The 72,089-nt window shown below is 40.1% G+C and overlaps 2 protein-coding genes and 1 long non-coding RNA gene across 5 annotated transcripts in view; 2 read left to right on the top strand and 1 right to left on the bottom strand.

Annotated features, from left to right (window-relative positions):
• The window catches only part of MYOZ2 (myozenin 2), a 16,709-nt gene extending 8,318 nt beyond the window's left edge, over positions 1–8,391 (top strand). For both annotated transcript variants that reach the window (XM_053461433.1, XM_053461432.1), the window contains exons 3-6: positions 2,381–2,550; positions 6,168–6,297; positions 7,122–7,305; positions 7,956–8,391. In XM_053461433.1, the coding sequence (XP_053317408.1) occupies positions 2,381–2,550; positions 6,168–6,297; positions 7,122–7,305; positions 7,956–8,187 (716 nt within the window). In that variant the 3' untranslated portion in view covers positions 8,188–8,391. The remainder of the gene's footprint in view (positions 1–2,380; positions 2,551–6,167; positions 6,298–7,121; positions 7,306–7,955) is intronic.
• Positions 8,392–30,433: 22,042 nt separating this feature from the next.
• Positions 30,434–56,484, top strand: USP53 (ubiquitin specific peptidase 53). Of its 2 annotated transcripts, none has more exons than XM_053461423.1 (15): positions 30,434–30,854; positions 38,327–38,419; positions 38,865–38,999; positions 40,200–40,313; positions 40,606–40,688; positions 43,483–43,588; positions 45,812–45,958; positions 46,485–46,634; positions 47,532–47,700; positions 48,018–48,167; positions 48,632–48,778; positions 48,928–49,663; positions 52,158–52,210; positions 54,589–54,682; positions 54,806–56,484. In XM_053461423.1, the coding sequence occupies exons 1-15, from the start codon at positions 30,708–30,710 to the stop codon at positions 55,737–55,739; spliced, it is 3,258 nt and encodes a 1,085-aa protein (XP_053317398.1). In that variant the 5' UTR covers positions 30,434–30,707; the 3' UTR covers positions 55,740–56,484. The 2 variants fall into 2 exon arrangements, with proteins under 2 accessions (XP_053317398.1, XP_053317399.1); XM_053461424.1 differs by lacking the exon at positions 30,434–30,854 and adding an exon at positions 35,982–36,106.
• Positions 56,485–61,991: 5,507 nt separating this feature from the next.
• LOC128485359 (uncharacterized) lies at positions 61,992–63,595 on the bottom strand. Its single transcript, XR_008351703.1, has 2 exons — positions 63,239–63,595; positions 61,992–62,452 (listed from the first exon to the last, which is right to left on the bottom strand). It is a non-coding gene; the product is annotated as an uncharacterized LOC128485359 (long non-coding RNA).
• Positions 63,596–72,089: the final 8,494 nt, after the last annotated feature.

Genomic DNA, 72,089 nt, shown 5'->3' with positions numbered 1-72,089 from the left:
ATTAACATTACCCTTCACTGGAACTAAGAGGCCTAGTCCAAACCTTTAAAAACAGTCCAGACAATTATCCCTCCTCTACCACCACACTTTACAGTAGGCGCTATACATTCAGAGTCCAGTTGCGGTATGCTTTACAACACTCCAGCCGATGCTTGGCATTGTGCATAATAATCTTCAGCTCATGTACAGCTGCTTGGCCATAGAAACCCATTTTTATTCCCTGCTTCCCACACAGGGCTGGCCCAAGACATAATGCCACCTGGGGAGAAGTTTAAAATGCTGCCCCCCCCCATTATCTACCCTTCCTCTCCCTCCCTATTATCTAACCTACCCCCCCCCTTTGTACATACCTTTCAGCAGTCTTGCAGCGAGTCTCCCTGCTCGGTCTCTGTGCCGCCTTGTAATGCTGAGCGCCGGAAATTACGTCATCTTCCGGCGCTCAGCATTAGAAGCCATCACCGAGCTAGAGGGCACGCAGAGGAGAGAGAGGGGTGCCAAGTGGGTACTGACAACTTGGTAAGCGAAAACCACTCGGCGCCCTCTCTCTCTCTTCCGCTTTAAAAAAAAAAGTGCCACCTGGAGCAATTGCCCCACTCTGCTCCATGGTAGGGCCGGCCTTGTTCCCACACACAGTGCTTGTGCTGATGTTGCTTCCAGAAGCAGTTTGGAACTGTGTAGTGGTAATACTACAGAGGAAAGCTAATTTTTACATGCTACGCACTTGAGCACTCAACGGATCCACTGTAATGGTGTGCATGGTCTACCGCTTCACGGCTAAGCTGTTGTTGCTCCTTGACATTCCTACTTCACAAAAGTAGCATTTACAGTGGACTGGGACACATTTAGGAGGGCAGAAAATTTCACAAATTGACTTGTGGCAAAGGTGGCATCTTATGACAGTGCTACGTTTAAAGTCACCAACCTCTTCAGTACGACTCATTCTACTGCCAATATTTGTCTATGGAGATGGCTGCTTATGTGCTTGATTATATATACCTGTTAGCCTGTGTGGCTGAAACCCCTAAGCTCAATAATTAGGAGGGGTGTGCTCATATCCCCAAGGGGTAAAACTATATATGCCTATATAGTAAAATCACATTGTCAATCTATGAACCGTATGTGATTCAGGATAGTAAAACTTTAAAACACAAGGCCTCCGGTGTACAATCTATAAAAATCTTAATTATAACAATCAAAATAAATTGGTAAATTTTTGGCCTCTTTTGCCTAATAGTCCATATCAGGATATCTGAATGCACTTGTGCCATAAAAAAAAAAAAAAAACACCCTTTCGACCTTCTGTTTCGTCTCATGCCAATGGCCTTTGCCGAAACCCCAGATTCCCCTGTAACATCATCTTACAGCGCAACACTAAACTGACGTTAAGAATAGTAGTATTGGTTCACTGCTTAGAGAAACCTGGACCAGTACCTTTCTCCAGCAACAAAACTTTAGTCTTCCTATCACAACTACTGAATGTTGGTGTTTTAATTATTTTTACAATAAAAGTCTGCATGTATAACATAAAAAATAAATTAAAGCACCTAACAAAGAAGAGGCTGACCTCCTCCTCCATGGCCTGACTATTATTGCCACTTGAAGCAGTCAATCAGTGGCAGGCAGGTTCCCGCTCTGGAATCAACGGAAGCCATTTGGATCACCTGATGCTGCTGCCTTTCTAGCTCAACGGCCCTGTTTCCTATTTTACTAATGAATACAAATTGAAAAAAATATAATTGTGCCAGGCCCGTTCTATGGAAACATTGAAAATATATTGACTTCCTATGATAAATTGCTTGTTAAAAATGGTGGGGGTTTCTCAAATGCGATCAAGTCAAGAAGTACCTAACCTAAGCAAGTTTCTTGAATTGTATGAAATGATTTTGTACATTTTAGTCCTTAATCAAATATGATGAATAACACAGTGTGTTAAGCATAGATAGGCAGTCAGCCAATGAAAATGAGGGTGACCCTACTTAATCTAGACATGATGATGATAATAAGTTTGTCAAGTCTGGCATCTGCTCGAGATGATGGTGATGGTGTGTGGGCTTTTGTCTCTTGTGACATTGATTAAATCGTAATCAGAATAGGAACAAATCTGCTTTTTATTCCCAGGGCAGTTTCTTGATCAAAAGAGTTACACCGTGTACTGAAACCATGCCATCTGCTAATTACTGTATCTGTTTGCATTTATATTAAATGTAATAGTTATCTTATACGCATTTTCACGCATATCGGTCAGGTTATATCACATTAAAACAAATGTGTCCTCTGAGTGTTTTAAAATATTATAACAGAGTTACATCTCGGTCCACAAATACTGCAACTATCTCCAACTATTGCTGATAATAAGCATATATGTCTGTATATATTGCAGAGTTGGAGGATCTTGATTTTGGGAAGAAGATCAGTGTCCCCAGAGACATCATGTTAGAAGAACTGTCTCTACTAAACAACCGGGGAGCAAGGCTCTTCAAGATGCGACAACGGAGGTCCGACAAGTACACATATGAAAACTTTCCATATTCAATGAAGCCACAGACCATTGTGAGTATTTTTCCTGGAAATCAGAGAATTCCAGAGCAATGGCGTTTTCATGCTTCTTCCCCTTTTTAATATTATTATAAGGCTATTGAGGGTCACTGAGCATACCATGTGGAAAACTATGTGCCTCATTTTGCACATTAATGACTGTTGGGACTGAATGGAGTCCCTTGTGCATGATCACCATAACCCAAGTGCCTTGCTGATGTTGATTCTAGCAAGGCTTTCTGGCATGAAGACTTTTCCTGGAAAAGCCTATGCCTGCACCCACTAGTATTATACTACACCTTGTATCAATGTGTGGGGTGTGCTCGCTAATCACCACTTTAATTATCATACATCCTCTGCATATTGCCTATATATATATATATATATATATATATATTAAAAAACAACAAAGCAGTTTCATTATATGAATTTAATCTTTGCAACAACTTAATAACCTTCTATTATACCATCAGGCTGAGCTGTATTATATCCATTCTGCCGAGTGACTGGAAAACCCACAAGATGTACTGTATTAAATCATTATTTAATAGAGCCTTAGCCACAGTATGACATTAGAATGCCTCATTCACTCGATACACAGCTCATATGGTATGCAACACATGGTATCTTCCCAGAAACTATAGACACATTCTGCGATAGCAATAAAAACACCTTTCTGAATTCTTCGACAGCTATTCTACTGTACCATTCATGTCTGCAGATTACTTACTTCCTGATACTACAAGTGATGTTAGTCAGAGATTAATAAAACAAATAACAGAAGCACGTGATATTACATCATCATACACTTTGACAAGGTGTATAAAATGTTGCATCACCTTAGCGCTGCAGTAACATCATTATTTAATCATTGCACAGCAGTAAATACATTCAAATTTAAATGTAATAATTCCAAATGCAATTTCTTATAACAAAATTCTATAGCCCCTAAAAACTAGTCTTCATTATTGCTGATGTAAGGAGTGTAGCCTTTACAATTCAGTCCTCATTTTTCATCTTATGTCTTTTAAAGGTCTAATACAATCCTAGTATTTAGGGTTAAAAAAGTCAGATATATTATCTTTGCATAATTGAGAGATCTGGTTGATTGATATTTGCATGCATTTTGAGGCAATATTCTGGCCTTACTCACAGCCGTGAGTACCCACACTGCACCGATTTATATTATAAAGTGTATATATAACGATATGGGAGTTTGACCTGGAGTCTCCAGATGAAGTGCTGCTTTCCTGGCACTCTGGGTAAGTTTCTTCAATATCAAGGCAAGCCAATGGTGTCTGGCAATGCCTACTTCCTGTCCAGGTTTTTACTACTTCCTGCCCCTTACAAACTATTCTCTGCTTGTTAAAGTCTAAGTGGGACTGGCCCCACCCCTTGAAAAACCGCCACACCCAGAAGCTCATAAATAGCATATCCCTGAAAGTTTCCAGGTAAGGCTACCATTAATGTTTTGTGCCAACATCATTACCTCATACGGGGCATTTAAGGGCAAATTTCATTTGTTGCACTTGTGACTGCTACCCTCACATTACCAGGTTAATTCACAATCAACTTAATCACCCAAATATTGACTTTATTGTGGCCATAATTCTGTAATTCTGGAATGAAAGCTGGCCCACAGTAAGTCTGTAGAGTGGGTTGAAAAATTAAAAAAGAAAATGGAAAAAACCCCACATCAAGTACATTTAGTCTGCATGCTACAACTGTAAAAGTAGATGATTCATGCTTTTTGTTAATGTTTTGCTTCAATCCCAGCCTCCACAGGTGACCGAAGACCGAGAAAGTCAAATGTTTTGCTTGAAACCAAACAGAACTCTGTGTACAATAACAAAGCATCTGGGTACATTGCGAAATAGGAAGCCAGCGTGACTCATGTTAGAGAAGTCATTTCATTCACTATGTCGTCAGACGACTGCACTCCCAGTTGGTTACAGAAACCTTAATTTTTCCAGGATAGTATGGAAACGCCTTTGATTTTTCACATTATTACATTTGTTCATCAAACACGGCACTTGAAAACCATTTCAAAGCTTTTAAGAACAAATCTGTACTTTTACCTTTTGATCGATGAAGTAGAACTAGGGTATTAACTTTGTAATACTTGCAAAATGCAGCCCCGTTAACCGCTTTACTGCCAAGTATTAAGTATCCTGCCTTTTGGTTGTACATACATGGATGAGCTGTTACTCCTAGACAAATCACAATAATAGCACTTACAGATTCAACATGGCAGAAATGTCACAAACTGACTTGTGCCAAAGGTGGCATCTTATGAGAGATCATAAAGTCATTGAGCAATGACGTCCCAGTCTACCAATGAGGTTTGTCTATGGAGAGGTGTCCACATACTTTTGGTCATATATTATAGGTATAAGCTGTATATATTATTTTACGTCTAGGATTTACTCCGCCCAAACACCCTTACTTTGCAGACGCCTGGTCTTCCTTCTGTCTCACAAGCTACAAGGTTCCACGTCACCATTGTGGGTCACATAACATTGTGTTAAGGGTGACGTTGGGCTTGTTAATGAATTTGAACAGCTCTGCTGGGCCAGTCTACCTCTAGAAATACTGGTCATTTAGGTGAACTCAGGTCTTGGCAAAACTGCCCTTTAAACTCTGACATTTGAATATTGGGATCAACTAGATAATTGTACAATATATATTTGCTAAGGAACACATTGTGATATTATTATTTATTTATATAGCAGCATCATATTGTATTGTACAACAGGCAAACATGACATAACAAGCAGTGCATCACTTAAGACTTTGGATTTACAGAAACAAAAGGTTGAGGCCCCATCACAATCTTGCTTCTATTATACAACATACATAATATGGATCCAGACTTCCAATGGATATGTGAAGATACAGATAGGATCAGCAAGAGAAGAGCAGCAACCAGCAATTATGTATTCATGTGGCGTGCTGCACCTTCCTCTAACTAGTGCTCCTCGTCTCTTTGATGCTGAACACTGGGACATCATGTTGTATGCTCATGCTCTACCTAGGCCATAATACACTACTGACCCTAAATTTGAATTGGGTTGGTAAAGCTGTATAATAATGTGATGCACATAGCCTGCTGTAAAAGGAATACACAGTACTGGAAGAGTACAAGCAGGTTCCATTGAGAGCCCAAAGCACATGTGTAGAAAGCAATCCCACTAATTTTAGGCAGCCAGTCAGTGGCAAGAATTGTAAAAACAGCAAGATAGGTAGTTACAGCTTGTAGTGAAGGTGACTGCTTTTATTTTTTTGTTCTTAAAATATGCATACTAAACTACTAATAAAGAACATTGTTATGCATTCTTCTTTAAGGAGGTGGTGGAAACAATAAAATAGTATGTGTCATTGATCTTCATTGAAAAAAGGAAATATATTTGACTGCCCCTTTAAAAGTGCTTCCAAATTTCCACCTGAAATCTTGGTGTCTGTATTTTTCTTGAATTATGAGAGTCTATTTGGACATCCTGTGTTAGCTGTCGCAATAAAAAGTCTAGCCCATGGTCAACATCTATGATAGGGGTAATTTAGCTTATTATGTCATTTTTATACTCATGTTTATAATAAAAAAACCAGCTCTCTCATTTTCCATCTGTCTTTAGCAAAACCAAATAAATCAAAATCAGAAGACAGAAGAAAACGCTGTGGATGCTTCCCAGCAAATCTCTCCACAAACACCTCCTAATACACCAGATCCTCGTAGCCCACCCAACCCTGAAAACATTGCTCCAGGTAAGGAAAGTCTAGGACACAGCTGGTCTATCCACCGTCTCCGGTTTAGAACAGACATGAAAACAAACTAGTAGCTTGTGGAATTCTTTAGGAATGTTTAACACCCATAATACCCAATTTGGGAGATTTCCAGACAGTGAGGAAGGAGATAACTTCAGTGAGATGGGTGCAACTTTTACAAGCAAGGCAACAGGAGGTTCTACCCAACAAGCGAGTAAAAGCAGGAAGAAGGCCCTAGAAAAAGGTTTGCATAAGCTAGGAAACGCTAAAAATTCCAAGGCCAACCTTGCCAAAAGGGGATGTCAGCAACTGCTTATAGGCAGTGTTCATGTAGTGTGGGAAATCAAGTAAATACACTTTTGAGGCAATAGAACATGGGTCCGATATAAATGGGAAAAAATAAATTAGCATGTATACCAGTTTAATAAAACCTGAGACGTGTAGAAAGAGTAAAACAATAGTAAAGATTGTTGTGTTAACATAATAAAAAGTTTGAGGAAATGATATGCCTAGTGCCTACAAAAAGCATTGCACAGTGGAACCTTCAGAGTGGAACTCTTATCAGGACGATCAACTTCCTACATTGCATTACTGTCTGGGTAGGATTGTCGTATCTTGTCTCTCTTTGGACTTCATAATGGTTAAAAGTCAATACAAATCACACAGTCTCTCTTTGATAATTGTTGGTTATTGTGACACTTATGGCTACAGCAGTACAACAATGTACTGAATTAATAAGTTTGGCATTAGGACTGAACTTAAATTGACTTATCACCACCGACCAACTGACCATGTGCTTCAGTCATAATTTATTTCTATCACAGGGTACACAGGTCCACTTAAGGAAATTCCACCTGAAAAGTTCAATGAAACCGCTGTTCCCAAGTACTATATGTCTCCTTGGCAAGAAGCCATTGGCAACGAACCAGACCTTCTAGAGGCTTTGTACCCTAAAATGCCAGAGCCTGGGCAGACAGCAGAGATCCCTGACTACAGGAGCTTCAACAGGTAACTGTTATTACAGACAAGCAACTTTTCGCAATGTATGCAGAATACAAAGAATAAGATTTAGATACAGTAACATATATCCCTATGTACTTCATTTGATTTTTACATACAACCTCATTGTACAATGCTGCTTGCATATATATATATATATATATATATATATATATATATATATATATATAATATTAAAACAATGGCCAATACACAACAAAATTATGGTTGCAAATATATGTGTAAAGGTAATACTTAATGGCCCAGGTTGTGGGACATTTGTTAAGCACTGTAAAAATGTAAAAGAAAAACCTAGGTTATGTATCAGCTAAAAGGTTCTATGGAGTAAAAAAAATGTTATGTGGCTAAAAATGTTTTCCATAGTTTTCTATGGTTGACCCTGATAAAATAAATCATCACAGACTGTACGGTCGTTTATTGATTTACAAAGTGAGACTTTTTAAAACCTTAATAGTATTGTTTATAACTTCTAAATTATGCCCGAAGAGCTGATGATGATATAGTGTATTTCCTCTATTGCTAGATTAGGTGAACCTAAAGATCAAATTGTATTTTTTATGCGAAGCAGACCAGTCATTGTAGGATAATAGTGTAGTAGTAGTTTTTCATCCACTTTGTGTTCTGTATTTTAATTTCAGAGCTGCCACACCGTTTGGAGGATTTGAAAATGCATCGAGGTTGAATACATTTAAGATTCCAGAGTTTGATCTACAGTTTATGAATGACTCCACTTTTAACATCCAGTCCAACCCCCTAACTTCAAGGAAATCTTTTAACAGAACAGCCCAAGGATGGACATGCGATAATGTTCCGATTATACTGTGTTCTGACTTAATTGACCCTGATGTTCCTGAGACTGATGATCTGTAACATGTAGGCATTTCCTCAGAGGAAGTTTTTATTATGTACCACTCAATCTATGTCAATGTTATGTACTTGACTCTCCAACATGTCCTCAAGGGCTACCAATGGTCCAGTTTTAATGATATCTTCGTTGAAATGCAAATGAGAAATCTCTAAACCCAGGACCATTGATGCTGGTATAAAAACCAATAAATCAGACTGTTAAACATATGTAGCATTTTTATGTTTAAGTTCTGATATGAAATACCAGCTTAAAGGTGCTATTCTATCTATATAAAACAATAACCCCAGACGATCTGGTCTTTTATTCTTCACTCTAAAGATTTAATTTGCAACACTGAAAACTTTAGGATGATTTTCAAGTCTCTATAGTCACAACCTTTGGGTGCCTGCTTTGGTGTCACGTGACATCTAAGCATTCCCTAAAACTCAATGCATGCATTTAATTATAAATGTATTTTAGCAGTAAAGTAGGTGAAATAGCACCTTAAAATAGGTTCTTCATCTTAAAGCAGAATAAAAAAAAAAAACTCTTTCAGTGTAAAACTGTGAAATACTGACAGCTTTCACTGCTTGTATGTGTACAGCTAATTACCTATTTAGTAATGTTTCAAGTATGATAAGTCCCCAGAGGGGATTAAAACTAGTACGCGCTAGTATAAACCTCACTAGGTTGAATGAAATGTGCCTTTTTTCTGCAATGCCACCCTCAGTATAGAATAAGGTATAGTGTTTAGATGCTGTAAGATATAGCTACAAGATTTAGAATGTCTAAAATACATTTATGTTTGTAAATGTAAATTTGCATGTATAAAAAAGTGTCAATTGTTATTCTTTAACCCCTTCGCGACCTTTGCCGGTTCAGGACCGTCATGACAAGAAGGTCACTAAATGACCTTTGACGGTCCTGAACCGTCAAAAAGTTAAATAAGCTTAGAAAGTGATCAAGGATCACTTTCTTCGCTTAAACGGCCTTGCTGCAATGCCTCGATGTCGAGGCATTCAGCAAGGCCGAGATCGGCATCGGGGGCCATGTCTGGCCCCTCCCCGGGGCGTCAACAGCCGCCATACATTGTATGGCGGCGGACGCCCGTTTTAAAAGCGTTTAGGAGGCGATCAACGATCGCCTCCTAAACTTAAATGGTGTCGCTGGAATGCCTCGATCAGGAGGCATCCAGCGACACCAAACACTTACCTTTAGGTGGGCTGTGACCGCTCCGGAGAGCGGTCACAGCCGCAGCTGCCGGTGATCTTCGCCATCAAGTAAGATGGCGGCGGCCCGGGAACTACAACAATAAAGACGAAAAAGTTCGCTAGAGGGTCTCCAGACCCTCTAGAGAACTGGCTCCACTTGCTGGTTGAATACAGGTACTGCATTCAACCATGCAAGTCAATGGAGCCCAGCTTTCTAATCACTATGTGATTAGTAAAATATTCAAAAAAAAAAATAAAAAAAAAAAAAATGGAAAAAAAAAAAAAGTGCTAACATTTAAAAATAATTATGCAGTGATGTCACTAGATGAACCATCCAGTACCAGCACAATGTGTAAAAAAAAATATAAAAAAAGTATTAAAAAAATAAAAAAAATAAAAAAATAAAGTTTATTATTTTGAGCAAGTGCTAAAATTTCTCAAAAATCTCAGAGTTAAAATAAAAGCACTTCAAATACCCAAGGGGTGTCTAATATATAAAAAAAATGGCTGATGGGGTAAATTGGAGTGGCCTAGCTCACAGATAGGTCATAGGTACAGACTGACCAAAATGGAGAAAAAAAGCGCACTTCCCAAATGTGGCATTTTAAATCTGAAACAACCCGACAAACCCATGCATGTCGGGTATCACTGCACTCAGGAGATGTTCCTGAACACATATTGGGGGGTTGTTTGACAGTGACATATACCAGAACCTGTATATCTATAACTAAAGTACAATTTGTGTGAAAAAAAATTACTATTACAAAGTTTGACAAAGTGTAGTTCTATAATTGGTGCATGGAAAGGGTTAAAATAACAGCATTCGGAATACCCTGGGGTGTCTAGTTTTCCAAAATATATGGTTTGAGGGGGTTAAATTGAGTTAACCGGCTTCAAAGATATTCCAAAGAGGAGATGGAGGCAGAATGACCAAATGACCACCTGGATTACGCATGCCCCAAAAGTAGCCTTTTACCAGCCAAACAATCTGACAAACCCATGCATGTGGGGTATCGCTGTACTCAGGAGATGTTGCTGAACACACATTGGGGTGTTGTTTGATAGTGACATATACCAGAACCTGTATATCTATAACTAAAGTACAATTTGTGTGGAAAAAAAAATAAAAAAAATTACTATTACAAAGTTTGACAAAGTGTAGTTGTATAATTGGTGCATGGAAAGGGTTAAAATAACAGCATTTGGAATACCCTGGGGTGTCTAGTTTTCAAAAATATATGGTTTGAGGGGGTTAAATTGAGTTAACCGTCTTCAAAGATGTTCCAAAGAGGAGATGGAGGCAGACTGACCAGATTTGTTAAAAAAGATTTGGAAATCATAAAACGCTGCTTGTACTTATTGCCCTATAACGTACAAAAAACAGCAAAAAAACATAAAAACATTGGGTATCTCTAAACTCAGGACAAGTAGTAGAATCTATTTAGCTAGTTTTTTTACTTGCTTTTTTAGGTGAGTAAAAGATTTTTCAAATAAAAGTCATAAAATGTCTTTTTTTTCAATTTTTCACCATGTTTTTTTTATTTTTTTTATAGTAAATAAGATGATACGATCAAAATAATGGTATCTGAAGAAAGCCCATCTTGTCCTGAAAAAAACAATATATAACTTATGTGGGTACACTAAATGGGTGAGGAGAAAATTACACCTGAACACAAGCACCACAAAAGTGTCAAAACAGCCTCGGTCCCACAGGGTAGAAAACGAAAAATGAGCCCGGTCCTTAAGGGGTTAAAGTAGTGTGTCATACAACATAATAAAAGGGTTACAATGGACCTGTTCACGAGAAGCAATAAATCCAAAAAAAATCTAAAGAACTTTGTGACTACTGTACAAACCAGCAAGGTAACAGAAAAACGAGATTACTGTTGAATACAAAAACATTATTGTTTCAGAACTTAAATACATAATACCTTTGGGACAATAGATATTTAAGGCATGTCTGATGTCTAATTATGTAATGCATCCATAGCTTGTATGTGAAATCATTTTTGTTTAAGGATGATTTGGAAGGAGCAGTATCCACAACAAAGGTTTTCCCAATGTAACCGCAGTCATGGTGTGTTAACTCATACGCAGCGATGATGTTTTCAAAGAGTTCAAATCTGAATACAATGTAACCACTAGAAAATGACGTCTGTAAACGGCAACCTTGTGAAACAGGACTAACCACGATGTAACTAACTCAACTGGAACGCCACTGGGATTTCACAGACTAGTTATTAAAAATTGTATAATGTTTAGAAGCATGATTATTTTGTCTTAAAGAATCAGGTATTTTAAAAGTTTCATAGTCAGAGTAGCCAAATATCAGAAGGCATTCCCTAAGTCCTATGTTTTAGCTATGTTTTTATTTTTTACCCATTGCATTTTTTCTCATTTCTCTCTTTCTTTTCTATCCTTTTTTCTCTCCTTTTGCTTATCTTGTTTTTCTCTCATTCTACATCTTTCTTTCACTCTCCCCACCATGTGTCCCCATTTCTTCTCCCATTCTTAATTTCAATCCTCACTTCTTTATTTATTTCTTTCTTTTTCCCTTCTCCTTTCTCTGTCTTTTTTCTTTATTTCTCTCTCTGCAGTTAGGGAGTTAAAGTGTCAAAATGACCCGATCCAGTTCCCCCCACCGGCCCTGTTGCAAGAGTATAGGGGTGGGAGAGAGGAACAGCTTGAAGTCTATGTCTCCTAGAGGAAAATTCTTTATTATACTTAACATCCCATTACCCGGGAACAGGACATGGGGTGAAAGGGGTAATGTGGTCATATAATGGTATAATGGTTATATGAGGTTTATTATCACTCACCCCCTTGATGGAAGTCCTTTTGTGAGTTTTGACAGAGGGCAAACTTGCATGCCCTTGCATGATACTGGTACAAGTACCTTCAAAACCATATATAACAATCAGTTAAAAATATAAGAGCCGCACAGTGCTGGATAAAAACCCTCCAGTACCCCCAAACCAAGAAGACATGTTTTCTCTTAACTCTGGGTGAGCTGCGGTAATAGTAGTTCAGGGTCATATAATGTCCAGTTGCATGACCATTTTAAGCTCTGTGTGATACCCCGGACGAGAGCCCGGATGAATGACCTTGCTAATAAGGCAGCTGTATTATCCAGTAAAGAACCAAGGTATGTGCCTAGTGTGTCTTACGGTGAGTCTGGTTCTGGGTCTGTCTAGAAAAGTCTCTCAAAATTGCAGTCAAAATGTTGAGGGTTAAATATGTTTGGTATTGCAAGTCACTCACAAATTAAAATGAAACATTTTAAAGCAACCTACTGTAATCTACAGTATTTCTCTCCTTGAAGTATGGGCAATACATGTGTATGGAATAATTATAACAATTTTAAAAGTTTGAAGAAATCTCACAGTCAGCTCATTTAGAAATTCGAAAGAGGAGATTCATTAAGCTGAAACCACGAGGGCCGTTCAGGAAAATGACATTACAGATTGCAATCAACCGTGTAAAAAGCTTAAATGTAATTACAACAAGAACGCTTGCAACCAAAAAAATCACAGTCAGACTAAACCGGTGGATCTAAAAAAGCTCCTCAGAGACAGAAAACAAGCCCCAGGTAATGCATTTAAATGCAGAGACAGACCGTCGTGTGCAGTCACTGTTCCCATCCTTAACAAATAAACCAGTCTAATAATGTTTCAGGAGCCTTAATATATTTGCATATGTCCATGTCGCCAATGATTTAACTATTTCATATATGTTAGTGCAAACAGTATGGTGTTTCTCTGTGCAGACCCTTCAGCATTCCTTGGAACCGTGTGAGACCTGCAAAAGAGCTCTAATCACTGTGGGTCATAGAAGAGACCCCTGCATACAGTCGAATACAGGGTAAGAAATCAAAGATAAGTTTTAGTGTGCAAAAAGCCTGTATTCGTCAAAAAATCCATGGGAACCCACACTTCTTAAGAGCATTATGCGGAAACACACAATTTCTTAGAATAGCATAGGAGGTTATGGCAGTATAGACTACCATTGGACCTTTAACTGGTTAATCCAGTTATTTATAATCTCTCACTTATAATGTCCCCTTTAAATTCTCATCTCATGGAAACTAAAATGAGTAGCAGCTCGCCTCCAAACAAGCATTCTAAATCAATCTCCTATGCTAAAAGTCACCAACCCTTATAAAGGTTGCCCTTGCAGATCACAAGAAAAGGATATTAGGATACCGTTTCCATGGTGTACAAATAAGGTAGGTTTTAATAAGGAACTGTCTTTATTGTTAATTGTAACCAAAAAATAAATATTATATATGTTTATTTGATGCAGAAAAAATGTAGGATTTGGGAAAAAGCCTTAAGATCATTGTATGTTTTACAGAGCACTATGTGAAGAATAATATCTTGACCTATCACAGTGTAAGTAACAACATGGATTATAACTATACAAGCTCAATTTCTGTAAATTAACTGTGCAATTTCATAGGCTCTAGGTTTCTGATTTAAACCTAGAGCCTTCATTTCATATAAGACAATGAGTTTGACAAATGTATAAAGGATTTTTGGCAGTTTCCCCCCAAACAAAGTCAATCTGTTGTACTTATGGGTGTGAAACGTAACCAATACACTTTTTATTAAAAAAAATATATATATCTTCAAGCGCTACACGGACACACTTTCCTATATGAGATATAGTATATGAGGGATAATGAGAATAGTTGATTTTTTGGGCACCAAAGAGTAACATCAATGTGCAGTGATACATAAGGTCTGTAGCTAAGCTGTGGCAAGGATGACTATCTCTTTAAATGTCTGGAGAGGCATTGGTAGTAGAAACAATGAACAATGATTCCTCATAGGTTGGTATTCATTTAAGTCCGGCTAATTAAGTAATTATGTAATATTTGAAATTACTACTTATGACAATAAGGCTTAATATAGGAGGATCAGGGAAGTAATAAGAAATACTAGAATGATGAAGACATCACCCAACAATACCTTGTTATCGTGCTGGAGAAGTACGCCAAGCTACATATATGAAAGGAATGCAGCATAATAACTTTTACTGCTTCCTTTTTTTTTCCTTTGTCAAGTGTTTCAAAAATATCATACAGGTTTTATATATTATAAGATCTATGTATTTTAGCAAAGATGATAAGACATGTCAGAAAGAAATATCATAAAGAGGAGGATGCTGGCAGAGAGGGTGGGAATAATCCTAGTCTTTTTTCCATTTCAAGAGCCACTAGCAGAAACCTTTTGTCTTTGTGTGTTTGCACAATAAATTGATCATGATCATAAAATGGACAGCTATATAACTAGGCCATGTGCTACCTTCATACTCTTCCAGTAGGAGCCTTAAAGTAAGTGAATGAGAATGTGATATCACAGGACAGAACAGGGAGACAATGTATGTGGTAAGTAAGGCACAAATCCCCCTCTACATCCTGCTAGGACAAACATCTACAAATATGTAAGAGACTAGGGGTGATATCAGCATCATAGTATGGAGTAAGGAGTAGGGATGCTTATCAATTTCAGATATAGATAGATAGATTTATCGATTGATAATTATGACATCATAGCTTTTTCCCTATGATAGAAATGTATTTCTATGTGTGAGTGTTCAACTGAGATCTCAGAGTTGTGTGCTTCAATCATTGATTTTAAAGCTCCCAAGACCAGTCAGGGATAATGGGCAATTTGATCTCAAGGTCAAAGCTGTTCAAAATGGAGAGTCAAATTACCTTAATTCTTTCCCCCCATTTCAAGAAGCTTGTCTGGGTCTTTCCACTGCAGATTTACCAAAGGTGAGCTGAAGTTATATATAAAAAACCCCAAAACTTTTATATCACATTGACAAGCCCCATTGGTATTATTGTCTTCTTATGCAAAAGTCCCATAATACTGGTGACTGAGAACTCTGCAACTTTATTTAATAGCACTCTCCAAGATATTCCACAGATGTTTTAAAGTTACTGACTCCTGTGAACGACTGCCCTCTGGAACGGCTATAAGGCCTGATCCAGGGCAGCATCTCCAGCCTCCCCTTCTATGTCTACAGAGCTCCAAGATATAACAATCTGCCCCTGGTTTTGTGGAAGGTGGACTGTTTCCCATTGATGTGCAGTCCTAAGCCTAGTCAAGAATAAGTTGCCACCTGGGAAGACAGGATAAACAGCAACCTGCAGCTTTATTTGCACAATATTCTCCAAACAGTTATATCATCATTTACGTGATAGAAATCCTGAATTGGCATGATTTAGAAAAGTATTTGGAATAAGCAGTTGGACTCTCAATTGCTAAGATCGTAGAAAAGCCAGCACTCACATAAACTCAAGCCCCAATCCTCTGAGAGTATGGAGCCATACAAATAGAGGTTGACTTTATTAATATAAACATAATCTCAGCTTTAAGCATGTACAAAACAAATTAAGCTAATGCAAGAATTATCTGTATATTGAGCAAACAGTTTGCAAAAAAAAAATGAATTGTAAAAGTAATGTCAAGGAGCAGTTAACCTTAATTAAGTCCCCCTAGGCCAAAGTATAATCCTTATACTGAAACACCTGTCATAATACAAGCTTCCAAAAAGTCTTGTATTGTTTGTCTAAATGCAAGCTATTGCAAGCTCTCGATAGATTCTTTTCTGCTGATCTAATCAGGCAGTATTAAAGTAGGTCACCACTTTGTTGTAGATTGTGTCTGTCTGTAGCTGTTTCAAGTTCTGGCCTGGATGTTTCAGATCCTGTTTACTGCTGTGATAACAGAATTGGACTGGAGCCTGCCTGGAACGCAGACACGAATATGAAGCTTTCTAGAAGTCCTCAACTGCCGTAGCATGTATAATGCATGTTTTTACCTGCAGCCATGAGACAACACTGAATTATATATGAGGCCTATAGAGTTATGCATTAGCTGTGTTATTCTATTTGTGCTTAGTGTACCAAATTATTATACAAGATTCTGGATCCATTAATGGAGACTAAATACACACCTCCAAATATTTAAGGATGACATTTTGGTTTTAGGTGGTGTGATTAGTGATGTAGCTTGGGGGCAGGGCTTAACAGACTTTTTATGAGATTCTGTGAATGTTTTATAGCTGTGTAAGTATATGAGGCACTTTTTAGATCTGCAGATAACTACGATAACCTGATTGTGAGCTCCTAGAAAATAGGGGCATTAGGGCAAGAAAGAGAGACAGAAGGATTTGGGTCTCAGACAGGGACTAATCCTCCTAATCGATATATATATCCCAAGCGAAATTTCACCACAAAGTATTATTTACAAAGGAAAAAAAAGACCAAGTAGGATCATGCCCTGTGGGTCTGCAAAGATTGCTGCCACTTACTCCTGCTTGGCCAGCTAAACAGTATGGCTGAATTCAGGCCCCACTTGCCATCATGCAGTGGTCGCATCCATAATATTATATAGATGGCTCCATGAAGCCAACGTTCAAGGCAGGGCCTGCCTTAGGTGTTCAGGCGCCCTGTGCGGACTAGTTCTCTGGCGCCCCTTGACAAAAAAGAAAGGGAATAAATCTAGTTTTAATTCGAGATTATTTATGTGCAAGTGCAAACAAGCACAATAATATATAACTGGAAACACTGGTACCTTAAATACATTAAATATAGGGAAAAAAGACAGCTAAAATCCAATCTTTGTAACAAAAACATTTCCCCTTTAAATATTGAAAAAATATTTGTCCCCTCATTCACTATGCCACACCTCTCTTTTCCTTTCTCCCTGAAGTTCAGGTATAGATCAAATAGACAACACATGTAAACATGTAAACAACACGTGTATAGCATTGCAGGTATAGTCAAACAGATTAACACACAAACCCAGCTTTGCAGGTATAGATCAACTGGGGATCCCATGCAAAATCAGCACTGAAGGTATAGATCAAATAAACACATGGAAACAGCACTGCAGGTATAGATCAACTAAATAATATCTACAAACCCTGTATTTGCAGGTATACGTAAATAATGTATGCAAACATAGCATAGCAGATATAGATCAACAGAATAACACACAAATCCAGCTTTGCAGGTATAGATCAACTGGAAATCACATTTAAACTCAGCATTAAAAAGGTATAAAAAAAAACTAAATTATAGGCATAGATCACAGGTTGCAAAAACCCAAAACCAGCCCTGGTCTCCACACCCAGATTACACACACAAATTACAGCCCAGCCTGAGCCATCTTTGTCCCCAAACAGCCTGCCTGTGCCTTCTTTCTCCCATAAACACCTTGCCCGTGCCATCTTGGTCCGCAAAGCTCAAACACCCTGCTTGTGCCATCTTTGCCTTTCCCCAAATCACTTATACATCTACCATTTACATAATTCCTTCACACAATTATTCATTTTCTCACCCATTCGCACAAATCATTTACACATATTCATTAATGCATTATCACCATTCATCCACACATGAATTCATTAATTCTCTAATTCATTCACACAATTCATCCACACATTAGTTTATTCTCTCTCATTCACACAATTTATTCACACATTAATTCATTATCTTCCTCATTCACACAATTCATACAGACATTAATTTATCTCACGCTTTCACACAATTCATCCACACATTAATTCATTCTCTTACTCATTCTCACTCTCTTTCAAGATTCTTACAACCTCCCTTTCTTACTATCTACTCCCTCTCCCCCTTCTTACTATCTACCCCCCTCCCTTTGCAGTTCACTTGCCCTGGCGAAGTCCTGTGGTGGGAACGCGAGGCCTCAGTCTCTCTGTCCTGCCACGGAGTGCGCAACTTCACTGCTGAGCGTCGGAATATGACGTCATATTCCAGCCCGCATCATGAAGCGCCACACCGCGACAAAGGCCTCGAGCTCCCACCACCGCAGTCAGGGCAGTGGTAGGGAGCTGAGGAGACAAAGGGGGGTGAGCAGTTGCTAACAACTTTTTCATGTGCAACCACTCATCGCCCCCTTTCTCTCCTCCTCCTCCTCCTCCTCTCCATGCCGCCTCGGCGTTGGTGATGGGACTGCCGTGGAGCTTGCACACCCCTAAGGCCGGCCCTGGTTCAGGGTAAGAATCAGCAGAAAGAGAATCCAAAACATGAGCGTAGGTCACAGAAAAAACATTTTGGGCATGCTAAAATAACATCTTAGGGGCCAAAACAACCAACCACTAAGTAATATGGATTAAACGCTGTAGCCAATGCAAAACTGAGATGTGCACAATTATCATCACCCTTTTAGTCAATACTCCTTTTGCTACCTCCCTTTGCCAGCATAACAGCTCTGAGTCTTCTACTATAATGCCAGAAGAGGTTGGAGAATACATGGCAAAGAACTTGAGACCATTCCTTCTTCATATTTCAAGGTCGACACGGGTGGTCTCTCCTTTTCAGTTCATCCCACAGATTTTCTACAGTCAGGGGACTGGGACGGCCATAGTAGGACCTTGATTTTGTGGTCAGTAAAACATTTTCTGTTGCTTTTGATCTATGTTTTGGATCATTGTCCTGCTGGAAGATCCAACCACAGCCCATTTTAAGCTTTCTGGTAGAGGCAGTCAGGTGTTCATTAAATATCTGTTGTTATTTGCAATAGTCCATGATGCCATGTATCCTAGCAAAATGTCCAGTTGACTGGAACTTTTTAATTATTGCCCGGATGGTGGAAATGGGCACTTTCAATGCTTTTGCGATTTTTTCATTGCCCATTTTTGCCCATTTTGCCGCACATCACAACCAAGGGAATTTTTCCTACGTGTTATCTGATATTTATCCTCCTGTGAAACAGGAAGTCATGGTTGAACAATTTCTTGATCCTAGTCACCCAGTTATACTATAAAATGTAAAATATAAAATGTAAAAAGATATATTTTTCTCATATCAATTCATAGGGGTGCCACTAATTGTGCCACATATATACTCAACATTTTTTTTATAAATGTGTTGTGTTTGCAATTGGTTTATAACCACGAGAGCAGAGTATTGTGAGTATTTTTTTAAATAAAAGATTGAAGCATTAAACCATAAAGACAATTGTTCACAACATAATTTCCTCATATTTACCAAGATTAGTGGGGGGCACTGTACATGTGCCTAAGTGTTGGTGAGTAAACTGCTAAATACCGGTAAACTGACAATCCCACTTTTACTCTGCTGGATCACAACTAAAGAGTTTTCTTTTCAAAGCAAGTATCAGGAGAAAACAGGAGTGCTTCAATGAGGGAAAGAATGATGGTGGCTGTTAGCAGCAACTGTTAATACATCACTTGCACCCTCTGGAACAGTGTGCAAAGCAAATAGCTGACTATAATAGTTTGTAAATGGTGTCTATATGTGCAAACATATGACAGAGGATGCAATTGCCTGGGGTTATTTGGTGAGCCTGGAAAATCTTATTTCTTAACATACTTCAATCTGTTTACTGTGCATCATGGAATAAATCAATATTTGGTTTGTGTGCTGATTTGCTACAAAAGTCTGGTTAATATTTTATTCTTGAATGAAAGGTGCTTAGTAACAAAACGTTGACACAGTGAATGTACATTCATTTAATATCATGAACAGTACCAAACCAACAGGCTTGCCACTTGTCAGTGGAGCTTGTCTGGCAGACTCTTTACATTGACCCATTCCAAATACCTTCTTCAGGCTCTGTTATTACTTATATAAAATCTTATAATAAGACACCGAGGATACTGTGCTTTTTCATGTTGCCAGTGGCTGCATCCGTCCTTTGCCAGTCTAAGGTCTTGGAACATTTAGTTGTGCATGGACTGGCATATTCACAAGCTCAGAAATGGGCGCAGACAGACAATGGGCAGGGGCAAATACCTCTGTCCCTAACCAACCAGACTAGGCCAGAGCCCAAGTAACCATTTGCAAATCCCACAGCCAGTTTCTAAGTATGACCACAAGGAGAAAGCAATCATTACATTCCACAATCCAGTTTTATATGTTCGTTTACAAATCAAATCAATGTAATGCTTGGGAAGACAAACATAGGCCAAGGAAACAGACATGATCTTGGAGCCTTGCCTGCAAGTAATCTGGTAACGTTAAAAGCAAAATATGTTTCTTAGTCTTGCAAGCTGTTTCCTCAGGAAAATGAAAAAATAAAGGCTTAATACAGAAATGCATTGCCAATTACCACCTGTTGTGCTGGTGGACAATTGACGGAATTATTCCGTCTTGGTGGGAGAGAAAAAACATTATTATATAATTGGTATTATTATATTAACCTCGGACTGGCCTGACATTTCTTTTTACTTTACCTTTAGGACACGTGGTACACTGTAATTAGGGACTTTGGGGAACTAATGAAACTACAATCTAACATTCAAGAAGAACCAGAATGAATGAAAAGTTTTTGAAAACATAGATTACTCCCCACTAAAACCAGTGGTGCTGTAACACCAACCGTAATACATCTAATGCCTTATGTAAGAAAATGCTTCATTTATAATAATTTAATAATTAACTCAAGTGATACTGGTATCCTAGGCCTGTATATGATAATTTAGATATTAGATAATTAAGTAGGTCACATGAATGGTCCTGTAACACCATTCAGACTAGAGCAGGGCCTCTTTTCCTTTTGTACCAGTTTATTATTGTTTGTGATTTTAAATTTAACCTTCTGACACTGATTCTAAAGCGTTACGGAATCTGCTGGTACTATATAAACGTAATATAATGTCAAGAAGCTACTTTGTCTTGCCAAAATAGAGCAAATTAGCATGCCTAACTTGGTCCTGTTGGCTGACTATATCAGAGGATACTTAAGTCCTGCTGACTTATCTATTTAAAAACATGTGTGCCCTCTCTTGGGGACAATGTAGTAGGTAACAAACATTCGGGTAGTGCTGGTGGAGAAACAGATGACTGGACTTGTCATTCTTTGCAGGCATAACCCCAGCAAGCATGGACTACCATAGTAGCTACGTTGGGAGGATGAAGACAGCAAACCGATTCAGGGATCATCAAACCAATGAGACCCTTGGGAAATATGCTAGTTGTTAAAATATGTCCTGCTCATAATGTGGCCCCATTAAGAGCTGCAAATACAAATACAGTATCACGTGGCTCCTGCAGGCAGATCCATCAGCTGTTCTGCTGCCAACCAATGCTTGTAACCAAAGAGGTGAGTGCATGTCCACCTGACACCCAGGTACATTTAGAACCTGTAATGTTTGCATCAGTATGATGTTACTTTGGAAGAAAATAAAGAACTGAGTTAAATATGTTATAAACATATAGTTTTATAAAATGTCAACCCTCCAATTGGCATATTCGTCGCTTTGCTTTTCCTGCATAATCCAGATGCACGGCTCAGTGCTCAGTCTCTGGGTCACATTTAATGATTCTCCTTTAGAGCCAAGTGTGAAGACACAGAGACATTTAGCACTGGCAGCTGACGCATTCCATTTTCTATTCTCTCACATTGTTTAAATATCTATCTTTAAATTAACACTTTTCCCATTGCCTTGTGTGCAAAACAGTACAAACCCCTAAGTTCTTATTGAATGGCCAAAACAGCTGAAAAAAGTAAAACAAATATATATTTATTTGATGATAGCTTTTACAGTTGGTGGTCAGCGAGTTGATCCAGAGTTCCAAGAAGGGCCAAGAGTCTGACCCTTGTAATGCAGAGTAAAATTCTAATGGAAATTCAAGAAATGTGACACATTTGTTGGATTGTTTCTAGAATTTAACTCTCCATTATGCATGGCCAACTCAGTCTTTTTGGTATATTTCCAAACATGAAGTACTTATAACCTAAGATTCTTTAGGGAAGATGTTTAAACGAAGGCACTGTTGCTACCCCATAGTTTTATTTTTGTTTTGTGTATCTTGCATGTCTTATTTCTCTTGCATTAGAATATTTCATGTCACCAGTTAATTATGTATTATGTCAGGCAAGCTCAGCTCTCCTTGCAGGAGACCCTTACAGGGTCCATAGTGATGTATAATGTGAAATTTCTAAAATGGAGCTTCCGGTTCTTCTGCAAGTTAATATTGATAATACTGTATATCATATAGACCGATCAGCCATAACATTATGACCACCTGCCTAATATTATGTAGGTCCCCCCTTTTGCAGGCAAAACAGCCCTGACCCTTTGAAGCATGGACTCCACTAGGCCTCTGAAGGTGTGTTGTGGTATCTGGCACCAACACATTAGCAGCATATCTTTTAAGTTCTGTAAGTTGTGAGGTGGGGCCTCCATGGATCAGACTTGTTTATCCAGAACATCTCACAGACGCTCAACTGGATTGAGATCTGGGGGATTTGGAAGCCAAGTCAACACCTTGAACTTGCCATTGTGTTCCTTAAAACATTCCAAAACTATTTTTGCTTTATGGCTTGCAAGGGTGTACATGGTCTGCAACAATGCTTAGGTAGGTAGTGTGTGTCACATGGAGGGCAGGACCCAAGGTTCTTCAGCAGAACATTGCCCAAAGCATCACACTGCCTCCACCAGCTTGGCTTCTTGGTGCCACGTGTTCTCCAGGTAAGCGAAGCATACGCACCTGGCCATGAGATGTAAAAGAAGACATGATTCATCAGACCATGCCAACTTCTTCTTTTGCTTTGTGCTCCAGTTCTTATGCTCACGTGGTCATTGTAGACTCTTTCGACAGGGGACTGCATGGGCACCCTGATTGGTCTGGGGCTACATGGCCCCATACGCAACAAACTGCAATGTACCGTGTATTCTGACAACTTTCTATCAGAACCAGCATTAACGTTTTTATCAATTTGAGCTACAGTAGCTCCTTTGTTGAATTTGACCACACGGGCCAGCCTTTGCCCCCATGCCTTGGCTGTCCATGACCCTGTCGCCAGTTCACCACTTTTCCTTCCTTGGTACGGACCACTGCAAACCAGGAACAACCCATGAGAGTTTTGGAGATGCTCTGACCCAGCTGTGACACTTCAGCCCTTGTCAAAGTCACTCAGATCCTTACGCTTTCCCATTTTTCCTGCTTCTAACACAACTTTGAGGACTAAATGTTCACTTGCTGCCTAATCAATCCCACCCGATGACAGGTGCCATAATTACAAGATTATCAGTGTTATTAACTTCACCTGTCGGTACACATACACAGTGCCTTGTAAAAGTATTCACTTGCTTTGACTGGACCACTCCAAGACATTTAAATGTTTCTCGAGTGTTGCATTAGCAATATGGTTAGGGTGATTGTCCTGCTGGAAGGTGAACCAACGTCCCAGTCTCAAGTTTCTGGAAGACTGAAACAGATTTCGCTTAAGAACTTCCCTGTATTTAGTGCCATCTATCATTCCTTTAATACTGACCAGTTTCTCAGTCCCTGACGATGGTGTTCTCGGGGTGATGAACACCAAACGTTAGCAGCAGATCTACAGTCCTGTAAGTTGGGAGGTGGGGCCTCCATGGATCGAACTTGTTTGTCCAGCACATCCCACAGATGCTCAAATGGATTGAGATCTGGGGGATTTGGATGTCAACACCTGAACTCGTTGTGTTTCTCAAACCATTCCTGAATCATTTTTGCTTTGTGCCAGGGTGCATTATTCTGCTGAAAGAGGCTGATGGCATCAGGGAATACTGTGTCCATGGAGCATAGTCATGCTGGAATAAAAAAGGGTTTTCCCCAAACCGTTCCAAGAAAGTTGGAAGCAAACCATTGTCCAAAATGTCTTGGAAAGCTGAACGGGACATACCAAGACATTTTGGGCTATGCTATGCTTCCAACTTTTAGTTTTATTTATAAAAGATTAAATGATAACCATTAGTTGTTTAATGGTGCCTTCAAATACAGGCTAGGAAGGAAGGACCCTATTGCCTAGGGTCAGATCATTTGTAAAACCAGTGCTTTTAAGTCAAACCCTTTAAATGTACATTTTGAACAAAGTCTTTCAAAAACATTCCCAGGGTTATTTTGCTGACAAGCAGGATGTATGCAAAGAATCACGCAGCAGGAAACTAGTGGAAAATCTTTGAAAACAGATACACAGAACTGTGGTTATAAAGAAGAGGCAGTTTCTTAACAAAACAGGACATCGTAATTCCAAAATAATAAGTAAATCAGACAGGAAAAAAAAAAAACACGTGGAAGAAAATTAACCTTCTTGCGGCAAGTGCATTTTGCATTGCTTTTTTGCATGGCATTCTGTACAGTACGGCACAGATGGGACGCCGATTGTGCTAGGGAAATGCACACTCACTTGGCAGCTTTGCAGAGGTGCTGCACCATAATTAAAGCACAATTACAAATAGTATGTAAGTACGGTAAGTCTTCCAGCAAAGGAAAAATAAAGAGAATATACAGAGATGCATCTTTGCAAGGGTATTACAGTAAAAATTAAGAGAAGCATTGCCATTTTAAAAGCCAGGCTGTTTACATAACACCTACTTAAGCTTAGGCCCTGTACTTGATGGCATCTAGCGGCCAGGGGTGTTGTGCTTAATATTTGCAGTTAGTGACTCATAGTGGGTGTGCCAGGCTCCTTAAACCCACATCCTAACCATGTATATAAACCTCCAGGATACAAGCGCTCCTGTGAATGTGACTTTTATGAGTGCGCATATCGTCAATCAACTAGAATCCAGACATAACAGGAAAGAATTGCTTCTAATTCCATACTGCAACCTAATCCTGAGAACTTCTTCTTAACCATAAATATTTGATAAGACGTATAAATGCTTTCCTGTCATAAATCCCAGAATTGCATAGAAAATACAATTCTCATAAAATTCAACTTAACATTCAAACTGTAGCTCGATGCATTTCTATCAATGCGTTTATCTCAATTGATTTTCCAGAATATCCTAAGGCTGTAATTTGCTACTAAGTCAATCAATCTGACCGTTTTGCGTATGATGCGTATTACCCAGTGCTATAGTTTATAATGTTTAAAATATCACAATGTAAAGGTTGAGGGAACAGGTAATCGGCAGAATTAGAAATTAGACAGTATTTAGAAAACTAACTTGAATACGGCTAGCCGCATGACAGCCTTACAGATTTCTGGCTTATAGGTGAAGGTGTCTTTGGGGACTGTTCATTAAGAGACTATCTTGGTCATTTGCAGACGTGTAGCGTTTTGAACCTTCCATGTAGGACTCGCAGAGCCCTCCCCAGCCTCAACTTATTAGCATACTTGAGAATGTCCTTGAGAAGGCTACCTGGAGCCCCTCCCCCTCTTCTGCTGTAAAGGGACGGGCTAGCCATGCTTAAGGGTGCGGCTTGCCAAAACGCCTTTAATGGGTGGCAGTAGGCTACAAGTGGGCAAGTGAGTGTGACCAGTAACCTGCCCCCCTCCCCAACCCTGAGAAAGAAGAAACTGACCTGGATACCCAGGGAATCAAGCTTCTCTAGAAGACTCCAGGTGAAACCCATGTAAGTAAAAAAAAAACACCTTGTCAGTAAGGCTATGGACCCGCCAAAAGAAAGAGAAGCATTGATATCTAGTCGCGTTAGGAATGACTTGAGCTAAACATCTTGTGGTTATTGCATAAGATACTGGAGACCACAATGCGTTCGCTAAAGTACGTCTTGGCCTCACAAAAACACCAGTGAGATAAATAAAAAGCAAAAGGGAGTGAACATATAGAGGGCGTGAACAAATAGCTAATTGTGCTTTATAAGAAACATGGAACTCAACAACACACCACCTCCAATTTGTTTCAACATTATGCCTAAATAATGTTACAATATTCATTTTCATCAAAGTGTAATAAGATTATCAACATGACACTTGGGTTTTCTAACTTTACATTACTCCTATTTTATGCACAATAAAGGCACAACTTTATAAGCGTGTTTCCTTTCTGTTTATTCTATACTGTATATTTGCTGGCCACTTACCACATGCCTCATTCATAGTCTCCAGAAATAGCTTTAAATTGTAGGAGAATCTCAGTGGGTTAAAAGACTGTTCTGTCCCAATGACTTAGCTCCGTAGTAAGCAATATAGCCGTTTAAGGATTATATAGCACTTGTCAAAATTGGGATATTTTGACGCAGTGGCAGGTTGCCAGACGCCTCCTCAACTGATGCCACCCTCACTGTAGCACCATCACACAAATCCAAATCTCAGTGCTTCCTTACTCAAAGGTGGACTGTGCCTTTTAAAACATTTTTGGAGGCTGTGCTGACTTGGCACAGGCTCCACAGTATAAATGATATTGTTGGAAAAATAAGAGATCTCCACATTGTAATTGTCTGACTGAGGAGCAACACAGCAGGAAGTCTAACTGCTCCAGAGGGTGACTTCCGCCACCCAGGACCTCCCGTCCTAGGCTTACTCAGCCAAGGCCAGAATACGACGATGGGGGTGGGGGTGAATTGAAATGTATAACCATGCGCTGACTGAATTACTTGCTGGATGTCCCTTAGTATGGTGTTGGGTGTGCAATAATAAACTATGTTGTAAAGCATACTTCTGATATACACCAGTCATAACAATATTCCTAAGATTTTGAAGGTCCCCCTTTTGGCACCAAAACAGCCCCTGATCGCCAGAAGACGGACTTCACTAGACCTCTGAAGGTGTGCTGTGATACCTAGCACCAAGACATTAGCAGCAGATCTTTTAAGTCCTGTAAGTTGTGAGGTGAGGCCTCCATGGATTGATCAAAGATGCTCGACCGAAAAGAGATCTGGGGAATTTGGAGGCCAAGTCAACACCTTGAACTCGATGTTGTGTTCTTTATACCATTCCTGAAACATTTTGTTTTGTGGCAGGGCGCATTATCCTGCTGAAGGAGGCTAATGCCATGAGTGAATATGGTGTACGTGGTCTGCAACAATGCTTAGATAGGAGGTACGTGTCAAAGTAACATCCACATGAATGGCAGGACCAAAGATTTCCTGACAGAACATCGTCCAAAGCATCACACTGCCTCTACCCAAAGTGCATCCTAGTGCCATGTGTAAATGCCAATATAAAAGAAAACATGATTCATCAGACAAGGCTACCTTCTTTCATTGCTCAGTGGTCCTGTTATTATGCTAATGTGCCCATTGTAGGCACTTTCGGCAGTGGACAGTTGTCAGCATGGGCACCCTGACCTGTCTGTGGCTACGCAGCCCCATACGCAACAAACTGTGATGCACTGTTTGTTCTGACCTTTCTAGTAGCACCAGCATGAACTTCTTCAGGAATTTGAGCTACAGTAACCCGTCTGTTGGATTTGAACACATGGGCCAGCCTTCACCCCCCACGTGCATCAATGAGCCTTGGCTCATTGTTGCCAGTTTACTACTTTTCCTTGGACCACTTTTGATAAGTACTGACCACAGCAGACTATGAAAACCCCACCCAGAGTTGCAGTTGTTGAAAAGCTCAAATCCTTACGGTTGCCCATTTTCCTTCTTCTAACACATCAACTTTGAGGACAAAATGCTCACTTGCAGCCTAATATATCTCACCCAGTGACAGGTGCCATGATAACAAGATTATCAGTGTTATTCACTTCACCTGTCAGCGGTCATAATGTTATGGCTGATCTGTGTATGTAACAAGATTCTTTTAAAACATGGAAAAAAACAAACTGGTGCTAAGAATAATTTTAAGGCTTACAAGAATAAACATATCTAAAAAGTATAGCTTGTGCAAAACATTTGCATAGATCAAATGTGAATTGTTTTAATATTTGTTTTGCTGTACGTAAATGAACGGGATGCTTGTTAGCTTAGAATTATATACACAAATGATATCCGTGGATACAGCTTGACTCAATACAGTTATGTATTTTCAGAAGAGAGCTCTGCCATGAACTTCATGGTTACTTCTATTGATGGTCATTTAATTCCTAAAAAATAACATTAACTGCTATTTTTATGTGACAGATGTGTCCTTACGAAGTTATTTACTGCACAACATAATCCACTGAAGCAATTTAGTTTCATCTTTTTTCTATATGCACCAAGGATACGCGTCAAACAACTCAGGCCTTATAATAGTAATTTTTATCATTGTAAACCATGCAGATGCACAATAGCAGAGACGGGCAAAAATCATCTCAGTCTTAGAAATCTTAATGCTCTACCTAATCAATTCCTGGTTGGGCTTTATTTTAAAAGATCAATTTGTGTCTCTATTATCTAGTCTCCCTCTTGAATTGCTGCGGTTAGACAGTCTACATTATGCAGAGGCGATGGCAACCTGGAGCTTTTAACGCAAGACTTTAAGATCAATTTCCCATTATTAAATCTTATCGTCTGGAGAAAAGCGTGCAGCGAGACTGCTTGTGCCTCACAGCACGCATTTCATTTTTCACAATTAATTAGCATGAAAGAGGGCGATCGTTTGCGATTTGACTATTTAACAGCGTCAAGGACTACAGAGAGCAGTTAACGTAATAGCTTGTGCGTAACGCAATAAAGTGGGAATTTATAATTTATTAACCACTCTCACAAGAAGCAGCCGCATACATACATACTCAGCACAGCCACCAAGGTGCACTTATATTAACGACAATAACCGATGCCAAGCGGATCTGATTACTTTGACCTGTTAATAGGTGCTGTTAATATTGATCCATTTGACAGCAAGACTATGGGAATTGCTGAGCGGTCGTTTAAACATGTTCACCCTAGTCTATTGCCGATTTTGGTGGCTTTGTTATACACATGTCCACCCCCTAGAAAACACATACACTACGGCAAAGACAAGCTGCTTTCTTATCATGAGTGGCCAATAAGGTGTCAATAACTTTTTGCAATGCAGCATCAAAAAGTAACTATTTTCCAGCAAATTTCCAGGGGTCCCTATTATGCATTTATTATTTTGCTGCTTGTAGGGGTCCTAGCAAACAGTGCTTCCATTAAACCCACCACATGTATTTTTCTTTTTGGCGCCTCTCTTTGCGATAATCAAAGTTATGGCACTGAATTAATTGTATTTATTTCTGACCCAGGTTGTCTGCAGCTCGAACTATTTCACTGGTCTTGAAGGACCATTAAGACAACATTGAATGCCGCTTCTCGACCTGTAATCAGGTGATTGGTCAATGGAACAGGCATCCCAATGTGGCCACTTGCCGCCATGGTAACCACATGCCACAAAAATGGTGAACCGTATATCTAACTGGCCCATAGAGCAGTGGCACAGGGGTCTGCCGCTCTTGGTGGGCTAGGCCATAACACATTGATGGGTTCATACAGATCACATCAATCGCATACCTTTACTTAGGAGGGTGTGGGGAAGAAAGGAAGAAGTTACCAATATACCACGTGCGATTGCCTTAACCTAGATATCTAGGAACAGCTCAACTAAAATAACTGGTAAAAAGCTAGTTAAAAACGGAGGTGGTTTATAAGACTGCTACCTAAACTTAACTAAAGCAGAACTACCAAAACAGGTCCAGCCGCCCAAGAGGAAAGAATGTGCTGAACTCCCAGCACTCAAAGGGTGGAAAAACGGCGAGACCCAATTGGAAGTGGCCTTTCGTTACAAACAATGTACCTGAAGGCTATGGACATACCGTACATGTGAGCGAGCACAGAGCGCGCCACTGCCCACGTGCTAACAATGACTGTACAGGGAGGACACGGCAATGTCAGCACATGGATATGTACACTCCGGCACTGTGCAACGGGCGCAACGGCCGGGTCCCAAATCCAACACAACCGGTTTATCTAGCGACTCTCGGTAAGGCCCGCCCCATACCTGCGCACATAGCTGCCATAGCGCAACCTGATTGGCCCTGCTACCCAAACTGCCGCACGACGTCATGCGCAGGTGTGCTCCTGCTCCAAGGGAAGTGGGGAGAGCATCTTGGCTACGTAAGGTGGCGCGTGTATCCCCTCAGCGCTACGGGCACAGGGAAACTAATCGAGAGCAGAGCGCGCGAGGTCTATGCCAATGAACGGGAGACAATGGTGACCCGCGGCAACTTCCACCACCATCCCGAGTATTCGTGCACTTACTGCACTGGTGTCTGACAGCTGGGAGACGAGAAACACACGTGCTCCTCCCACACACAGCTTATACCAACATCGAAGCCGCGCCTCCTCCTGCCTCAGAGTCACCCGCCCCTCTCTCCGCTCTATCTCCGCTCCCAGTCTCCTCCCTGCTCCCAGTATACATACAGGCGATCACCGGCGGTGGGTTACCGGCTAGAGGAAGTGGTGTTAACGGAATTCCTAAAGGCAAGCGGAAGGAGGCTTTTTTTTACTGAACACGCGACGGAGAGCATGGATCCGCCTGGAGCGCTGGCAGATCGTGTGACACCTGTGTGATCGTGGGCTTATATACACACACGTACACCTGCCGTGATTGCACACCGGGATAACGGCGCCCGTGCTGTCGGTTTCAAGTCACCTGTAGCCCTGTGTCACACGCCGTGCCCGGGGGTGCGCAGTGTACATGGCGTGGGTTAAACTGTTCCGCCGGCAGGCCGGGGGCAACCTGGGGAAGGTTTACCAGCCGGGCAGCGTCCTCTCCTTGGCCCCGACTAAAGGCCTCTTCAACGAGCCCGGTCAGAACAGCTGCTTCCTGAACAGCGCCGTGCAGGTGAGCTATACATACATACATGTGACTAGCATAATAGAGTATGCATTGGTTGGGTGTCTGTCTATCTATCTATCTATCTGTCTATCTAATGTGTGTGCGCATGATGGGAGTTGTACTGTAAGCAGGGAAGTTTGTTTCAAAGGAGGAGACCTGTTAGCACTGGTAAAAACTGGATTGTCAGATGTTTAGCTGTAATGAAAGGAAGTTTTTTTTTTTTTTTTCTTTCTGGGTGGTAGGTAAGTGGAACAACCTCCCAGAAGAAGCGATAGAGGCTATTACAGTGATGGAATTTAAGAATGCATGGGGTAGGCATGAAGCTAGCCTGAATCAAAGGCAAGAAGGGAATAAGATCTTTACATCAGGAAAGATGGGCGGAACAGTTGTTACCTGCCGTCAGGCTGCGCTTCCGCGTAAGACGCGTGAATGTTTGTGTACGTTGTGTTTATACTTGTCTGCTTTGCTGTTTACTGTGGATCTTTAGATTGTAATCTTGCGAGCAGGGCTCTATCCACCTAGTCTGTCAATTCTCGTCTTGTCATACCCCTGAGTATATGTATTGTAAGAAGTGCTGCGTACATTGTTGGCGCTATATAAATAAAAGTTAATAATAATAATAATAATAATAAACTGTGGGCAGAATACTATAGGAACAGAGCATATTCCTCGATTGTTAGCTTGTTGGAGCAGGGCCCTCCTCACCTGTTGTTTCTGTAAGTCATGTTGTTGTGGTATATATTACTTGTTATGGCCTGTCTACCCATTGTACAGCGCTGCGGAATATGATGGTGCTATATAAATGATTATTGCACCGTGCTGGTATATGCGTGTTTGCTGACAGCCTGATGTGTGTGCTGTCAGGTGCCCACTACATGGGGAAGAGCTGGATATGATCGTGGTTCTCACAGTACTCCATTGTCAATGATTTCCAGCCTGTTTTTATGCTGTGGCCTGCTACCGGCAAGGGGGCGTCTATAAAATAAAAAAAAAACACCACCCTTAAGCCAGTAGTATTTAAAAAAAAAAAAAAAAAAAAAAAAAAAGTAAGTAGTAAAAAAAAGAGTAATAGGCAAAGAACATAAAACATATGTATATTTTTGTTATCTATTATAACTAATAATTATGTTTTATGCATTTCTACGATTTTTATACTTTTTTCCTTGAACAAAATTAGGTATAATTTGCGCTGGTACATCAAACATGGAAAAGGGGAATGCCAGTTTAACAAACATGGTAAAAATGACAAAATAACAAAAAAAAAACATTGGTCTTTAGGGTATGAAACCCCCCCAGTCGTGATGGGGTTAAATCAGTGAGATTTCTCCGGTCCCCTCGCCCATTGAATTATACATCGTAAGGGGCCAGCTCAGCTCTTCATGCTGTAGAAACCTACCTGTGTTGACCATTCATAATGAAGAGCGAACCAAGGCAGCAGGAGCCCCCCCAACACTCTCTTTAGTGAATAAACCCATGTGCCTCGCATGTTCTGCACATCTTTAACACGTGTGTGTAACAGCGCCATGAGCTTTCATATATGTTTCACGTGGTTCGCCCGCGTAGTTTGACCCATCTAGAATAGTTTGTACGGCTTGACTTCTAGGTATCACCAGAATGAAAGTTGTGTATGAAGCTGAGCCAGGCGGTTGTGCTGTGATTGTTCATTTAGTAGAGGAGGGTGTGAGGATCCGTGTTACATATCCTCATAACATGGGCTGGAAAGGCTGCATGCCACAAGCTAAGCTGCTCTGGCAGGGAGTACATTTTTTTCCCATGTATTCTTGGGTACCTTAGCCATGTGCATTAAAGGCTGCTTAGGAGTTATCGCCCAATTGTGTGCGTTCTTAGACCGTGTATTTCTTTATTCCCCTGCCAGGTAACATTTACTCGGGTTCTGTAGGAGCTGATTAGCAGAATAGTGAAATTATTGAAATGCTCTTTTGATCTCCCGGCTAATTACTCTTATTACTCAATATGGTTCTCACCTTTTATGACTTTAACGCTGATGTCCGTACGTTCTGTTCTTCAAATTATGTAGGAAAAAAATTGAGACGGCAGCGCAACTCCGTCAGATGGATACTGCTTTCTGTGAGCAGAGAAAATACATTTTTATAGGGCTTGTATAAACACAGCACGCAATGGGTCGTACAGATCAAACCCCAAAACAGTCTAAAAAAGCATATAAATTCAGAACATCGTCATCATCAACATCATCTTATATATCAGGGCTAGAGGCACCAGGTTGCCCAGGGTTTTGCGGGACAAGGGGTTAAAAACTGGCCAGGGCGTCCAATCCAGCACCCTACACTTTACTGCGGGTGCCATGAGGTACCCAGCAGGATCATGCACCTTATGTGACCCAGCTGATTGTCTCCCGGCCCCCACAAGAAAGCATAGGGTGCCGCATTCATGATGTATATGAGTGTATACTGTTGTGTCAGAGTCAGTGTGTATATGTATAGTGATAGGCAGTATGTCTACTGTTTTGGAGTGCTAGATTCAGTGTGTACGTGTGCATGGTGTTAGAGTGTGTATTTTTTATAGATGTATGGCCAGTGCATGTAAGTTGTTGCTAAGTGTGTGCATGTGGTGTTGTGTATGTTACATTGTGGCATGAGTGTCTATGTCAGCATGTAATGGGTGTGTTAGTGTATCAAATCAGCATGTTACATAAATGCAGAATGTTCGCATGCGTCTGTTACTGTATTGTGTTAGTGTGTGTGTAAGAATAATGGTTACACACAAGCTTGAGTCTTTATGGTGGTAAAATACCCCTTGTCTTAAACTGGTTAGCTGCGGTACTGAAGAAAGGTATGTTTTATGCTGTATTTCCGTAAAAAAAAAAATCCTTTAACTCTCAGGGGGTAATAAATGAAAATAAATATATTATTGGGGAAGAAAAAAAAAAAAGCTGGCTCCTAAATTTTTTTTGGCTGGCTCCTTGAGCCAAACCAAATTTGTCGAACCTTGTTATAGATGAGTACACTGCTCCCTCCCTGCCTCTCTCTTTCTCTTACCTCGTGGAGAGCTGTCTGCTGCTGCCTCTCTACCACCGCCAGGTCACATAACAGGGGCGCCTAGATGCTGTGCACTCGTCGCTCCCGCCCCGGCACTCCCTGCAGCGAAGCAGGGGGGATGATTTCTAGTTACTCAGTGTTTATCGAGCCTTATCATAAGCACTGACACTACAGTATACACCTCATGGAGACCTGTGGTGAAGCAGGTGCTTTTCATGAACCCCGCTGAACGCTTCATGACACCTGCTTCACTGCCCCCCTCAGGAAAGCATAGAGTGCCGGCTTCACAATGGCAGCCCTGGCCAGTTTTTACCTCCTTGTCCTGCAAAACCCTGGGGAACAGGAAGTGGCTTCTAGTCGACCTGACCAAACCAGGCTTGTCGAGCCCTGGCCTGCCGTGATCTAAAAGATCTTTGAATGTCATACAAGCCAGTATGTGTCTATTCTATAGCACGTTATGACATCCATGTACTTCTTGTTGCTAGGTACCTTTCACAATAGTTTAAATTCCTGCACATCAGTCACAAATAGATCCATTAATTGGTTTTATAAGTCACTTGAAAACTCCAGGCTTAAAATGTTATAGGGATTTTTTTTTTTAAACTAAATTCTATGACCAGTTGACAAAAGCCACCAAGGGACTTTTCAAAGAAGGAAGGAAGTCCATTTGAATTCCAATCTACTCTGCAATATACTTCCTTAACAAGGTTAAAGTAGAAAGTGTTTCGTTTTTCCTTTTGAACCAAATAGTGTTTGAGAAGCCAAGTAAAGTGCCACAATTTTTTCTTTTTGAGTCGTCCTGGTTTAACTTGTATTTTTCACAGCAGATTATGTAAAATGTTTGTTGCAAAACAAGTGATTTTATCCTACAGGAACTGTGGACCATACCATTTGTTTCTGTTGTAAGTCACTTTGTAGACATTAACCCAGAATCCCTTTCATTTTACAAACATATGTAATTCTTCTTGCAAGATACCATTTGCAGATATTAGGGTATTCAACTACAAAAATCCGACGCTGAGCCTCAGCGTGATCAGAGACTTCGCTATCTTTCGATGCACCAGGTGACTGGGAAGACAAGGAAGGAAGTACGCTGAAGTGGTATACTCAGGGACAGGGAAATGAAAGTTGACAGGCTGAGCCAGGACTATTACTAAGGATTAGACATTGTAGAATAGTTGGACGACCCACACAAAGATCATACAATAGGCTGGAGATATAAAGCATGTTATGAACAAGTCAGTGATGCACAACAGTTGATGTAAAGCAAGAAAGATGTGCCAATAGTACGGGCTTGTATGGAAGTATGGTCCTCATTGTATGGTACCAATTCTAGGCTTATTGTATACGTATGTAAAAATAATCTGATGGGTTTTATTACTGTATACCATTTCTTCCTGTGATGAGACAGGACATTTTAAATTTTTTTTTTAATTATGCATTATACAGGGCCAGCCAAGGCTTTCCTGCAGCAGACTTTTGCCATGGGCCTTCATATAACATAGTGAAGCCAATGATTGGAAAACCACAACTCTCCCCTTTAGTGAATAAACCCCTTTTATATGCAGTTTATTTGTGAGATTTTCTTATTTTGAATTATTTTCTAATTACATAGTAATGAACAAAGAAAACGGCACATAATTTCTGCACTTGTCTCCTTACCACATATGTGCAGGAAAGCTAGCGTTTATGCCCACGTTCTGCTTGTGAATCAGGAGTCGTGTTCAAACCAGCAATCCATTCGACAATAAGGACATTGCAGTTACTTTATTGTACGTCTCCAAGCTTTTGACAAAAAATCGTTGTCCTTGCTGCGGAATGAGTCACTAAATGATCCTTAGTGTAGCCATACCTAGTAGCGGCTGCTACTATCATGTATGCAAGTGCTGTAGAGCATGTGCACATAAGAAACGGGTCATTTTCTCCAGTTATTAAGAGATGCATGCTTTTTCTTTTTTTTTTTTTTTGCATGTGGTAAAATGCAGTAGAGTCAACACAGAATTTGTATGTAGTTGTGCATGAAAGTAGGACTCCGTTGGTCCTTTTTTAATTAAAACTCTGAAAAAGAGGGAAAAAATCAACAAAAAGACACGTGTCAGTACTGCTGCTTGCATTTTTTCCTTTTTTTTTGGCTTGTCTCCTATTTTTTCCAGTGGGAGTATGGTCAGGACTAGATGAATGACCTAGTTCTCAGCTGCCCTACATTGGTGATATGTCACGCAGCAGAAGTTGTCCTTCTGGGTGTGTAATTCGAGAAGGTGCTACATCTGGACTAAATATTTTGTCACAATTCAAGGTTTTCACTTCATCTTCAATGTGTGGCTTCAACTCTGTAAAAGGCTCTGAGTATTTCCAGTATATATTTGGGTTTCACAATGCCTGTTTTGTGGATTTCAACGCTTACTGGTATCTGTGAAGCATTTGCGTATGTCTTCTGGCCGTTTCCTAAACACCATGCCATGTTCTTAGTCTGTTGTGCCAGACTGGCATTGAGAAACTTCTATTGATAATTATATGCAACTAATGGTGGCATGCTGCTGGGTGGTTGTCACTACCTTCCATGTTTTTGGTAAACTCCAAGAGAAACTTCTGCTTGAGGTCGCCTTTCCTTCAGCTTAATAGCTTCTTCAGCCTTAGGTCTTCTCCTCCACAGTGGTTCCGGCTATCGCATACCGTTCACCCTGTGGTGCCGTGCTTCAGAGAATCTCAAAAGTAAAATAAAGCACAAGAATGTGCAGGGTGTGCCACGTGTAATATATTGAATTCAGATGTTTATGTGCACGAATGGTGGTCCATAACTCACCAGATTTTAAACAAACACTCGTGCCCCTGTCCTCTTCCCTGATCAAATGTTAAATTCATATGTATTCTTCATTTGACTTTCCGCTTTAGTGCCAACACTGCATAGTTTTGTTATTTACTGCAGCTGATGCCTCTGGCTGCCCATTTCCATTTCTTACATTTCTCAGCTGCCTTTAACACTTTCATGGTTTGCATAAAGTTCCATTCCTAGACTTTTCTACCTTTTTACGTGACTAGACAGTATCTGGGAGGTAAGCAAACAATGTTTACTTGGCTTTGATATCCACGGGTGCCCCTCATATATAAATGTGTAAAGCTGGATTCTATGCTAGGATGAATGACAATGTTTCAGTGGGTTGTGAGATGTTTGTTTTTGGCATATACCGTATTTGCTCGATTATAAGACGAGGTTTTTTTCAGAGCAAATGCTCTGAAAAATACCCCTCGTCTTATAATCGGGGTCGTCTTCTAATCAGACCTCAAATAGAGGTCTGATTAGGAGACTAAGATCCAGATCCCCCGCACCGCTGCAGGGGACCTGGATCCTCCTGTCGTCGCCCCCCCCCCCACACACACTTACCGGTGCTTCCGGAGGTGAAGTTGGCAGCGGGGGTTTGTATGCGTCGGTCGCAAATACCTTCCCCGACTGTCAGAGATCAGAGTTCAAGAGTTCCTGATCTCTGACAGCCGGGGAAGGTATTTGCGACGGACGCATACAAACCCCCGCTGCCAACTCCACCTCCTTCCGGCTGCCGCGGAATGAGACGTCAACCCGCTGCCCCGGCAATACAGCAGGAAATTGGAAGCACCGGTAAGTAAGTAAGTGTGTGTGTGTGTGTGTGTGTGTGTGTGTGTGTAGGGCATTTCTGGAATGCCTTACACCCCTATATGCCACTCTGGCACTTAGGGGGTTAAAAGGCATATTATGGGGCAGAGTGGCATATAGGGAGGTATAAGGCATTTCAGGAGGCAGAGTGGCGTTAAGGGGGCATTTAATAGTGCACTCTGCCTCCTGAAATGCCTTATACCTCCCTATATGCCACTCTGCCCCATAATATGCCTTTTAACCCCCTAAATGCCAGAGTGGCATATAGGGGTATAAGGCATTTCTGGAGGCAGAGTGCTCTATATAATGCCTTTTAACTCCCTTAATGCCACTCTGCCTCCTGGAATGCCTTATACCTCCCTATATGCCACTCTGCCCCATAATATGCATTTTAACCCCCTAAATGCCAGAATGGGATATAGGGGTATAAGGCATTTCTGGAGGCAGAGTGGCACATAGGGGGTCAAAAGGCATACCATGGGGCACAGTGGCATATAGAGGGTTAAAAGGCATATCATGGGCCACAGTGCCATATTGGTGTGGCAAGCCTGGGGGCAGATGTGCGTAACTGGGGGACAGGTTGGAAAATACAAGAAATAAAAACAAAAAAAAAATATTTTTCTCAATCATAGCTTTTATTAAAAAAAATAGTTTACATGAATTAACATTTACTGGTAAAACTTTTTTCCTTTAGGGTCGTCTTATATTCAGGCTTTTTCTTTTTTTCCTAAGTTAATATTCAGATTTTGGGGGGTCGTCTTATAATCAGGGTCGTCTTATAATCGAGCAAATACGGGTAATAGAATATCTGTTTTCATGGAAATGTTTTGCAGGTTCTTTGGCAATTGGATATATTCCGAAGGAGTTTACGTGGACTAACTGGACATGTCTGTTTAGGAGATGCTTGCATATTTTGTGCATTAAAGGTAAATACTGGCTTTGTGCGTATGTAATCGGTGATACCCACATACACACTATACATTATAATATACATTAAAACACAGTATTTAATATTCTAAATAAACTTATTTCCACTTTTTACCTATAGGCAGATTTTGTGTCGTACCTGTTGGGTGGTAATCAAACAGTTAAAATACTAAAACTCCTAAAATTCATAATTCCTGTCAATAGAAATCCTTAGCTGGAAAAATGCTGTTTGATTTTAGAAGGAAAACTTCACCAACTTGAATTTCAAAGCAGACTGAGCCCTAGTGGTGTGGATTGTAAAACTCAGAGACAACATCTTTGTGAATTTTTGAGGGGCTTATAAAAAAAAAAAAAAAAAAAGAAAAGTTATATTCTCTTGTGTAAGTTTTATTTAACTTAAGACTTTGAGCTAATTTAAAGCTTCTCTCTTCCGTTTGCCTTTAGTCGATATTTGCGCAGTTTCAGACCAGTCGTGAGAAGGTCCTGCCGTCGGATGCTATGAGACATGCCCTGGCGGAGAGCTTCAAAGATGAACATCGCTTCCAGCTTGGCCTCATGGATGATGCGGCTGAATGTTTTGTGAGTATACGTGAAACTAAAAACATGAAATAAAAAGCGATAAAAGTGACGCATATTGTAAATAAGATAACTGATTATCAAAATGAGTTTATAATCTAGTATTTAAGGACTAGTAAGGGCCTGTAACTCAAATTGACTCTGTCATTGTATGGAACATTGGTCAGTGTGTTCCCCAAACTGCTGTCCGTTCATATTGTAATGAGCGTGTTAAAACATGATAGCTTGAGTGCATCTCGGGTGTAGTGAACGCTGCATTTGGCGAATACGACTCTTTGGAGTCATGTTGTACAGAGGACTGGCAAGCTGCGAAGGAGTCGGTCAAGAAAAGATTTCAGTGAGCGTTACAGTGAGCATGGCATAGTCCTAGGTACCAAGGAGTGCCTTTAACCCCTTCTGTACGGGTGACGTACCTGGTACTTCCTGGTTGGGTGTCACCCACAGACCGGGATGTACCTGGTACGTCAGCGATGATGCGCGATCCAGCGTCGTTATGGAAGCTGGGATCGCGAGGGGCAGCTGCTACTGACCTATGGGTGTCCCCAGCGATCCATAGCAGCCACTCCCCCTCAATTCCGTGCACTTGATCGCTTTGAAGCGAATCACGAGCAAGGAATTAAAATATTTAAATAAAACTGCGGTCTTCAAGGGAAGCCGCAGTAAGAGAACTCTGGTACGGAAGGGGTTAAGTAGCTTTAGCGTTAAATATGTTGAAATTTAGAATATCTTACTCTGCTGAACAATTTGAAGGATTACAATGCTTTAGCGGTTAACGTGAGATTGTCTGCAGACCTAAAGGTGGGTCAGTCAAAGGCTTAGACAAAGTTAAGTTGTATTCTTTAACGAGAAGCAAACTTTAATGATTAATGTTTCAGTTGTCGTCTATATTTTTAAACGTTTCTAAGGCTATATGTAAGTAAGCGAAGAAAGGGAGCCAGTTAAGCATGAGTTCTTGGGGGAACTGGCATTTGTACAGTAACAGTAGATAATTAAACTTTGTGTTTTGTGTGTTCTGTTTCATTGTTAACGTACTTCATGGTTGGATATTGAAAAGATAACTCATAGGTATATGGGTTTTGTGTACATCCTTGGTGTAGTGGCCATATACCCCCCCATTGAAAGAGTCCTTTTAACATTGTGGTCGTTTGTGTGCAATAATTGCTTTCTGTGCTTACACGTCATGGCTTATTCTTCCCCATCCAGGAGAACATTCTTCAGCGGATTCATTTTCATATTGTCCCGAACAGCGAAGGAGATATGTGCACTTCAAAATCATGCATCACCCATCAGAAGTTTGCCATGACCCTGTATGAACAGGTAAGCTAGAACCGATCCAACTTCTTGCACCTACATATATCATGTTGGTGGTGATGTTTTGTTGGAATAATATGGCAGTTACTTCTGTCGTGGTGGATATGTTAGATGTAAACTGGTGCCTTTTGTTTCCTAATCCATACTCCTTTTTAATGTGTTCTTCTCCATTATTAAGGGAAGGTTGTGTGTTAGTTTTCCACTCGAGCATGTTATGACAGAGAGATGGATTTTTAGTATTCTAGACCTGTACATGTTGATAGTGTCCCATTTACGTTTGGTTTCTTCTTTCTCTTAGTGTGTCTGCCGAAGCTGTGGTGCCTCATCTGATCCGTTGCCTTTTACCGAATTTGTTCGTTATATTTCTACCACGGCTCTTTGGTGAGTTCCGAACATTTCCTGATTTCTCAAATGGGGGTTTGAGCCTTATGTGTCTAACACAAATTCACATCTATTGCCAGTTTATGCAGATGAAACTATACTAGCTGCTGAGCAGAGGTAGCCACAAGTGCAGGTGGATATACTTACGTGACTGGGCCAAATGTCAGGAAGCTCAACGCATTACTGCAGGCACCGATATATCGCGGGTAGCCCTCTAGCTGTTGTGGAACGAAGATTCCTTTAATACTTGGTGAACGGTGCGTTGACACAGCATCATGGGCGTTCTAGTTAATCTAGAGAGCCTGTCTGTCGGCTAGAGCAAGTGTCTCCAAACTGTGGCCCTCCAGCTGTTGCAGGACTTCATATCCCATGCTCCTCTGCCAGCTGAAAGGGCAGTATGGGAAATGTAATCTTGCAACAACGGAGGGGGGGGGTTGGAGACCCCTGGTTTAGAGGAATAGAGGGTATAACTTTCAAACAGCAGCAGGTGTATTATATCTACCCAATGTATTATTTGGTGAAAATGGCTGTTTTTTTTTTAATTCAATCTTAAAGCAGACTAATGACTTAACACAAGTTCATCTTGTATTAGAGATCATACGGTGTGGTTCGTTCACTGAACTGCAGTGTGTAGATGTGGTTTCGGCTCGTTGACTTAACTGTTATGAAGCCAGTGAGTTACCTCCTGTAGGGAAGGCAGATACTTAATGCTGCATTGGTAATGGAGGAGATCTTTGAAAAGGCATCTCATTGATTTAAATGGACAATTCACTGTGCCAACAGTCTCAGAATATTAAAGGACTCTTTGTGTACTTTTAAAATGCATTCTTCCAGAACAAAAAGCACTTGCAAGAGGTAGAAGCTGCAGCTCGGCATCTGCAGCTAACCCTCCCCTCCGTGCTCTGATTATTCTTGCCACTGATTGGCTGCTTGAAGCAGAATATCATTTTCTAATGTAGACTTATTTTATAGTATAGTATAAAGCATTACTGGCCCTTTAAATGTCCTATTGAATACATTTGCATGGCCCCAAGTGTACCTGTCACCTGTATCGGGTAAAATATCTTAGCCTCGGTGGTTTGCATGCATGCGGCGAAACATTCATTTTGCTTTGTGTTTTCAGACAGGAGTTGCAGGAAATGATTTCACCCTACATTCTTATTTCTAATGAGTCAGAGGCATTATAAGCCTTTGTTAGGAAGTTTTCTCCCCCCCCCCAAATCTGGAGATAAATAATGTGTCGTTACAATGGCGTGGGAGGTATTTAGCATGTTAATGGATTATTTCAATTGCCGTTTCTTTGAATTGTGACTCAGTCGGAAAGTGTACCATGTTATTTGGGCCCAGGGTTCCAGACACAAGAAGATGTTCTTCTCTAGGCTTCTATGTTCCTCGTGTATTTTTTCAGTGTGATGTTAAAGAGCATTTATAAGTAGCTACATTTTTAAATCATGACCTTAGAAGTGAAATTCCCTTTTGCTGATTAAAAATATATATATGTATGTATATATATATATATGTGTGTGTATATATATATATATATATATATATATATATATATATATATATATATATATATATATATATATATATATATATATATATCTATCACACACAAATAAGAAGATAGTGGAGTGTTCAGTTTAACTAGTTTGTATAACACGCCAGCATACAGATGGCTGCAGCTGTAGGAGGACGTTGTTGAGTTTTATATGTTCTTTAACTTGTGCACGTTTACAGGTTTATTCTGTATTATTTTTGCCTTTATTCTTGACCTTTTTGTTTTCTTTATATGTGCTTATTGCTTTTGTGCATTAAAAGCTTTGTTATTCATCAGGCATATACTGAAATCCATTTAAATGAACAGAAACTAAAAGTGGTAGGAGTGAATGAGTTAATTTACATTAATGGAAACGCTAGTAAGAAAATTAGCTGAGAGCGGCGTTGCTATTCTTTGATTATTAAGAGTAACTTTTAACCCTTTTTTCACCATTATATACCTTGCTGATTTATTTTATAGAAAACATTTTTAAAAATAAAATTTTACAATTAAAAAAAAAAAAGTTTTCTAGGTAGTTTTTACAAAATATATTTTCATTTGTTTTCTATTTTTTTAACCCCTACCTAATTTCCCATTAACTTACCACCACACCAACTAACCAATATACATTTAAAATAATGTTTAAAAAATTAACCCCTTAGTCCAGTCATGGAGCAATCAGCTTCAGCTATGACCCCATGATCGCTGCAGTTGTGGTGACGTGGGACTGTTTTGTTTTGTTTTTGGTTTTTTTTCTTTGTTTTTTTTGTTTTGTTTTTACTGCAGAGGTACTTGGAACTTCATAAAGGTTTACCCAACCAGTGATTTTAATGTTTTGTCGTGTGTTCTGACGTGCAAATACGTGGAGGGGTGCTAAATCCCCTCTATATGCATTTACCTCTTTCCCCATTCCGCAGATCCTAGGCTCGCAGGAGACTCTTTCTGTCTGCGCCCGTGTTGTGCAGTCATCACTAAGTCAGGCCGGTACTGGCCCAGTGAGAGTCTCCCTGCCCATCCCAATGAGTGTCCCTTGTAATAGCCAGTGATGAAGCTGATCAGTGCTTTTTTGGTCTGGCTTGACTCTTGGTGGCCGGACCATAATGTTTTATCTGCGTCTAACACCAGGCATAATATGCATAACCTTGGGAAAGCAAAGTACGGTCGGTTGTATCTTGAAAGGTGTATGTAAATGGAATGGAAAATGATGCCGTGTGTGTGATTCTTATGTGTATCTCTCTCCTTCAATCATCTCAGTAATGAAGTTGACAGAATGCTCGAGAGACACGAACGCCTCAAACCAGAGATGTTTGCCGAGTTACTTCAGACTGCTAACACCGCAGACGACTTTAGGAAATGTCCGGTAAGCAGAACAAAGACGTAGCTTTCTTTAGTGCAGCACGCGTTATTTTATAACCACATGGAGGTTTTCGTTACTCAGGGAGCAAGATGTTCTATTCTTATATTGCTTGGGTTACACCACTTAGGTTTCAGGTGTTACACACCTTACTGTGTTGGCAATGAAGTATCCAAAGGAAATAGTTACTCAGTTTTGGCAAGCTACTGTTTTTTTTTGTTTTACTTTACATATGTTGCTTACCAGGACAGTAGTATTTTGATTGCAACACTTTCATTACTTTTCATTTATTGGGGAAAGCCAATAAGTATGTTCAAAATGTGAGCCTGCAGTTATTTTGTTGGTGTGGTGGATAGAAGAAAGTCTGACTCTTTTTGCAGGACCTTTTTCCCCAGGGTTCACATTTCACATGTAACTCTGGCTAACCCCCAATTCAGCCTTGTTTGCCAATGTATTATGCAGCATTTGGTTTAACACACAATGTGATATGTTGCTGGGCACCCTTAGAGTGGGCCTGGTAGCATAGTTTTACATTACCACGCTTTGATCGTCGCTTCTTGCCCAAGTGTAATGCCAAGTTGCCAACATCCATGACAAGAGACACTAGCCTTTACTATAGAAAGCTGGGCATCTGTATAAAGAGCAGTGGTAAAAATGGATCAGTCATCAGGAATATTCTGTTGGTATGATTGCGCCATTGACACCTTTTGCTACAATCTTTCTTTACAGACAACTGCCAGCGTATATTGTATGCTTGAGTTTGTTCTGTAACCAGTTACTGTTTACAAAAGGTTGAGTGTGTGATCGCCTGGAATGGCATGTCACCGGCACTGCGTAACGCATGGCATGTTTTTTTTTTTTTGTCTTCTTGAACAATATTTTTCATGTATGTGAATGCCTCATCTCACGGCCCCTAAAGTATTTTTTTTTTGGGGGGGGATCGAGGCTTTCTTTTTTCAACAGTATAATTGAATATTATATTAATGTACTTCGAATTAAGATTAAATACCAAAACCAAACCATTTCACAGGTGGCTTCAGAAGAGGATGACCTACTCATTTACTGTAATGTAACGTGGTGATGCTGAACCTTTCTATAGCATTGTTTTGCACCAGCAGCAGTTGCTGGACGTGCAGCCCTAACACAACCCGAATGTCCTAAATATCAAACAGAAGCACATATCAATACAGGGTCCTTGCATGCGCTGTGCAGTGCATTTTCAAAATCAGTATGTTTTACTTAGAAGGAAATTAAGTCTTTAACTTCCCCAAGGTCTCCCCAGTGTTATGTTAGTAGGGGAGGGAAAATGAGCTGCATACCTGCATTTGATTGAGTATATTCCTAGACCCATCCATAACTCAACCTGCTAAAATGCTGACTGATCTAATAATTACAGAATGCACTGATATAGTCTGCAGCAAGAGAGCACAGTGAGAGCAGCACATGACCTGCGTTTATATTACATGTTATTATAGATTTTAACCTTCAAAAATAAGTTCACATCTTGATGCCTTCCAATAAATCATCTTATTCAGCTAAAGGGCAACTTCTGTTCTGTGATCCCCTTGGGGTGTTAACAATTCAAATGTATTCTGAAACATTCTTGATTGTTAATTGTGGCATTGGATCAGGCTGTGTGTGTGTGTGTGTGTGAATGTATGTATATATAATATTTAGTTATGTATATATGTGTGTGTATGAATGTATGTATATATAATATTTAGTTATGCATCTGTCAATCCTAAAAGAAAGGATTGTGTTTCTCGTGATCTTACTGCAGTGTAGATTTGGCAAAGCATGTTTTTTATTCATATAGCAGTTAGGGGAGGACTTTTGAATGAATGATGTTGAATAGTAGGATTAATAGGGGTTTTCAAGTCAGTACAAAGACATTGAGCATTGACAGCAGAAGAGCAATGCTTTAGAATGTTTTAAAAAGCAGCAAGCTTTCCATACACACTAGTCCTGGTAATTTTCCATCAGTGTTCCTAGGCTTTTCATAGCCTGTAATAAGGTGATTATTTGCTTTTAATGTGTGTTTAACATTGCTATCAGATTGAGGTAGAACACATTTGTGGCATTTAAAAGCTGGAGAGGTGCTTTTCAGGAGCAAGATTTGCTCAACCTTATATCAATATGTTCAGATTTTAGACTTACATGTGGCCAGTATTGGTTCTCCTCGGGTTTGCACAGAAAAATTAATGGATTTTTTTTTCTTTTTCTTTCCAGAGCAATTGTGGCCAAAAGATCAAAATCCGTCGAGTCCTGATGAACTGCCCAGAGATTGTAACAATCGGTCTGGTTTGGGATTCTGATAACTCCGATCTGACAGAAGAAGTTGTACGGAACCTGGCTACTCAACTTTACTTGCCGGGGGTATGAGAATATTTGCAATGTTTGTATGTCCCATCCATTTCTGGCAGAAAAGCTAGTACCGTGCAAAATGCTAAATAAAATTGCTTCTTTGACGGCAGATAAGAAACATTCGGCCCATCTAGTCTGGCCATTTTTACTGATGTAAAGGCTCGGACCTTAACCAGTCATTAGTCTTGTCTTAGATTTAGGATAGCTGTATGCATATTCCATGCATGTTTAAATTCCATTACTCTGTTACCCTATTGGATCAGTAGCTGATGATCTCTAAGTCTAGTTGAGTATTCTAGCTTTCATTATTTCAACATAGGATGGTTACTATTCAGTTGTGGTTTATGAGACGACCGTTGAGTTAATTGAATGTTTATTCCAATTTTAAGAACATGGTGAATGATGAAAAGCAATTAGAGCTGATTTTTAACCATCCTCAAATCGCCATGTGGTTCTGTTCATATGTCGGGTTATTACAGATTGCTGCATGGGCTGTCAAATATTTATGAAATGTACTAACGCGCTCACTTTTACATAGTTGTTTTTCAGGGTCACTGATGAGCAAGCAAAAGAAAGTAGACTTTACCTTGTGGGTATGATCTGCTACACAAGCAAACACTACTGTGCCTTTGCCTATCACACTAAAAGTGCCAGATGGGTTCTCTTTGATGATGCATCAGTGAAAGAGGTAACGTGTATAATGTCTCAAATGTACATTTAATTCTGTGATAACGAAGTTAAGAATTAGACCAGAGAAAACCGTATACGTCAAACTGATGTGACCCCCTTATAATGTTGGCTGTTCTGCAAGCAAATACATGAAGAATGAGTAAATGTGTTGGCTTTGCAAACAATGCCTTTTCTGGCACTTGTCATGCTAAATGGTGTTTTGCTGCTTAGACAAAACATTAATATTACTTCCTATGACATTAGCAGATGTGGCATTTTGTTTTACCTGCACCTGTAATTGAAAAACGCTAAGATGTATGTGTTAATTTCACCTATACATTGTGCCAGCCAGTTGGCTAGGAAAGGTATTGGAGAAAAGATATTTGAAATAAAAGGGGCATGTCATTTAAACTTCAAATGGTTTTGTACTTAAGATTATCTAAATTTCAATGGCTGGGTGCATTTTGTTTTCCAAAGGATTACAAGTTCCTAGATCACTTTAGGATTGCTTTCAGTTAATCCCTTCCTGTTGTCGGCTTAGATTTATTTGTGTATGGATATGTGTAAATACAATACAAGCGGAGCATTTCGTGCATGTTGTATTGGCATGAGAGGACACTCGACTGATCCATGGCCAATAACATACTGTTAATAAAGGGCATGAAACAGAAGAGGGTTTATTGTAGAAGCATAAACAATAAGGCATTGTTTGCTGCTGTGTCTAAAAGCATACGCTTGTTAATTGCGTATGGCGAGAAATATCATGTATGGTTGTTTACTTTAGCGGCAATTACAAATATTTAATGACCTATATAACCATTAATGATTATTAAGATTTCTTCACGTGTCAATTCCTGTATCGGCATTTTTTTCATGCTTTAAGCTAGTTTATCATGCAATTGCTTTTATCTTTCAGGTTGGAAACAAATGGAAAGATGTGGTCACAAAGTGCATTCGCTGTCACTACCAGCCACTGCTTCTGTTTTATGCTAACCCCGATGGTACGGCGGTAACTACAGAAGATTCTCTAAGGCAGGTCCTACATTGGTCTCATTACAAGAGAGTGTTCAACAATGAGAATGGAGGTGAGGTTTTTTCCTTTCTTCTAAGTGTTTACTCGGAGTCCTTGGATTATTTTGTAATTCTTAGCCACTAGAACTACAGAGAAAGAGGTTTTTCTTTTGTTTTGTTTTTTAGGAACGTCGACATGTCAAAGTAACGTATGCACTTTAAGAATTTCCTTTTGTAATTGGCGAGAGTTAAGGAGCAATATAAATAGCTTTGAACATTGTATCTTAGAGAATAGTATTTCATCACTTTTCAAAAGGCCCCGAATTGATGTTTATCTTTTCATGAACTAGAAATGGTCACTTAACCGTTTAATACATTTTGTATTTTACAGGCAGTGAAAGAATGCCGTGTGGATCAAAAAGTCCAGATCATGGCAGAGAGGAGGCTGCTGAGCATATCTATCAGAATAGTGGCCCCAGGTTTCAGATGGAGGATTCTGGATTTCATCGGGGTGTTCAGTCAAGTGCTGGCAGAGGACCTGGTATTGAACTTATGAACTTATTGTTTGCCTTAATATTTTAAACTCACATACTGTCCTTCGGGATAATGTTGTGGACCCCCCCCTTTTTTTTTTTCTTTGAACTATTGCCTATTGTAAAGTGATGGGTAAACCACCCCATTAAGATTCTGTAAGCATTTTTTCTTAACTTGTCTGTAGCACATAATTGTTTGTCTAAATTGTGCTTTTCTTCCTTCATGTTTTTCCCCTCCCTTGTTTTGGTGCTTATACTTTTCTTCGTTTATTTTTCTTAATCCAACCCTTTATAACACTGATTGGAATTTACTCTTTTTGCCCTTACATCCCTTAGCATGGGAGGATGGCTTTCTCTGCCAAAACCTCTCACTGCTTCTATTCAGTGGCATGCATTTTGGCTTCTGTTATGACATTGCTCAGTATAGTTTGTTTCCTGCTGTATTTAAGCTTAATGCTTTTCTTTTTAATAGTTAAACTGAGTCGCAATGATCCGCAAGAAAAGCTAAAGGACATATCCAGGGAGTGTGCGCAAAGAGCCAATAACCTGAAAAGCACGTCGTCCTCTCAAAGGAAAAATGTGGATAAACAACAGAAGAGAGATATTCCCCGATCCAAGGGTAACTGGAAATCTAATTTAACACTTCTAGAATGTTCTTTGACTGCCTTGGTTAAAACTGGTTTTCATTAAGGTGACGTCTTTAACTTTGTTAAATTAGATTTAACATTAAAAACCACACACATTTAACATTTATCTTTTCCATTGCAGAGACATCTAGTGGAGGGGTATACAATTCAAAGCCCTACACAGGAGCACAATTAAAGTCTGGTTCTTCTCCTCCTCGAAATGGTTTCAGACAGTATCCTGAGCCACATGTTTACAGTAGCCAAGGGAAAGGACCGTACAAGCAAGAAAGACCTGCTCATCAGTCAAGAGAGACTTCCTCAGTTACAGGACAAGTTCCAATTCCTGAACCGAAACAAGTAGCCAAAGTGAAAAGTTCCAGTTCCACTGGCTACGAAACAGACAGCAGCCAAGACAACAGAGAAAGGGGCAACATTCGAAACCGGAAACCTTGGAAACCCATGCGGGAAACTCTAAATGTGGACAGCATATTTAATGAAAATGAAAAAGGCCCACAAAGCCCTGGGCATGCAACAAACGCTAACGGTAAACACCAACCTGCCAAGGACCAGACTTTTAATCCTAACTCTAAGGACAGCCCTAAACGCAAAGTCCTAATGACCATCTATGAAGATGAGATAAAACAGGAATCTGGCAGCAGAAGTTCATTGGAGTCTGTAGGGAAGAACCAGGCAGAAAGGATCAAACTGAACTCGGATTCCAAGGCTTACCACCTGGACAGCTGGCAGATGCAGAGGACCGAGTCTGGATATGAGAGCAGCGATCACATCAGCAGTGGATCCAGCAATCTGGATTCTCCTGTCATTGAAGGAACGAGTTTTGCTGATTTAAAAAGCATTCCAGAAACCAGCTTGTACGGGTAAGTCTTTATGATGGGTACTGATAAAGTGGCGTGTTTCAGATGATTAATGCCAGTGTTCAGTTATTTTTGCTCTTCTAGATTTCTAGAACTGGTAGAAGATAGTTGGATGCAGCCATCTTACTACCTTTGGGATTGTGAGCCAAAAAATCTTTGGGAACCCAACGATCCTAAATTTGCGTCTACCATCCCACACCTGCATTGGGCCTGTGGCATAAAGAAGGGAACGTCACCCGTTTTCCATAAAATACTTGGTTTACGATATCTTTAAGAGCTGTGGCAAAAAAATGTTTTCCATTTATATAAGCGGTTAATAGGCATTTGCTGTGTATTATGTCAGACTACTTCTCGGGATGTAGAAACATTAGTTGCCATGGCTACTAATATAAATCTGCAGCAGAACAAAGGCTCCTGTGTGAAGTTTCAGCTCTTCTCCACTTGACTTATCACGGTCACCATTGTCGTTTGCCGTGATTCCTTAAGGATACAGCCAGTTTAGAGTAACTGTTGCTTTATTTGGATTCCTAAAAAATGATTTTGTTAAAATTACACCGCATAGGCATACAAATGTTTGAATACTCTTCTTTAGTTCCCGTAAGAGCGTTTTGTGTAAGTTTTATTGCCTTTTAAATGGAGCAGCACGTCAAGTAATTAATTCCCCTCCTTCTGTGAGATGTTCTTTTCGAGTGCTCCATTTGTTTTGCTAAGCTTTGGTGTTTTTATTAGCGGTTAACAATGCATACATTCTCAGATCTATTACAAGTAATGTGCTCATACGTAAACCTTGTGACATATAAATATTTGCCTCTTGTCATTGTGTTGCGATCTCCGTAGCTTTAAAGAACAATTGACTTTCATGCTAAAACAACACTGTGTGCCATGAGTTTGACTCCAGGATGTCAAAGTCAAAATAACGGCATAGTACAGAGGGCGTGATTCGGACTCGGAGACTGTAACATCAATGGGTCGTCCTGTTTACTTCAATTTATTTGGTCTCCAGCTGTTTCAATTCAAGGATTCTAATTTTTCAAATTGGAATCAAAATGTCCATTTCATTTTCAAATGTAATGGCAGTTATTTTTGGGTATCTTTGTCCAGTAGAATGGTTGTTTAGTATCTTCAATGCTTAATAAGCATTACATGTAGTGTTGTATTCAGTAATACAACTAAAGAAAATTGTTTTTTTTTTAATTTAATTTTGTTCCAATTAACTTCTATTTCCTGCCATTGTAGGTAGTTATATTTTGGGTTGAATTCCCTGGTCAATCACCACACTGGCCTCTTTCTTTATGGCAATGCTAATTAAGTCCTGTTTATCTAATGAAGTAATTTCAGTTAGGGGGGTCTGCCTGGGTGATTAAGCCAGATGCATTTAATTGTATGTGACGTAGCAGTATGATACAGAATAAAAATAATAAAATATAACAACAAAAAAAGTTATGCTTTTAAATCGGCACCTGCAATTCAGTATTCTTTATAGGACACATACCCCCTTTGTAAACCCATGTGGGTAATCCTCCCGCCCCACCCAAAGGGAATCAATTTTATAATGGCCACTTGAAGCCATATTGACCAGTTTCAGCCATACACTGAAGCACACTGTGTCACTGTGACACAATGACATACAATCAAACACGCATACCGCTCAGTGAAACTCACTTAAACATACACAAATCCTAGCTCGCACTCAACCACACACACACATCAGCCTCATAAACCAGTCGAATCCACACACACACACACACAGTCCTTTCAGCCACATGTTGAATTACATTAAAACTCTAAAGGGCCACCAAAATCAATCTGTGTCTTTGAGAACTCCGGCATAGAGTCACCACAAATCCTTAGAAAGGTTACAAATGTATGTGTGGGTGTCAAATGCAGTATTGGATTGTGTAATAGCTTATCTTAGTTTACTCAGAGCTGTAAATGCAGTCATATATATAATCTGAAAGTTTGAAAATGTAAAATTCAAATTGCAGTAGGCAGGCACAATCTGACATGAGATGCTGCCTTTCAAATGAACTCGTCGCTCTCTGCCAGTTTATTGATCTTTTTCTATGGTGTGCTGTGGTGTGCGTATGATGCTTGCCTGTATGCTAAGAGCTGGACTGGCAACTGCTGGAGAAGTAAGCGAGCGCTGTTTCTAAGTTAAACACTGCTTGTTTCCGTGAAAGGCGTGACACTGTATCATGTGACTAGTAGAAACCTTCACTTTGAGTATCCACTTCAAGAAACACTCTCCCATGTGCCTCTATACGGTGCCAAGAAAGGCCTTATTAAATATTGCCTTGTGTTTTTTAATAACGTCCCTGTAGCTTTGAGGCTTCTGATCGTGCACCATATCTAACTATACGTTACTGGAATACATTACTGTATCTAGATCTAGCCAAGATATAATGATTTTGTAATCTTGCTTGCGGCAGATTACCTGTATACTAAATTCTGTTGTATTGAATTTAATTTACTAATGTCATAACTACTTTTATTTTAGTGATCATCGTCAACTGGGAAATGTACTTCCGACCTCCGGGAGCCATTTCAATGGTAAGAAACCAAGCAAAGGTTATTAATCAGTGAAAGTTTCTTCAGCTATACTAACACATTTCGCGTATTGGCATTGTCTTAATTTCAGTACCTTCAAATATATTTTGCCATATGCTTCAGGCATCTGTCAGAGGCAAAATCGTTGGTAGGCTGTGAACTAACAAAACCATGCAGAAAACTGGTTAAATTAAAAAAAAAAAAATGTATACATTTATGCAATACAATGTCTGTGTGCACATTACTCACATGATTACATGATTAAAGATATATAGATATATATGTTATACACATACAAACTAATGGTAACATTAAGCCCCGAGTATTTAAAAAGGATATCCTAGTTTACAAATTTGGTGACTAGTTTGAGCCGTAACACTGCTCCGCATGAAGCCATGATCTGGAAATAACAGCTGCTTCATGCTAAGCAGAGTTAATCAGAGCAGGACTCGCCCTCGTGTGCTTTAAGTCCCTTTGGAAATGTTCTCACTTATCACGCCATGCCTCTCCTTCCCCTCCTCTAATCCTGTACAAGAGAGACAAATCTCTTTCTGGTGATAGTTTTGCTGCACCCTTTTCTCATCGAATAGGGTCTGCATATACCTGACCCTGTGTTGGAATCCAACAGACTAGATAGAATTTTGGTGCGAAAGAAGCAAGCCAAGACTGTAAGACATCCAGGGATGTCAGAAGCATAGGTTATAAGGGAGTACCCACTACTTGGTGAAGAAATAGGGTGGGATAGCCTTACAGCAGAAGAGATTAGGACAGCTAGGGAATATAAAAATGCATGAGGCTGTCTTTTTACAGAAGACAAAAGATTATGGATTTGTTGGTGAATTCTACAACGTAAGAGCCCATCTTGTATAAAACGCTCAGTCTCATTTGTTTTGCATATTTTAACTTTTGGGGGTCACTTGGGGCTCACCCCAAGTGAAAAGGTGGATCCAGATGTGACCCTCCTTGCTCTCTTGTCCCTAGGGGGATACAAACCATGCCGTATTGATGACGCCCAAATGTACATCTCCCCCAGATGTTGATTCCCTCATGCAGGGGATATTTGTCTCACAGTTCAGTCATGGCCTGCTCTTTTGACATCCAAAACATCCTTTTTTGGGTGTGTGAAGCAAGAGAAAATTCCTGTTTAAACTGGATTTTAGATCTGCAGCCTAGCAAAAAAATAATATCTAGTGTGCGTATGTATATACAATGTATATGTACGTTTCTACAATCGTTCTTTAATGTCTTATCCGATAATAGGACAGTGATTTTGCAGGCCAGAACATGAACATCTGCCATATTTAGGTCTGCAGTGAACACTGGGCCAACATTCTCTACAGAATCACACTCTGGTTTTAGCCATGCAAGGCTTTCTGTGTCAGCAGAAGAGAAAAATAACACTTCTATTTTTATACAAGCTGGATTCCTGAAGACAAACCCTTATGGTGTCGGTGAGCATTACTCACTGGAAGCCATGCCATACATAAGAGACCGCTCTATGGTGGATCTATGCTGCCACCTGCTGGGCTACTCTGGAAAGTCTTTCCAACAAATGCCCTGTTTCTGATACCAAGAAGTTTTGTATTTGTTTTATCATCTTATATTGCACCAGCAGGTTCAGTAGTGTAGTGCCGTAGACATAATGCATAAAAATTACAGTTTTAAATGACGGGAGTACTAAAGCTTTTACTCACATGCTACCTTTCATTTTAACCCTTTATCACTTAAATTGTTTATGCATTTAAAACGTGTTATAAGAGATGTGGATGTTAAAGGATAACTGAAGTGTGTAAGAACTTTCCAAGGGCAGTTCAAATCGGGCAATAAATTAATAATGTGTTTTTCCCCTTAACATGATATCTGATTTTGCCACCTCTATCACGCTTTGCATAATATAGCAAATATCACTGAGCCAACAATTCTAACTTCAACATTTGTTGATTTGGTCTTCTGTTTTACAGCATTTTTTTGAAAAATAGTGACATTTGAAATGTTATTCTCTAATTATAGTTTTTATAAATGCAGCCAAGAATCGCAGGTCTGTGTACCATTGGTAGTTTGCAGTGGATTTACATCGGCTGAAGGCTCGTGTATGAGTATATTGGGCACCCTACATATGGCCCCTGTTAATTACCTTGCAACATAGGCCTTCAACCCTACTGATGCATCTTAATATATTGTTTGCCTCTAATGTAAGGTTATCACCATAACAACCATTGGAATGTTTCTGTTGATTGGATCGTTTAATTGGTGCTGTGGTGATTGTAAGTTTATATATATATATATATATATATATATATATATATATATATATATATATATATATATATATAATGTGTGTGTGTGTGTAAATAACGTATATTTAATTTTTTTGTTTTAAGGTTTCAACAAAGAAAATAATGGTTTGGAGCACAGATATGCGGATAAACTTTCTCCTGATGCATGTGAACCTCTTCACAGCCCTGCATGTCAAAGGTATTACTTTCTTATAATATTCTGTTTACATTTGTAAAAAATATCCCAATTATTTGTTTGCAATAATGGCTACATTGTCTTGAGTAATAATTGCTTATGCTTATTCATTTTTTTCTTCTTCAGGAAACTAGGTATGGATTCCAAAAGAGACCAACGACCTCCAAACCTTTTGTATGGTACTAAAGATTATGGTGTGAAAGAACTTCACTTGAACAAATCACTTGATCCTCAGGAAAGTTCAAATCAGATAAATGCTGTATGTTTAGAAAATCGCTGTTTGCACCATGAAAATTCTCCATCTCAAAGAGACACTCCAGTAGCCCCAGGAAAAGTGCATTCCACCGGTGGATTCATGAATTCTCCATTGCAACTTCCTGCCGCCAGCGCTTCCTTAACAGGAAGTTTTTCACCACAGGTCTCACGAAATAGGCTGCAGCATGTAAATTTCTTCCAGTTTGGTGAAAACGACGTTTGCTGTATGGATCATCAGAATTTAAATAGTATACCTCCTCCATTACCCCCTAAAAAATACCTAAGAAACGGCGTGCAAAGGACTGAACAAAATGCTGCACCAACAATTAATTCTAGACTTGGAGAACCCTTGTCCCGTCCTCATGCAGTCACTTCAGAGACCTTCTTACCCAATGATTTCATGAGACCAGAGTCAGATGAAGATTACTATCCGAGAAAAGATGCAGTTTACAATCATGAACTCCATTTTACTAAACCAAACTTGGCTGGCTCCTCTGCTTATGACTATCGATCAAAGCTGGTTCCACATGCCTTAGGATTAGATCCAGGTTCTCCAACTGGAAGTGATACAGTTTCTCTGACAACATATTTTTCTGTTGACAACTGTATGACAGACACGTACAGACAGAAATACCACCAGAGGCCCAGGGTCTATGTTTCGGAGAGTTCTGGATTCCACAGGGATCCCTTTCAGCTAACAGAAAGCATGGTGAATCCAGCATACCATCGGACACTTGACCACACTCATCCTTCTCTCGTATCAAGATCCAAACCTTCGATAGGAAATTTACCTTGTAATAGGTAAACTGTGGTGATTTTGGTGACATATTAACGTGCGTGCTATGAAGCATACTCCTTATGTGTTTCAGTTCATCAAGGACATTAGAGATTGGAACCACGTTCTGTGAAACAAGTTTGGGTTTGGTTGGAGTTTGGTCATCTCAAAGTTGTAATAGAACTGTATCAACAAGGAACTTACAGTTCTTTAAAATGTACAGATAATGTACGTCAGTAGAACAAGAAATCATTTCAAAATGAAAGTTAGTAAATGAAATGGCTTGATTTTTTTGGGGGGGGTACTCGCAGTTCTATAATGCATATTGCACATCTGTAACTGTGTCTTGTATCAAGCTCTTGTATTGTAAGTCTTTGTGCAGTTACATAGTCCTAGCTGTCATAAGAAGTCTTAAATTTGGTATGGTTCGGAGAAGAGCCACGATTTAGTTAATATTTAACAAAGAAAAAAAATGCTCACGCCAAAAGACCACATTAGCAGCTAATGGCTATAAATTAGAGCAATTTATTAGACCGTATCTGGCTATAAGCTGCACTTCTTCCCCAAAGTAAAGAATGGAAATACAGGACGGTTAACTATTTCAGTGCCACAGAAGTGAGCAGCATAAGTCCTACAAAACGTAATCTACCGCCAGGGCTGTCTTTTACTACAGAGCAAACGCTCTGGCACCTACTGGTGATAGTTTTAAACACACTCCCCCATCCCCATACAAACCAAAAAATATATGCAAAGTCATTTAAGGCAGAATAAATAAGCTAATGCTGCTATTAAATTGTGGGTCCTACTCGCATGGAAGACTTGTGCTTTTTACCCCATGGCACTGAAAGATTTAAGGCTAAATGTTTGGCCAGTGCACACACTTTGTAATGATCAGGAATTTTTGTCATGAATTCAATGATTTTTGAAGCTCTATTTTAAAAATTTTAAAAACAAATTTTATATTTTTATAGAAACACTACCTAACATATTATTATACTCACATATTTTAGATAAAGTCTTACAAGGAGTTAGGAAACAACTGGATGTCTTACTCATGACAGTTAAGCCTTTTCTCTGTTATGGGCTCAAAGTGAAGTTCCAGGTTCTACCTGTAAGCCATGTGTTTATAAACAAAAGTGCATTATTTTGTAACCAAATTCTACTATTCCGAAAAGATTTTTGATGACGTACTAAATAATAAATCCAATAACTTCACACCCGTTAATTTTAAGTACCTTATTAGCCTTTGCTAACAGTTTTGCCCTGGATGCTCCTAAATGCACCACTTTTTTTTTTTAAATCTCAGGGTAAAGCTATTTGCCAGGTGTCAATTTAATACCACAATCCACTTACGCTTCCCGGCCCATATGCAGTTAAAGTACATGGGTAAAAATAATTCAGAAGTCTGACCCACTGGGGTTTGTAATATGGATGGCTTGTCTATGGCCTCGATTCACACAGCCATAAGTGAGCCTAATCATCATGTTCCTCTAAATTCATGGATCAGCTTCAGGCAGTGATTTTGAAATTCTTCAAGATACATCATATATTGGCTTGTTTTTTCCCTTATTATTCAATCACAAGATTGTTATACCCACAGCATAAGTAGTATGGGGTTTTTTCCCATTCAAAGGTTACATGACTACATTTCATTCAAATAGATTTTTAATGCCTACTTAATTTTAGCTTGTTGCAAAAAGCACTCCATTTTACTAATACCCGACAATGTTTTGTTCAGTGTGTGGTATTGATTTTGAAAACCGTGGTGAAACTATATTTATATAACATATTCACATTGAAACAAATCAATTTTCATTTGGTGTAATGCTTTATTTGGAGCTGATGCCTTGTTGCTCTGTGTAGAGTGGCTTTCAACTCCCAGCCTAAAGGTTTTCTAATAATGAAGATTTATGCATTTTACATATATTGTACTCCTGCATACATTTGAATAATTTAGGGGCAGCACTGGGATCCCTTAAAGCAGCAGTTCTCAACCTGTGGGTCGCGACCCCTTTGGGGGGGTCGAACAACCCTTTCACAGAGGTCGCCTAATATATATTTACATAATTTTATGGTTGGGGGTCACCACAACATAAGGGACTGTATTAAAGGCTCGCGGCATTAGGAAGGTTGAGAACCACTGCCCTAAAGGAATTGTCACCTAGGCCATGTGGCTCCTTCTTGCACTTGTGCCTCTTCCTCCTCTCAAGAAGGCATAGTCTCACTCTATGTACCTTTCTTTTCCTAGCGTCTAGAAAATAATTTTGCCTTTGGCTTGCTCCAATAAAATTAGATTGTTTGCATAGTGCATTGAATGATGAATTCACCTAGGCCAGTTAGTCACATTTGAAAGCTGGTTTCATTTGATCTATACATTTGCATGCTTGCAAAGACCATCGATAATTTATTTTAATGACTTTATTAATATAATTTTAGGTGGAAATTCTTTCTGCCATTAGACTACTTTTGTCTGTTTAAACAGACCGATTCAAATGTTTCCCAGAGTACGATATATTTATTTGCAATGTAACATATATGTAGGTGTTATACCTTTTAGGCTTCCCGTATGGGATACACTCCATTAAAGTTAACCATGAAATACTGGAATGCTTTCAAAGCATTTCAAAAGTCACTTTTTTGTGAATTTTTTGAGAGTGGTGTCGGCTCTCCTACCTTTTGTATGGCTTTGCTTCTGTGCCTATTTAATATATATTTTATATATGTTCTATTGTAGTTGTAAAGATTTGTATCATAAAAAAATCCTATTTTAAACCGGCTTGTAATATAAAACACTAAACACATTTCATAACTTTCTGTATTGTTTTACTGCCGTTTTTTTTTCCTTGATATGGCAAAGAACCTGATCTCTGTGTTACTGTTACTTATTTTGTATAATTGTACATTTATGGTTAGTGGTTTATGTCAAATGAAAATAATGTGCAATATTAAGGGTTAAATGGCTTTTTAGAGTGATTTTTCAGCAACCATGTGAGCCTTACAAAATGTTTTTGTAAAAATTTTAATGGTAAAGAATCCCTCTATGCATCCAAAAATTCATAAAGCGCACTTTTTTAAACCTGCTCCAGTGAACTGGTGAACTGCCCTGTCGGAAAGCTATATCTGTATTTTACCCTTGTACCCAGAGAAGATATTCTGGATTCCTTGTTCTTCTCTGGAACCTGTGATTTGACACTCCTTTTATCCAACTGCCAGCAGCTTTGTGTTCAGGCACATAAAGGAGTGTATTCGCTAAAGAGCGCGTTGACAGGAGACCTGTGGTTTCAACATTTGATAAGCTGGCCCTGTATACTGTATAGTTAAATCAGTGCGATTTCTTCATTCTCCTCAGCCTTTGAGCTATACGTTAGGGCTAGATCAGCCCTTAATAAGGAATATTAAAGTGAAGGAGTTAAAAACACATCTCTTGCCAACTATCTTTTGTGAATAAACCACCAAAATATGCAATAGTTCTGTTAATGGTACTTCTCGAGGAGACTGCAAAACAATGTTCTGATCTGTTTGGCAGTTAAGATGTAAAGTTTGAAATGGTTGGTAATGCTTTATTAAAAAGAGAGTTTATATAGAAACTGACACCGACAGATAAAATAGTAATGTAAGACTTGAGTGTTTTCATATTTACTTAAGCATGTGCCCTGCTTTTTAGAGATAGCAGGTAGTAAGAATGGAAGGGGAACACCCAAGGGGGGGGGATGACACAATGTGAAACCATGATGGATTCTGACAGCCAATCACAATATAGTTCAAATGAACACCACCAGCCATTGCTTCCCTGTTTTTCAAAAACATCCAAGTAAAACAGAAATATTACATGGTTTAAAAACAAAAATGATGAGGGCGCGCTATATTGACAGTCAGTATTAATACGATCATTGGATTGTTGATTATATGAAAGGGGGAAGTATAGTCTATTATTCTTAATATCTGGTTGAATTAATGATTATAAAATCACGAGTGATTTCTCAGCTGTCTGCTCCTCGGAGCCCATACTGGTTATTCTTTTACATGAGACCGGTTTGACGAGTAGGCATTAAACTGGAAATTCTAGAACTAGTTTAGAGCTGACATTTTCTAAGCAAGTTTGCACTAAAATTACACCACAAAAAACATCATATATGGCACCTTTTGCTTAATATACAGGGTAGTGCAATTGTCTATTTGAACAGAGCTGCTTATGGCATATGAGTGTCAACATGTGAAGACAATCAAATGAGAAATCTGTGTTTGTGTAATAAAATATTTTTTAAGCGTATGTTTGGTTGTTCTTTAAACCCCTTAATTACAATACTGTTTCTTTCTCGTAGTACATTTTGGGACAGAGGCTGACATTTGTCTGTGTCGCTGCTTAGCTGTAATTTTCTTCTTTCTCATTTTGTGCTCCCACACACTTTTTTTTTCAGGACAAACAGGGGATACCATTATTTTTATCATATCTAATTTACTACATAAAAAAGATAACATATTTTTTTTCTCACTTTTCTTTGAAAAATCTTTTACTCATCTGCAAAAACTAATGATAAAAAACTGCTAAATAGATTCTACTATTTGTCATGAGTTTAGAAATACCCAATGTTTTTATGGTTTGTTTTTTTTGTACGTTATGAAGCAATAAGTACCCGTAGCATTTAGCTATTTCAAAACCATTTTTCCCCAAATCTCGTCATTCTGTGCCATGTGCTATTTCACATGCATGGGTTTGTTGGGTTATTTGGGAGGTGTTGTTTTTTTTTTTGCTGTTTAGACATCTGGGCAGTCTGTGCCCACGTCCCATATTTGGGACATCTTTGAAGCCGGGCAATTAAATTAACCCCATCAAATCATACATTTTTTAAAACTAGGCACCAATAATGCCAATATTTTAACTCTTTCCATGCAGGAATTTTTTGGGAAGATATAGCACTTTTTTTTGGTGACAGTGGGGAATTAATTTAATGAAGAGGCAGCCTGGAATGCCCCTCACCCAATTTGCATCGGGCTGGGTGATTGTCAGACCAGTGATTCCAGTCACTGGTCTTTCGTTTAACCCACCGACTGGTGTGAAGCCCCCTCTGGGGCATTGCAGGCTTGCCGCAAAGAATAGGCAGCATGGAACGCCCCTCACCCGGTTTGCATCGGGCTCGGGGGCGTGTTTAACAGACCGGTGATTTGCATCAATAGTCTGTTAAACCGTCGATCGGAAGGTCTTAACTTGTGAGGCTTCCAGGAAAACCGCAATGCTGCCAAATACCCAGACCATTCTATGACAGAACCCCACAAAGCGTAGAATAATGTGAGACAATTCCTTGTGCTCATTCCTACCAATGTGAGTATAAGAATTACACGATAGACCTTTCCTTGCTTTCCACCTCCCTTAAAAGTCCAATATAACAAGGATGATGTGCGACCTCATTCCTGACTGCTCCCAAAATTACTATTCTATAGTTGTTTCTATATACGATGTACCTCATAATATGTAAATGCAACTCGATTAAGCAGTCAGGTTAAAAGTCCCATAGGGAAAAAGCGAGTTACAATCAAATCTCTAACTTTTGTGAATAAACCCATAAAGTGTGTCTGAATTAGATCTGTTCTCTAAAGAGGGAATGTGTTTGCTTGGGCCATTTTATTTCCCGACGAAATTATTATTGCTGTATTGGCACAAGAGTGTCTTTAGAGGGAGGTGACACCTTATATTGAATCAACATTTTTTTTAGATCAATCTTTTGGGACCTCGGATAGATCTTCCTTGATGAACAGTCTGGATTTGGAGGTCTGGGTGAGGAGATTGAGCCTGTTTTGCCTTGGTTTGGAGCAGTCACCAAGGGGGCACAAGTGGAATCTGCACTAAGAATGGGCTGAGAGCTGTTTCAAGAGGATTGCAAGGTGTTTTGGGAGGACTTGATAGGGAACTACATGTACTGCTGAATGTGATATTGTATGTCAATGACCCATCTCAGATAAATAGCCCTGTCTGACTGTAACAAAGTGTTTTTGTTTTTCTGGTTTGGACCCCTACATCTAGTCTTGGCTCATGGTGTGTCATGATGGCTATAATCATTTGCTATATTCACTGCCTATAAGACAACTTTGAATACTGTGAATGTTTTAGACGACTGAATGGTTTTGACTCCGGGCAGTAATAGCAGATGCCCCCCAAAAAAGTGGAGGCGGCAAAATCAGCGGAGGTGCTCAGCCAGAGTACCAGGAGTCAGTTTACAAAGAGGTCCTCTTTCCATTTTGTTTCTACAGTGTAGTGGTTCTGAATCATTAACAGCCAACACACTGAAAATACCAAGTATTTAATAAATCTACATATCCAACAGATGTTCTTTGGTTAAGAAAGATGAGTGAAAATAAAGTAAAACTGGCATGAGTGATGATCCTTATAAATATTTTTATGGAAATATCATGGATGCATTTTAATGGCCAAAGAAATTCCATCAATACATTATGTTGCAGCTGTATATGTCAACCTTTGAGGTGAGATCTCCATACAGCTTGGATTCAGGCATTTTCGTACAATAATTAGAAAAAAGAATAATTATTACAGAAATAAATATTTCAGAAGACACTTGAGAGATAAATTAGTCCTTCAACCTCCACACTTCCTGGCCAATCAATCTTGCAGTAAATTGATGCCGCAGTCTGGTAAGTGTCATCTCTATCGTAAGCAAGAAAACAGATTGCCAGGAATCCTGTAGAATATTTTGTTTTCATGGTGTTCTTTGGAATGTTCAAAAATATACCTGTTAAGGGGAGGGAAAAAAAGTGTTAGAATATAGTACTACACCTGAAGACGACGTGTGGGTTTTTATTTGGACAGAGAAGGCTCTATACTGATAAAGTGATTCAGGGTACAAAATGTAAAGGAATTACTACAGAAATCCATATGATGTTCGCAGCTTTGCAACACCTGTTTTAAGATCAAGATGCTGAGAATCATCATCTTTTGGCTTATATCCCGCAAAAGCTGAGTATCCCATTTTGTAATCACCCTAGAGAAACTTAAGTTTGTTTATGATGGTGCAGTAACCTGGGTACTTGACCCAAATTCGACATTCATAAGACCTCGAGTCTGTCACTCTCTGGGTCTGCTCAATCCCCTGTTGAAAATGGGAGAGTGCACTGTATAAAAACCATATACACCCCAGGCATCTAAAGTGGCTTGTTAGACTATAGAAGAGGAGGGCAGCTGCAGCATCTACTTCAGTATTATATATAACTGTATATATATAACCAAACTGTCCCCCTTTAATGTATACATTGTGGGAATATGACTAATGTATTGTGGCAAACCCTACTGAATACCTGCCAGAGTGACACCTGTTTCAAGGGAGTGGGTAGGCGTGTATAATAGCAGGGATGTATGTAAGGTTACGTCATCAGAGTTAAACAAGACTTCTTTTAGTTGCGCAAATAAACTTATACACGCATTTCAGAGATCATGGAAAAGACGGAAACGGGGACTTTGGAATTATTAGCCTAAAGAAGCAATACAAAAGTATGATGGCTGGTCTGGAGCGATCACTTACTCGCTCACGGAAGCAGGTACACGAAGATAAAGAGAACCAGGTCAAACAGCAGGAAGATCCACAAATCAAACCAGTACGAGTGCTGGGATAAAGCCTGTAAACAGCCCTGAGCCTCCCTCCTCCGCTCTGCCAGCTCCGAGGCGTCTGGCCCGGTTCTGGGGGAGTCCTCTTCTTTTTCCGGCGATGTCCGGTGGCGCACTTGCTGCGTGTCCATTCTGAACTCTGGAGTCTCGGAACGAAAGGCAGCTCCCTGTGAACGTGATGCGGAAGCAGGAAGAACGAGTGATCACGTGCTAATACGTCACGTGATAGGATGTCTCATGGTCTCCATGGTGACGCGTGGAACCAGCGCGTTCAGCGGCGGGAAGATTTACTGCAACCCATAAACCTGATAATTACTATGCAGAGCTCAGCGTAAACTGCGTAACTGCTTAAGAAGTAGGAGTTTTTAACGTGGTTGCTTCCCTGCCATCTTGTTGCCTTGACACCCTCCTAATAGCTAAGAGAAACAGCACTTTCCTGCAATATGTAGGAGGCTTAAGCAAGGACTTCAAGTGGATATACAACCTTCAGTTTAAAGGGTCACCATCACTAAAGATGAATGTGTATTAAAGTACTCAGTGAGCCCTTTAACCCCTTAAGGACCGGGCTTATACACTTTGGGACCGAGGCTGTTTTAACACTTTTGAGGTGCCCGTGTTCAGCTGTGATTTTCTCCTCACCCATTTAGTGTACCCACACAAGTTATATGTTGTATTTTTCAGGACAAGATGGGCTTTCTTCAGATACCATTATTTTGATCATATCATCTTTCCTATAAAAAATAATAATATTTAAAAAAAACACCTTTTATGACTTTTATTTGAAAAATCTTTTACTCACCCACAAAAACAAATAAAGAAACTAGTTAAATAGATTCTACTATTTGTCCTGAGTTTAGAAATACCCAATGTTTTTTTTGCTGTTTTTTGTAAGTTATAGGGCAATAAGTACAAGTAGCATTTTATGATTTCCAAACCTTTTTTTCCACATCTGGTTATTCTGCCTCCATCTCCTCTTTGGAACATCTTTGAAGCCGGCTAATTCAATTTACCTCATCAAACCATATATTTTTGAAAACGAGACACCCCAAGGTATTACAAAAGCTGGCATTTGAATCCTTTTCATGCATGAGATTCTACCACCAAGTAATATTTTTTTTTGTATTTTTTTTCACACAAATTGTACTTCAGGAATGAATTCATAGCTCCTGGTATGCTTCACTATCAAACAACACCAACCAATTTGTGTTCAGCAACATCTCCTGAGTTCAGGGTTGTTTGGGATTTAAAATGCCACATTTGGGAAGTTTGCATTTTTCACCTTGGAACTTTATGGTTCTACTGCCCTCATGCCCTAAGTGGGCCATCTTTGAAGCTGGATAATTCAATTTACCCCATCAAACCGTATATTTTTGAAAACTACCCCGAGGTATTTCAAATGCTGGTATTTTAACTCTTTTATGCATGAGATCCTACCACCAGCCTTTGCCAAAGTTTGTGGTAGTATTTTTTGTTGTATTTTTTTCACACAAATTGTACTTAAGGAATTAATTCATAGCTCCTGGTATACGTCACTATCAAACAACACCCCAATATGTGTTCAGCTACATCTCCCGAGTGCAGTGATACCCCACATGGGTTTGTCGAGTTGTTTGGGATTTAAAATGCCACATTTGGGAAGTGTGCTTTTTTTTCTCCATTTTGGTCAGTCTGTGCCTATGCCCTATCATTGAGCCCGGCCACTCCAGTTTACCCCATCAAACCATTCATTTTTTATTGACCCCTTAAGGACAATGGGCGGTCCCATTTAAGGGGTTAAATTAGACACCCCTTGGGTATTTGAAATAGTTTTATTTAACTCTTTCCATGTCAAGATTTTTGAGAAGATAAATCGCTAATTTTAGCACATGCTCATAATAATAATTTTCTTATTTTAGTTATTTTATTCTTTTTTGGACTTTTTTTTTTTACATTTTGCTGGTACTGGATGGTTCCTCTGGTGACATCACTGCATAACAATTTTTAAATGTTAGCACATTTTTTTTTTTTTTTTGCATTTTCTTTTCCATATTTTTTTTTTTATAATTTCTTGAATATTTTACTAATCACATTGTGATTAGATAGCTGGGCTCCATTGACTTGCATGGTTGAATGCAGTACCTGTATTCAACCTGCAAGTGGAGCCAGAACTCTTTTAAACTACATCATTGTTTTATTTTTAACGGCGCCACCATCTTGCGAGTGGTAAAATCACTCGGAGTGGCGGTTGTGACTGCTCTCCAGAGCGATCACCACGCGCCCTGGGGTGGGTGTTTGGTGTCGCTGAATGCCTTGCTATCAAGGCATTTCAGAGACACCATTGAAGTTTAGGAGGTCATCGTTGAGGTTGTTGAGGCCCCGGGGAGGGGCCAGACATGGTGTCTGATGCCGATCTCTGTGTTACTGAATGCCTCGAAAATAAGCGAGGAAAGTGATCGTTGATCGCTGGGGACAAAGATAAACTGTTGACAAACATGACACTGTTTAGCTATTTGGGGACCAAGATGGCACAGTTTAGCTGCATGGGTGTAAAGATGGCATAGTTTAGCTGTTTAAGGAGCAACATGGCACTGTTTAGCTGTCTGGGTGTAAAGAATGCACTGTTTAGCTGTTTGGGAAGCAACGTGGTACAATTTAGCTGTCATGGTCCTGTTTGGGAAGCAACATGGCACAATTTAGCTGTTTTGGTCCTGTTTGGGGACCAAGATGGCACTGTTTAGCTGTTTTGGTCCTGTTTAGCCAGTGATTGCATAAATACTGAAAATGCACCTGCAAAATATGTTTTAAACAGTCCCGAGCATAACGTTGATGCAATGCACCCATCAAAGTAAGTGTCCCTGAATGGCAGTTAGGAAATGTGGTCACCCTAGCGGTGCGGCGTGTGTTCCGCGGCATCGGCAGGACCTCTTACGGCCCGCAAGTGCTGGCTCCGAGTAGCCAAAGCCAGAAAGTTCCCAAGTATGCTGCTTTAGGGATACATTATAAAGTGAAACTTCAGCTTTTCTTGCGGGAGAAGCTTACTTGGGTTTGTACTTTATTATGTAAGGTAACATCAGGTAGTATATGCAACCCTCCTCTAGACTCCCACCTTATTGAATAAGCGGTTCTGTTAGAGTGGTGCTATTACCCCTAAATTGGTTCTTTCAGTACCACAACAACCGTACATACTTGCAGTAGATGCCTCTGACTCCGCCGTAGGTGTGGTTCTATCCCAAAGGGATGATTTGGATAACCAACTCCATCCAGTTGTCTTCTTCTCCTGGACGCTGAACCCCGCAGAAAGCAACTACGGCGTGGGTGAGAGAGAGAAGCTAGCCATGAATATGGTAACATTTATTGGAGGGCACCCTTCATCCTATCACTGTCTACACAGACCATAAAAACATGGTGTACTTGGTGCCAAACGTCTGCAACCCAGACTCGCCAGATGGTCTCTGTTTTTCTCACGCTTTCGGTTACACATCACATATAGGCCAGGTTCCTGTAATACCAGGGCCGACTTGTTATCGCACATGTTTGAAACACCAAGGTCGCACCCTCTTGGAGAGAGCACTGTACTTTAACCAGGTCACTTTTGAACCGTCACACGGTCCCTATGGGACATCCTCCGCCTTCACTCCTCCAACACATATCCTTCTGATACCACAAATCTGCAGTACGGAGGAGGACTATACTACCACAGAGATATGGATATAAGATTTTTGAGGGCTTTTTGCGAGGAGTTGCACACACAACGTTCATTATCTACTGCCTTCCATCCCCAGAGCGATAGGCAAACAGAACGAATGAACAGTATCTCTGTTGCTTCACCTCACAGCTATGATTGGTATCAACTTCTACAACTGGCGGAATTTGCCTACAATAATCATATCCATTCCTCTACGCGGATGTCTCCCTTCTTTTGCAGTTACGGCTTTCCTCCTTCCATACTTCCTGGTTCTCCTATCTCCAATTCGGTTCCTTCGGTGACAGCACAGATCTCGAAGATGACCGATATCTATAAAGAATTACGTAATGCCCTAACCAAGGCTCAACAGCGTTATAAACATCAGTCGGATAAGCACCGTAGCTCTACTCCCATCTATAATCCCGGTGACAAGGTGTGGTTGTCCCCTCCAAGAAACTAGGACCCAAATTTGTAGGTCCCTACACTATCTTACGAATAGTCTCACCAGTGGCAATTTAAAACCCTGGAACGAGAACCATTTTCCTGGTAGACACCAGGATCCTCCTGCTCCTATTGTCATTGACGAATCCGATAAATATGAAGTGGAATGGATACTAGACTCCAGAAAGTACAAACGTTACAGGTACATATAGAACATAAAACAACAACACACCTTGTGTATATATCTAATAACTCCCCAGCTCCAAAGTCCTCTCCTCATGTCCATGTTAACCCTTTCCTGCCCAGACGCAGCAGCCGTTTTTTTTTAAATAAAAAAACAACATACCATATTTGCTCTATTATAAGACAAGGTTTTTTTCAGAGCAAATGCTCTGAAAAATATCCCTCGTCTTATATTGGGGATCTGGATCCTCTTCTCTGTCACCTGGTGGACATCTGTGAGATGCGCCCAGACTTCTGCTGCCGGTACTTCCTCTGGGGCTTCTATGACGGTGCGCCGGTGTCATATGACCTTCTGGTGCTACACCATAGAAGCCCCGGCAGAAGTGGAGATTGTCTGTGCGCATCCCTCAGCAGGTGAATGTTTGTGGGATGCGCACAGACAACCGGCACTTCAGCCGGAGCCTCTATGGTGGAGCACCAGAAACCCCAGTGGAAGTACTGGCCAGCAGCAGCGGAGGTCTGCATCGCACAGACCTCCACCGGCTGCCCCACTAGACATCAGGGAGTCTGAAGCACAGGTCACAAGTAAAGGGATGCACTGGTAAGTCAGGGAGGGGTAAGAATGGCATGTGGGGGTTCAATAGTTTTCTGGTGGCAGAGTGGCGTATAGGGGGTTAAAAGACATACCTGGGGCAGAGTGGCAAATAAGAGGAAATAAAAAAAAAAAAATTTCAATCATAGTTTTTATTAAATAGGAAAAAAAGTTTACATGTGAATTACCGGTAATATTTACTAGTAAAACTTTTTTTCCTAAATGAATATTCAAATTTTGGTGGGTCGTCTTATAATTGAGCAAATCTCTCAACAGCATTGCCACTGCAACCCCACCCTACCCCAGATAACTTAGATACCAACCATGGCATACTAAAAACACACTTCCTTCAGAAGTGCTGCTGCCCTACTGAACCCTACATCAGAAAATCCAAATCTAGCTAAGACTTTGTTCACTTTAAATGTATGATCCTACAACTCTGCCATCTCCCTCTCAGCTCTACTTCTCCACTCTCATAACCCCCTTTCTTCCACCGACACCTTTTTCCACATTCAACTCCCTTCTCTGTTCTTCCATACCCACACCGCAAACCTTTCTTACTGCCCAAGATCTTGCCACCAACTTTAAAGATAAGATCGAAACTCTCAGACGACACTTCACTGCAACGCCCACCTACAACACCATCCCATCACAGTACTTGGCCCTCTGCTCCTACACTTCATCGCTTAGAAAACAAATTAACTAATTTGGCTTCCAGGATCATCTGCAAAGAGGGGCACCAAAAATCCTGCACCTAGGTCCCAGTAACCTGTAATTCTGAAGGATGGCAGCACCTAGTTTAGTACCTGAGCAGAGTTTGTCTGTGAAATGATTCTCAGATCACTAAAAAACAGGTACTATGAAAAAATATGCTTAACTAATCTACTCAAAATAATTTTAGACTTTACTCAACGATGTCCTTGGTAAATGAATAACCTTATATTATTTTCTAATTCATTTTTTATATAAGGGAAGCTGCTACAGAATGTTTCATATTAAAAAATTAGCAGCGTTGATAAGTTATTCAAATCACCGTATTTGTAGTTTGTAACTTTTTCTGCTCACTAGGGGTCACTGTTGTTCTGTATCAGATAAAATATAACTACCATTTGAACAAGCTTTTATCTGTCAACAAGCATATGTGGACATATTTCGAATGACCAAAATCTATTCGTGCTACACCACAACCTACCCTTTCCTCTCTCTGCTAATATGTAAGCATATTACATAATGCAGAGGATAACTACAAACATGGTGGCTATGGCATGAAGTCAAAGATCTATTCTATGTTTCTTTCTTCTCTCTTCTTCTTTTAGCAGTTGGGATATAGGGCTGCAACATCTAATCGATAATAATCGATAATGAATATCGTTGCCAAGAAATTTCATTATTGATTAGTTGAATCGATTTTATGGAATATAACATGAGGGTTTTTTCAGAGCAAATGCTCTGAAAAATACCCTGCGTTTTATAATCCGACCTTAAATAGAGGTCGGATTATAACACTAAAATCCAGATGCCCGCAGCGCTGCAGGGGACCTGGACCCTCCTCTATGGCAGCCGACGGACGTCTGTGTGATGCGCGCAGACAACCTTCGTTACTGCCGGCACTTCCACTGGGGCTTCTATGATGGAGCACCGGCATCACATGACCTTCTGGTGCTCAGTCATAAAAGCTCAAGCGAAAGTGCTGACCAGCAGCAGAGGTTTGTCAGACGTTTACCGGCCTCCCCTACTAGACACCACGGAGTCTGGAGCACGGGGGGATGAGTCTGGGATGGCTATAAGGCATATTTGGGGGGCAGAGCGGCATATTTGAGGGAGCAGAGTAGCATATCTGGAGGGGCAGAGTGGCATATCTGGGGTTATAAGACAAATCATGGGGGCACAGTCATATAAGGGGTAAAATGCATATTTGGAGGGGCAGAGTGGCATATCTGGGAGGGCAGAGTGGCATATAGAGGTTATAAGGCATATTTGGGGGCAGAGTGGCATATCTGGGGTATAAGGCATAGCAGAGGGCACTATGGCATATTGGGGGGTATAAGGCATATCTGTGGGGGTATTAGGCATATCTGGGAGGCAGTGTGGCAACTACGTTCAGGGAGACCCACGTGGGACCAACAGATGAAAAACTCGGCAGTTTCAAAACGTCGGTACGATCTCCATAAAGTGGGACGAGAAGTGCTCAGCTCACTCCGAGTAGTGTAGTGCGGACTTTACAGATACCGGTCAAACCGGAAGCCTCAAGACAGGTTCTCACGAGGTTCTTAGGCAGAGACATTGGTTCCTGTTTGGGCGGAAATACACACTAGGCGTTTCATCCTAGAGGTGGGCTTCATCAGATACTCCTTGACCTTCTTCAATCTGGTTTTTGCCCTCAACACTCTACTGAGACCGCCCTTACTAAAGTTACTAATGACTTACTCACTGCTAAATGCAAGGGCCACTACTCCATGCTAATCCTACTGGACCTTTTTTGCTGCTTTCGACACTGTGGACCACCCTCTTCTCCATCAAACTCTTCATGCTGTTGGTCACGGTGACACTGCTCTCTCCTGGTTCACTTCTTACCTCTCGTAAGTACCATCGTACCTTCAGCGTCACTGTCTTTAGTAAATCAGCCAGGGTACCTCAAGGCTCAGTTCTAGGACCACTTCTGTCCTCTCCTTTGGCTTTCAGTATGCTGATGACACCCAGATCTATCTAGGGCTGAAACAACTAATCGATAAATATAATAATTGATAATTAAAATAGTTGCCAACAAATTTCATTATCGATTAGTTGAATCGCTTTTATCGAATATAAGATTAAGATTTTTTTCGGAAATACCAAAAAAATACCCCTCGTGTTATAATCTGACCTCAAACAGAGGTCGGATAGTAACACTAAGATCCAGATCCCCCGCAGCGCTGCAGGGGGCCCAGATCCTCCTCTCTGGCAGCCGGCGGGCGTCTGTGCGATACGCACAGACATCCTTCGCTACTGTCCTCCACTTCCGCCAGGGCTTCTATGATGGAGCACCAGCTTGACATGACCTTCTGGTGCTCCACCATAGAAGCCCCAGTGGAAGTACCGGCCAGCAGCAGCGGAGGCTGTCTGCGCGCATTGACCTGGATCTTCCTCTTTGGCAGCTGATGGGCGTCTGCACGATGCGCGCAGACAACCTCCGCTACTGCCGGAACTTCCGCTGGGGTTTCTATGATGGAGCACCGGCGTCACATGACCTTCAGGTCCTCAGTCACAGAAGCTGAAGCAAAAGTGCTGGCCAGCAGCAGAGGTTTGTCAGACGTTCACCAGCCTCCCCTACTAGACACGGGAGCACGGGGGATAAGTCTGGGGTGCTGCAGAGTGGCATATAGGGGGTATAAGGCATATTTGGGGGACAGAGTGGCATATTTGGGTATAAGGCATATCAGAGGGCACTATGGCATATCTGGGGGGGCAGGTTGGGAAATAAAAACAAGAAATGCATTTTTAACAAAGTTTTTTTATTCTGCTGTTTATTTTTAACATCCAGTTTGTTCATTAAATTATTTTAAATAAACTTTTAATTTATTTTTTTATCCGATTAATCAAAAAAATAATCGGCCAACTAATGGAATAGGAAAATAATCATTAGTTGCAGCCCTAGATCTATCTATCCTCTCCCGATCTCTCTGTCTTAGATTGTGTAACTTTCTTGCATTAGTCTCTACCTGGATGTCTGCACGTTTCCTAAAACTCTATCTCTCCAAAACTGAACTTCTCATCTTCCCTCCAATGCTAAGATTCAGTTCCCTTGATGTTAATGGTGCTATCATCTTCCCATCTCCTTATGCTCACTGTCTTGGTGTCACCCTTGACTCTGACTTCTCGTTTCAATCTGCCCACATCCATCCATTCCTA

This window comes from Spea bombifrons, chromosome 1 (assembly GCF_027358695.1).
Source record: "Spea bombifrons isolate aSpeBom1 chromosome 1, aSpeBom1.2.pri, whole genome shotgun sequence".
NCBI lineage: Eukaryota > Metazoa > Chordata > Amphibia > Anura > Pelobatidae > Spea > Spea bombifrons.
Note: the sequence above shows the minus strand (reverse complement) of the source record. Positions and strands in the feature narration are given on the sequence as shown.

Bases quoted from the DNA above. Each gene is read 5' to 3' on its own strand.
- USP53 (XM_053461423.1), top strand. From the start codon at position 30,708: ATGGCGTGGGTTAAACTGTTCCGCCGGCAGGCCGGGGGCAACCTGGGG. The intron at 40,689-43,482 runs GTGAGTTCCGAA...CAATCATCTCAG, and splicing joins ATTTCTACCACGGCTCTTTG to TAATGAAGTTGACAGAATGC. The intron at 52,211-54,588 runs GTAAGAAACCAA...TTTTGTTTTAAG, and splicing joins CTCCGGGAGCCATTTCAATG to GTTTCAACAAAGAAAATAAT.